A 72,089-nucleotide genomic window follows, 5' to 3' on the forward strand; every position below is an offset into this window, starting at 1 on the left:
TTATGTTTCCAACAAAAGAGTCAGATGTGATATTTCCCCCACACAATGCTGCAACTTAAATGTGCTTAAATGTACTATAACTGTGCTAGAAAATTTCAATTAATGAAGTTTGGAGAACCTTGGTAATATACCCTGCCTTAGAGCTGCTACATGGGATGTGTGAGTGTGTGTGTGTGTGTGTGTGTGTGTGTGTGCGCGCGCGCGTGCAAACTGTGCATCTATCCTGGAAATAAAAGATACTGTCTTGGATGGCAAATGTATCTCAATTAAAGCACAAAATTTTTCCATTTTAAAAATTATTTTTTAATTCAGTATCAATTATACAAGAAGGAATATTCTCTACAATATACTTATATGGTTCACTAAGTAAGGTGGCCTGTATTATATACTAGTAAAATTAGTAAATTTGGGAATACTGTATAAAGTCATTCATTTACATATTGATAATTATAGCTATTCAAGTACAACCTTTACACTTATTATTATGGATTACTAACCATATGTTAATATTGAGAATTATTTTCAGCCCACATATATCTGAGCCATGTCACTATCTCTTTTGAACGTCAATAAAGCTGATTTATTTTCACTTATGTTTTATTTTTACTCAGATATTTGTAAATGTTAAAAACTTCACTGAATGAATGAGAACATTCATTATTTTTCTCTCACTAACTGCACGTTTAATTGATAAAGTAAAAAGCACTTTTCTGTTGAATAGCTTCAGTGTCACGGGTTCAATTAGGTCAGGGCTTTCTGCCATTTAAAATGACAGAAAAAGCAATGTGTACCAGACTGTACACTAGAGACGAAGGTATTTGGCCTGCCTAGCATCTCTGATTCTAGGTTTGACCTCCTGCTGAAAACTATTAGTATTGGGGATATTGGCCACTGGCTTCATGAGAAAGATGGTAAATAACAATAAAAATCTGAAATAAAAGTCAAATTGTATGTTCTCAGCACACTTGTCTTCAAAATAAATAAATATTTACTTACTCCCCAATCTTCTGTTAACTTTTAATACTAGATAAATTTCTATAGTTTTGAAATTAAAATGTGCATTGATATCTGTGACTAACCTAAATGACCAAGTATATGTGCAGGGTACATTTGTAGGGGCACAGGGACTCGCAGTGAAGAAACAGTTGTAAGTATGAATGAGCAAGTGAACCTGATTCCTAAATTTAGATTCCATACTAAAATTGATAACTCATGATCCAAATCATCATGGGCAAATGTTTTGAAGTGTGTAAGCCACGAATATGAAAGATTTGTAAAACAGCCATATTAAGATTTGTTTTAAGAAAGAAGTTGAATGTGGTATGCTAAACAATTGGGAGATAATTTTACAAAGTAAACACTCAGAAATGTTGGAAATCATAATTTTTGCTATTTCAACAACTTACTTTGTCAGGCATACACACTTTGAAAGGATTTATTCCAGATGTAGCAGGAAAACTATAGTGCCAGCAGCTGTCAAAAATCATTAATGGAATGGGACATTATAAAATAGCTTTCTTCTTATTAATTTTTGTGTTTTAATATCTAGAAATATGCAGATATATTAATATCTCAGATGGGAAACTATAAATGCATTAATTGTTTAGAATGTTGGGTAATGTTTTGGGAATTGTCAAGTTATTGGTATTTTAAATAATATATTTTATGAGAATGATGTAATCTGTTCTATGTTGTATTTTATTTTAAAGGGCATTCTCATTTCTGCATTAACACTCTAGCTCCATAATTCTTAATGTATTTTTCTAGGGTATGGAAATGCTGTAGTTACATGTAGCTATAGTGGTATATAAAGCACTATGTGATTGAAATTGTTCTCAGAGAATTTTCTCAAATAATAACATTTCAGAGCCAAGTGTTTGCAAAATCTAATCAATAGAGAGATTCAGTTGTGTGACACGAGAGGAAAAAGCCAAAATTTCCCCCAATTTGTTGAGAACTGTAAAAGGAGTTACAACAATTTGTCAGGAGAAGGAAAGACATTTAAAAATGTTATATTTTATGACTATTGGTTTTTTGTTTTTTGGTTTTTTAAGGCATTGAAACTATGGAGTGTTAGCAGACTGTGGAGAGATGAGAAAGTGCTTTATAGTTGGTAACTTGGGGTTTCAGGACTTCAGTAAAGTTAGTCTTGCTTTACAAGCTGCCCAGTGAACAAGTAACTACTTGATAAATGGAGCTCTGCCACACAAGGGAATGGCAGTATTTGCTGGTATTTAAGAGTGCATTGACCCTTGTTGTGTGCTTTGCCGGCAATTATTACTGTTTAAAGAGAGATGCCTCGAGTCAGTCCTCAACCCCACCTTCCAAATGATTATCTCGAAAATTCCTTGTCAGCAATTCACCCCCCAAAAGCCAGAGAACAAAGTCATATTATGAATGTGGTCCTTGACTGAGAAGGCCACGTCATTGCAACTGAGTAGCTTAAGGTTTCATCTTATAAACTGATTTCCTTGCAGCATAAGCCAAGAACAACTTGTAGAATGCTAAAAACAGGAGTGTTTGGTGCTGGCTAATTAGTTCTCCCCCCCCCCCCCCACTTAATGTTTTGGAGAACACTCAGCCTCTATTTAAAATTTCTCCTCGGCCAGAAGTCCACTAGAAGAAAATGGTCAGCGGGTTTACCCAAATTTGGACTTCATCTACCAGAAGTATGAACGACATAAGGATGCCTCATATTTTTCAGCACCTCCTCCCCATGTGGTTTTAAAGTGCTGAAAAGCAGCTCTTGGAGGTGCTGGCCATTGTCTACTAGCACCCTGAGGAAGACAGCACCCATGACCTGAGCTAGATGCCATTCACAAAACCCGAGCAAGGAACCACAGTCATCGCTCAGTCCCTGAAAATCCCTCAGGAGCATGTCGAACACACACACACACACACACACACACACACACACACACACACACACAGACCCTGCATGTATAGTTATCTGTGGGTGGAGAACTCCCAGGGAAGGTAAGAAAAGAGGACAGAGAAGAAAAAACAAAGTAGAAGCTTTCCCCCCACTGACTTCTAAAAAATCACCACCACCCCCCCCCCTTTTTTCTGAACCGAAAAATGGAGTTCAGGGCAAAGGCATGTTTCCGGAAATGGAGATGTGCCTCTCAAACCCAGAGATGATTTATGCTAAGTTAAATATTCCATGTTCGAAAACCTTGCAAAATTCAGAGTTAAGGGCGCCTGTGCTTTTTCAGGACAACGCACGCAAAGGTTAAAAACCCGGTTGCGAAGCCTGTCTGGCTGTCCTCTATGCTGTAGATGAAAAGCGGGATGCAAAGCACTGGGAGCCTGACAAAGTATGAAGGACTCTGAGCCCAGGGGCTGTTGCCTAGCAGACAGGGTTCTTCCTGCTGTCCCTCACTTGTCCTGGTTCTGCAACATGCAGGGATTTAGCCATATGTGTGGGAGTGTGCGAGGGAGAGCAAGTCGAGGACAGAGCGCTCTCCACACGTGTAAGCCTACATCTCCCTGCTTCGTAGCTTGCGTTCATTCATATGAATGCAGTGGTTAAATATTTGATCAGAGGTAGCAGAGTTACAAGGATCGGTTGTGCTTTAATGAGCACACCTTAGAAGAGTGTGCCCATAAATCTCAAGAGAGAAAAGATCCTAAGAGTGGCCCCCATGTCTGACCCTTTCTACCCTTCCCTTCCCCCATTTTTCAGTCCCCCTTCTCCCCCAAAATAGAGGAATGCTTGCAGCAGATTGAAGAAGGATTTGAGCCGGCAGCTACAGAGACGGGGATTAGGGCCAGAGTGCAAGTTAAATTGCGCTGCATATAAAAAATGGGCGGATTGGTGTCCAGATCCAGTGGCTGGTACCACCTTCCTTTCTAAAATAAAATCTCTCTGGCATGAAGTCACCGCCTATTTCACATCCGGTTTGCGCTGGGACGTATTACTACTGTCTTGGTACAGAGAAATCTTTTGTTGTATAGCTGCAGATTGGATATTGGGAAGCAAATTTGGGTATGAAATCTCCAGTGCAGGAGCACGCAGAGTCCATGATGCCTCAGACCGTGTGAGTGAGCGCGGCGCGAGGACGCCCTCCGCCCGGCGCGCCCGCGCTCGCAGACTCGCGCAGCTCCGACTCACCGCGATCCTCTCTCCCACACTTTTCTCCCGGGTCTGGAGCGATCCGGTGCCCAGAGGGGGCCCCGAGGTAAGTGAGACTTCGGACCACGATCGCCCAGAGCTTGCAACCTGCCTTTGTCCTAGCTGGAGAGGCAGAGATGTTCTAGCAGGGAAGCGAGCAGGAGCAGGACAGGAGCTGAAGCTGGGAGCAGGTAGAAACAAGGAATGTTTTCTTTCAGGGTGAAAACTGCAGCCCTATAGGAGTAGATTTCTCTCTCTCTCTTCCTGCTCTCCGCTTTAAGGCAGATTAGAATGTACCCTGAGGGGTGGGTGGTGACATGTTGTTTTGATCTCTCTTTCTTCTTTTTTTTTTCTTTCTCTCTTTTTTTCTTTTCTTTTCCTCTTCTTTTTTTCTGTCCAAGGGGAGCTGCGGTGAGTTGGGGAGTGGCTCTGGGGGTTGCCATCAGCTAAAGTTAAGAGGTTAGGACCGAAAACCTGTCACCCTACTCCATTCTAGGGAAGACTGGCTCACCCTGCTTGAACATGTCTCTTCTCCCCTTTCCAGCCACCACAGCTGAAATGCCCTCTGGTGTAGGGGTCTCTCCCATTCTGGAAATGAGAAGCTGAACTTACTTGCTCTGGGTGGCAGGGGAGGTGGGTAGTGGAGCATGCTTCTAGGGAGGGGAAGGATGGAGGTGGAAAGGGGGCAAGAGACAGCTTCGTGCTGCCTTTTAACTGTTATGTTTGTATTCGCAAGAAACTTTCTTCCTCCACAACTGAAGTGCCACGGCAGGTTTGTTTTTCTGCAAATATGAGAAGAGTGCAAAAGCTATGGTGTCTTGGCATGGGAATCTCATTCTCTCACCCATTCAACACTTTCTTTCCTTTTCTAGAATCAGTGGAGATTAATAGGGTTAAGAGAAGTTGTTTCCTCTTCAAAACAGATGTTAAAACATGCTTTAAAGGAAGAATTACCATTGTGCCATTTGGATGCAATATTTTAACATAATGATATTTATCCAAGATACCCTGTCACATTCTACTCCTGTGTGTCAAAACCGGTCACTAAATTAAGAGAACGCTATGAGGAAGCTCACGGTGCTTATCTCTACATAATTTCATTCTAAATGAATTCTGCTTCCCTGCTTACATGACTGTGTGTGATGGTTCTTACTGATTGGAATAATCCGGGAGAGTGTAGAAAGCATTTTGTTGATGTATTTAAAGGCATACATACCACATGGAACTAGAGAATGCTTAATGTAAAAAAACAAAAAAAAAACAAAAAAAACAAAAAAAAAAAACAAAAAAAAACTGGGTTTTATAAAGCTTCCATCTATTCACGATTGACCCTACTAAGGAGTTAAGAATCAAGAAAGTGGGAAAATAAAATACATGTAATAGTTTTCATAGTAGGGCCAGGATTAATTTCAGTGCATTTAAGTAACTACATCTGCTTTTTAGCCAGGTAGTGCTCAGGATTTTAAATTTTGGCTTAATAATTATGTATACACACATAATTATGTGAATGCATCACACACACATAGACATTTCTAAAACTCTTCTGTTTCATACACATTTATTCCTCCAGTATCCTCCTACCATATCCAAGTTCAACAATCAGATAAGGATTGATTGCAATTTACCTAAGTGGGAATAAATATCTCCTCCTTTTCATGCAAAGCAAACCACTTAAGCTTCCATCTGTTGGAGACAAAGTGTTTTCTAGCAGCACCCTGGAAGAAATTAAAGGACGTTTACAAGATATGTGTGGGTATGTTTGTGTGCATTGATGTGTGTGTGTGTGTGTGTGTGTGTGAGAGAGAGAGAGAGAGAGAGAGAGAGAGAGAGAGAGAGAGAGAGAGAGAGACAGAACAGAGAGACAGAGACAGAGGGAGAGAGGGAGAGAGGAGGAGAGGGAGAGGTAGGGGGAGAGGGAGAGAGGGAGGGGGAGAGAGAGAGAGAGAGAGAGAGAGAGAGAGAGAGAGAGAGAGAGAGAGAGAGAGAGAGAGAGAGAGAGAAAGAGAGAGAGAGAAGCACATGGCCTGACTTTAAAGTGTATCCTTTAGCTTCACAGAAACATTACTGAGCATATTTAACAACCACAGAGGAGAAGCACGACTCTGGCATTCAACAGTGTGTTTCCAATGGCTTTTATAAAGAGGCAGATACAGTTGCTTCCGAAACCAAGGTACCTCCAGAATTCAGTGATGCATTCTGTCAACAGAGGTGTTAGCCTACTAGATCCCACGTACCCACACGCCCTCCTGTTAGAGACACCAACTTTAAACCTTTCAATACAGATTCCGCCACAGGGACCCGAATCAGAAAGGTCATTTTGAATAAATCAGCAAGTAATGGAAATGCAAAGGCTACTCTAGAAACCAACATTTTGTCACCTGAAAGCATCTCAAGTTTTATAGGATAAATTAAAATACTGGTACATTTCTGAATGGAAAGGTGGTACGGAAGGTGGGGAGTGGATGGGCCAGGTTTCCATTGCTTCCAATGAGTGTCATATTCCAGTGAGGTCATTTCCTGACTTCAAAGCATTCATCGGAACTGCCTCAGTCAGCCCTAGTGGTTATAACCTGATGTTTCTTGCAAGACACATTGATCTCTACTTATTCCACTTTTCAGCTGTGCAAGCCCGTGATGAAGAAAAGTCGGGGTCTCTCTGACTATCTTTGGGCCTGGACCCTCATTCTGAGCACACTGTCGGGAAGAAGGTGGGGGCATTTTCTTTAAAATCTGCATGGCAATTTCTGTAATTTTTTATTTATTCCATCAGGGGGAAGAAAATTGTCCATGGATGAATTCATGACTAAGGGAATTCAGAAAACTTTACTGCAATAAAATTTCAGCTAAGACTAAAGAAGAATAGAACCTGAAAATAACTTTCTTGTTTGGATGCTCACGAGAATACACTTAACAAGCTTTACTTTTAAATTTAAACTAGGAAATGTATGAATTCAACTCTTAAGTCTGAAATTGAACTTTTTAATTTTCATTTGTAACTGAGCAAAAATATATATAATTACCTAATTTATGGGAAAAGTTACTAGAGAGTTATAAGTTAATTTTTCAATAGGAAATTTTCTAACCATTTACAAAATCATAGAGCAACTCACAAAAGCATGGGAGTTAAAATAATATTTTAGAATAAAAATAAGTTAAAATAATATTTATAACATGAATGCCACATGACTATAAACACATGTATATTGTGTTTTAAACCATGGTTAATAAAATCAATAACGAGAGAATATACCAGATGATTGTTGTAAAATACTAGATAGAAATTAAATTTTGCTCATCTAGTATTAATACCAAGAAGAATTGTTGTGAATCTGTTTCAGTAAGTTGAACTAATAAATGTATTTTCTAATGATCCAAGAAAGAACAGGAGATTGTAATAGCAGCTATCTAAATGATCAAATATTTTATTTTATATTGTTCTCTATTTTAATAGTTTTTTGTCTAGTCTATTCTTGTGCCTCACTAAAGGGTATTCAACATATAATAAAATCCTAAACTTGTTGAAGTGTAATAGGAAATGAATCTTTATGAGTAAAAATCAGAGATACGGAATCATCTGGAAAGGCAGACATTTCCAAGGATTGGTTTAAAATGAGATGCTGGCTGTGTTATTGTTTAGTATTATCGCATAAACAAATATCAGAAGAACAAGATGCACATTACTGTCTGATACCCTTAATTTCAGGAATTAAGTGATCAGTGATTTTTGAAAAATTATATGGAGTGTTACTATTATAATGACCTGTAGATGGAGTTAGTGCACAGTGTTTTATTACAGAGTTGTTCATGTGGAATCAAAAGCAGGTTCAGTAACTGACATTTCTCTTCAAAAGGAGCATTCAGTTTAGGGCACTCTGTGTTGTTATTAGTATTTATTCGCTCCCAAAGTCATCTTAGTTCTTCTCCTAGAGTTCTGGGGCCGTTGTAATTTAAATAGGAAATTAGATGTAAGGTTGAAGATGAGCCTGATTACAAAATCACAGTAAAGAAAGATTCCCATTCCAAATGGAATAACAGGGCTGGTTTTGTTTGGGAAGGGGCTGATCTCCTTGGTATTTGCATTCCAATTCAAACAATTGCTGACAGCAAGATTCATAAGCTTAAACGATTTCTTGTGTTTTACATAAGCTGTGGAAACACACACAGAGATAAAGGTAACAGATACCAGGGATTCTGAGGGTTGTGTTAGCAGTCTAACCACCTTCTGATGTTTCTCTAACTTATCACCTTTTCTTTCCTAATTTCACTGCTTCCCCCCCTAAGAGTTTTCTCTATGGAGAGTTTCCTGAATCCCTAGATGTGTTCGCATCTCTTTGTCTTTATCAACATGACCTTCCAGTGCCCTTGAAAGATGATGGATGGTATTTGGTTTTGTGACATTGAATTTTTACAAGTATTCACTTTCAGAAAACCGATCTTGCTTTTACCTTACTACTGTCATCTGCCAATGAGACACGCAGGAAGTCACAAACTCACTGAGAACTTGATTTAAGAAACAAATCATTAAGAAACAAAAAATTAAACAGCAAGGTGTTTAATTTTGCCAAATGAGAATAGGCTCTTAATCTGTGTGACATGAATAGATTAATGTTTAATTTAATGGAATGAAAAATGGTCTTGTGGAAATAAATTCCATATATTTAGTGCCATAGAGAAAGTTTACTTATAACTATCAAATTAAAACTTTATCAGAAAAGCAGTCATTGAAAGTATATACAACTCAGTTAATGTCTATACAGTTGGGATAGGCATTCAGAACAGAAGCAGTGAAGAGTCACATTAAAGTTTATACATTCAGTATTGAATATCTTTTATGCATTTATCTATGAAAGAATCAGTACTAGAAAAACAAATTAACTTTGCATCTTTAAAGTGGCCATTATTTGCATTCAGCCCTTCCTTAGTCCCTTCTATTGACTGTGGTTAATTTGGTGTATGGTGTTTTATTTATCTGCAAGTTTTAAATAAAATTTTATAAAATTAAGAAAAAAAGAAGTGGTCCGAATTTTGCTTATACAAAATCAATAACTTGCAAAACAGCATTTGTTTCTGAGGTGAAAATAGATTATATTTGGCATCCCTGTCAAAGAAGTGAATTCTGGTTTAAAACACCATTATTTTGCTCACATTTTTTTTATGAACCATATAACTATGTACAAGTGAAACAAAAAGAATACTAAAATTTAAATTAAAAGTATATAGATTTATTTCCCTTTCTTAATTTTACACCCTGTACCTACTTAAGCTTTTCATTCAAGGTCAGAGCTTTCAGTGAGATTTGTCAGCAAGTGTCGTTTTTTTCTAAGATAGAAACTGCTTCTCTCCAAGGATTTGAAGGTGTCATGCTGGTCATTACATAAAACACAATTAATTCTGCATAGATAATAGATTGGTTGGTATAAGAAACACAAGTTATGGGAAGTGCATCCCTATGTGGTTGAAAGCTAGAATAATAATACTGAGAGATTATAGCCCCAAACAGAAAGAACAGGAATGACCGTTCCTCTACAGAGGGTTGAAAATAAAGTCTTATTCCAGAAAGTGAAAAAAAAAAAAAAACTCATTTCTGACCTCTGCTTTGCCCTTAAGTAGTTGTGTCTTAATACACGATGCCACCTTATATCTAGAGTGCATCTTACATCAAGTGTTGGCTTTTCCCAACAGTTCTACTATGTCTAAACCCAGAAATGACCAAAGTTAAAGAAAATAAAGGTTTGAATGAATCTTCATTGCTTCATACATCTTAAGGGAAATCAATACACTCATAAAAATATAAATAACATAATAAATGATTTATGTATCTTCATTTCCTAAATATCTTAAAAGGACATCCAAAAAATCAAAATCAAAAATGTATGGAAAGGAAATAGAAGGAGTTTTGATACTTAAAATTTGCATACTAAATAAAAAAGAACCTTTGAATTCATTGTGTAACTTACATATACATACATAGAAGATAAATAATATAGATCAAGCTCTCCAAATTGTTTCTTGCAGTATGAGTTAACAGTCTTCTTTGCTCAGAGAAGATATGTCTCTTCGAGAACTTGCTGTGCTGAGAGCTGAAAACCTAGAGTTAGAACTCATTTTCTATATTAAAACAAAAAAAGCCTATCACCGATGAGGCCACACAGGAGACAAGGACAAGAGTCGTAATGACATTCAAACTCCCAATAGCAAGTAAAGTAAGAAACTCTGAGGAAGGTATTGAATCGTAAGAGGTTTTAGTGGAAATTTGATGCTATTATTTTCTATATCCTTCCCTCAGCTATGGACAGCCCTCCCAAGATGAACTTAAAGACAACACCACTGTCTTCACAAGGATTTTGGACCGACTGCTGGATGGTTATGACAATCGTCTGAGACCAGGTTTGGGAGGTAAGTTGCACTCTCACATTTTTCTTTGAAAAAGTTTAGTATTATTAAATATTTACCTCTTTATCTCTAATTTCTCTTCAAGCAGTAAATAGAAATGTTAGCATATTGACTGATAATTCATCATATTTTAATAGTCCACTCAGTGCTAATTCGATTTACTGAGATCATTTTGTGCACATAGCTATATATAGTGATGAGCAGGCACAAAATTCTCACAATGACACAAAAGAGGTACATAGTTTTGCAAACACAATTTTTTCTGTCTAATAAATTGATTGTACAAAAATGAAGATAATATTCTCCCTTTCGGTATAAAATTTATTAACTTCACCTCTTATATCTGTACTGGATTCAAAAGGGTATCTATCGTTCTATGCTGGGAATACTTATTTTAGAAGATTGTGTGGCCAATCATATCTTTGTGTTATATGACCCCATATCGATGATCAAAAGTGAATAAAATAGATGGTAATATTTTATTTTTAACCATGTAATTAAATGTAATTCTTTAGTTCTCTTTAGTAAATTTTAATACTTCTTTAAAAATAATTAGTTGATTAATTGGCTAATGAATTTGTTTGGGGGAAATTAATGTTTGATTTTATATATATGGTAATATATATATATAATAGATATACACACATATGTATGTATACACACACAATAATCCTTGAAAAAATAACACACAACCTCATATATTTGAGTAAAGGCAATTGAAGCCATATCAAAATATTTGTCTTAAAGTAAAACAAATAAAGCAAGGAAAGGAGTTGAAATTCCAAGTCTCACAAGAAACCAACATACCACTTTATAACTCTAAGTTACAGCTGATTTGTCACCATCTTCAAAGCAGCAGAAGCCAATGGTAATTAATTAGCAGTATGAAAAGCCTCCTTTTAACTTAGAACACATAAAGAAAAATAAGCTGAAGAACTCAAACACCGCTTTTCAAAAAAAACGGTATGAATTTAGATTCATTCATTCATTATTGTTCAGAAATGGGACTGGAATGAAACACTTGGCACATGCTAGGCATGTCTTACTCCTGAGTTACATTCACAGACCCCCATTAAAATTACATAGCTTGCATATTATTATCACATGTTAAGAGAAAAATGTCAGAGTTTCAGATTTTGCAAATACATATATTTGCAATATATTATATTATATATAATATTTTAATACATATTTTCATATATATATGCTTACCAAGTATACTTTCTTATCAAATTCAAACATTAATTTTTGTACATGATATTTCTTTAGGTTTGGTCTCAGTCTTGTGTTCTTTTAACTTCTTGGGGAGAAAATATTATTCTAAAGTTGCTGAGTATAAAATTATGTGTTATATATAAACTCAGATACTAAAAAATATGAGGAAAGAGGGTAGTCACATTAAGTCTTGTGTTTCAAAAGCCACCTAGGGAGCATAGGAAGACTCATTGTCAAGAAAAATAAAACCTTACATTTGAGACAGAGTATGGGAAAACAGACAGCACAGCTCTGTTCCTAGGGCAGTAATATAATGTCATTGTATGTCTAAGCATCTGAATTGATTCTAAAACAACTGCTCCCATGGCATACAGTTTAAATAAATTACAAAGAATAAGACTAAGGGACCAAGTACTCACTGGTTGGTTGATACAGATAAAAAAGATGAAGTCTTCTGAAAATGCTGACAGATTATATGCATTTCCTTTACTGACTGTCCATCCTGCTGTCCCAGGCTGATCCTTACAATAGTAATAGGATGAACCTCATATGCCAAACCTTCATTCATTCTAGTTTATGAAATCATATTTGATACTTTATTTTGTATGTATGAATATCCTCTGACAGGTGTGCATGTGGCACTCAGTTTAAGGATTTTATATAAATACACACACACACACATACACACTCACACTCACACACTTGTTTTAATGATCAGTTGTAATTGTACTCTTATTGCAGTCTAAATAACAAGGCATTACTGCTGATTTTCCCATATATTATTATTAATTATATATGCTTACTTTTTACTAAACCTATTCTATGTACACTTAAACTACAGAGAGCCATATATATTGCAAATGACTAAACAGCCTAAAGTGTATATTTAATGTGAAGATTTGAGAACTATGGTATCACGAGATTTTTTAAAATTAAATTATTTTATTCATTTACATTCCAAAAGTTGCTCCCCTGTTTCGTTACACACACACACACACACACACACACACACACACACACACACACACACTCACTCACAAACTTGCTGCCTCTCCCCATTGCCCACCCACCCACCTCACCCCCACCAGCATCCCTCTTCCCTTGGACATCAAGTTTCCACAAGATTAAGCTCATCCTCTCTCACTCTGACTTTCTTAAACAAATGACTACATTAGTTTATCAGAATAATACTTTTTACGTTTATATAATCACTTAATCTCTGAAAATAGTAAAACAGACTTGTGGTTTATTTCTATGAACAGAAAAATGTTTCATTCCATAAAGATAGAAGATAACAGAAATTCAGAATCTAGAAAAATACATTTTAAAAATAGTGTCTTTTAATATCCAGAATTAATCTTGCTATTTTAAATTCTTGAAAATACTGAATTAAACAATGTGATGGTTATAAAAACAAAGGAAAACACAGGTGAAATCTCCTGTTTCTATTTTAAATGTTGGCCTGGAATATAGTGAAATTACCTTATTTTATAGATTTTGATGACATTTGCAATTTTAAAATACAAATATGTGATTCTTTTAGGGTTAAAACAATTTGTGTATATTTTGATGCTAATTGTAGTTAGAATATGAATTATACTTCCAAGTCATTGATTTTGTAATATAGTCAGCTATGAATTTACAGAAAATGGGTAACTTTGGTACTGACTGCTTAAATCAAAATGCTCTTATTTTCTTTGGGTATAAAGTATTTACTTTTATGTTTGCTATAAATTTCAGATAATTCAAGCATGGCATGGTTAGTAGTAAATTCTTTTTAACAAAATGGGCTTCCTGTCCATATTATCATTATGACTATATTTTTTTACATAATTCATTTATTTTCAGAAGAAAATACTATGGAAGGAAAGAAGAGAATATTTTTCCTCTTGTTTATTTATTTATTCACTTAACATCCTGATTGCTGCTCCTTACCTACTTTTGGTTCCCCCTCAAACAATCCTTCCCCCATACCCTTTCTCCTTCTCCTCTGAGAGGGTGGAGGCCTCCCCTGAGCATCATCTCCCTTCCCTCCCATCCTACTGGCACATCATGTCTCAAGCAGATAAAAATCTTATGTGAAAACAAAGCAAAAGTTTCCCCAGAGTTTGTGCATGGTTATATCTGAGATGACATACTGCTAGAAAAGGGTCCTGACGTCTTCTTTGTTATGGTCAAACCGTGAAAAAGCAAGGAGTTTAGTCCCGAATATCCTCACAGAATGATAATGAAACTTAACATTATGTAAAGAATTACTCCTTAAGCAGATCCTGCATGACTTATTCAGTTTTATTATTTGAGAGTGTATACCAGGATGGAACTAGGAATGAAATCCATTACTTCATAAATCCAGGTATTGGAAATTAACTTAAGGATGTTATAGCACTATTTTAAAAGGATAGGGCCAAAAGTCAACCAGAGGAAGACAAAGTAGAATTATAACATGAATAGAAATATTCTGACAGGGATTGTGGGGTTTTTGTGGCACATAGGTGAACTTAAATGATTAGAACAAGTACAACATTAAGACTTTAATGTACGAAGAACAAAAAGAAATTAAGGAACCACTGAAATTCATATATCAAATACAAAGTAATTGTATTTGATGAGAAAACTAGAATTCAAATTATGAGTAGCTAGAAATTTATAGAATCATCATCAATTATTAGATTCTTTCTCATCGTGGCAAGAAAACAAGAGAATCTTCTTCATCCACCAGGTAATTCAAAGAGTGTTGGAATAAACCAAGTTCAAGTCTAGAAGTGTGACATAGAGCAGTAAAGACTGAAGATCAGAACGAATGGGAAGATAAGAAAAGATAACTTCAAGTAGAAAGCAAACAGAGGCCAAGAGATGAGGAGTGGGAACAGAAGAAACACCCATATGACAGACAGGTCTAGAGACAATTCTGAAGCAGAGGAGGTGGGGCTGGACAGAGGTAGAGACATAGAACTTCTTGTGTTTGTCTGTAAACAGTAACACATGTGAAGTTCCCAAGGAATCCATTTTCTGTTTTATTCCGTGTGTTAAAATGAACTATGGATGTCTGGATGTTCTCAACTTTTCCCCAACTTAGGAACTGAATAGACTTGGGTGAAATTCGATTTGACTTTATATAGGCACCATTCTAGTTTCTGGAATTGTAAAACAATAAACCACTGCCAGAGACCTAATGCTTGATGCTGAAGAGGCTCTTCAGGGGTTTTAAGAACAAACAATACAAGCAATGCCCTTCTAGGAATAGCCTTTCTTTTTGGTCCTTTCATAAAAATGGAGGAGGCTCCTTCCATTTTGTGATGTGCTTCATTCTCACTATAAATCAGACTAGCATACAGCAAATGTACTGTACTGCACTGCACAGGTCTCCTCACAAGCCTAAAGTTGTCTTCCTCCCCGTGCTTCAGGCAGCTGCCTTTTAAAATAGGCTTTCATCTAAAAACAACTTCATTTCACTCTTTCAAAAACAAATTCCACTAAAGCCACGCTTAAGTAGAATATGAGTGAGATAGAGAACAAGGGATAAAATCTTGGTGAAGTCACAACTAAGCGGCAGACAAAAACTGGTCCCACGCTTCTCTCTTTCTTTCTGGTGTTTCTTGGAAATGCTGTTAACCATTTCTAATTTTATTTTTAAATTGAATTGCAGCAAAGAATGCATGGAAAGATAGATAGCTCTCCATAATTTCCTCACCAAGCCACGTAGCTAAAGAAAGCCAATGAAAGAGATATAAGTGAACATTTCTAATGTCACCAGCATAGATGGCTGAGTAAAAAAGTCGTTTATAGGTTTTTAGACAGACAGTGATTGTATCCCTGTTAAATAGTAGAAGTATTTAATTAAATATTTTTTCTTTGTGCTTTCAGTATTAATTTATTTAAATTCTTTGGTTTTGATCTTGTTTTATTTATTGCTAGAGGAAAAATGGTTAATAAGGGTCTAAGCAACTCATTGAGCCATTGGAAACCCTAGATACTCAAAGTATTTTAGAAGTCTCGTATTGAAGAATTAATCTACGTTTCTAGGTATATGAACTGGCTACTTTTACATCAACTTAATGCAATCCAAGGTCATTTGGAAACAGGAAACTCAATTGAAAAAAATGTCCCCCATTAAGTTGGCATGTACCCTACATGTGGTGCATTTTCTTAATTGATAATCCAGGTGGAAGCTTCCAGGTGCTTCCATCCTAAGCAAGTGGTCTTGCATGTTGCAAGAAAATATTCAGAGCAATATGTAAGGAAGCATGACATTGAAAACCATTGCCCCATGACTTGTGAATCTGCTATTTCTTCTAGGTTGGCCTGAACTTAGTTCTGGCTTTGATTTCTCTTGGTGAGTAAGTATGATGTGGAAATGTGTGCTGAAGTAAACCCTTTCCTCACTAAGCTTTGTTTGGTCATGGTGGTTATCACAGCAGTAGAAAATCTAACTAAAACAGTACAATTAATTTATCTTTTATCATGGAAGAAGGAAAATCAGGAGTTCAAAGTCATTATGGGGGCCAAAATAAATTCAGGCAAGCTCTGCTACAAGACACCCTGCTTCAAAATGAACAATGAAGCTAAAACAAAATAATTTCCCAGTCTTGAGTTAGTCAAACCTGTATACAATTTTTTAGACTAATTGGTAACAAGAAACTCATTGATTACAAGAAACCTCAGTTTGAAAGAGCCAACTTGGCTGAAGTTCTTAGTTACTGAAAAAAATTGTATTTGTTTCTTAGGGAATATACTTGCATTTTGTTTTGTTTTTTAATATTAGAAAAGTAGAAAATTAAAAGGAAGCAAAAGTGAGTATATTTTGTGCAATTGTTAAAAGTTTAAGTCACAAGAAATGAGGAAAATATTAAAAATTACTCTCTTTAAAATTTACTTCTATTTAAATTAAAAATTTAATTTATGAACTTCATTTAAAATAAAAAAAAAAAGACTTGCCAATAAAATAAGTATCAATACTCCAAACTAACCAGGCCCAAAGACGATACACATCAATGAACTGGGTAGCTAAGTGGTGGGCCTGAGCTGTGCAGATGTTATTAAAGGAGATTGCTTTTCAAATTATGATTCTGTTAGAGATTGTTATTTCCAGTGGTGGATAAGTGCATAAAAATAGACTTGATAGTGAAGAAGTAGAATCCAATGTGAAATGTCAGAGCCACAGAAGGACTACATTAATTCTCTTTAGAAATCTAATTAAGTTGCCTAATTTATAAGATAGCAGGTATTAAAAAAAACCTTTCATGATTATTTGACTTCCTGTGTAGTATTGAGATCAGAGAGAAAACTTATATTCATGTTTAACTAACATGATAGCACTGATTTTGTATTTGTGTTTGGAAAAATTTTAAACAGCTTACATATCTTTCACAATGTAAATGTTAGATAATATTTAAAAGGTTAGACATATTAAAATATCAAAAAAGCAATGTAAAGGGTTCTGCTTGTTTAATCTCTTCTCGTTGGTGTTATATTTATTTGATAAGAAAATGATCTTGACTAGAGGATTTAACATTTCTACACTTCGAATCCTTCACTTTAAATTTATTATCGTTTTTTTGGAACTTGAATGCAAGCCGTGGAACAGATGTTCAGATATTTGCAAATGCAACATCCTTCCACAGGAATAGTAGATCCAGACAGTCTGTGACATAGTTGCATTTCAAGAGAAAGACAGCTACCAAAGCTCCAAGAGACATGGTTCAATGAACAGAGCATCACTCTGAGTCTTTACTAGTTGAGGTCTCCAGTCGGCTCAAGAATCCAACTTATGTAATGGATCTCTAAGCTAACTAAGGAGTGTTACAGCATAGTTATAAACATTCTACTCGAGTCTTTCCTGTTGTATGTCAATCATCTACATGACCAATGCCCACAAATTTCCTCTGCGATGAAAGGAAACCACTGAGACTAGCTTCAGGTCACAAAGGCCCATCCTAGGAAACAGGAATGGGTAATTTCTTCTGCCCCTATAATTAACCTTTTCCTATCCATTGCATTTCCCATCTTTATTCCAGTCCCATGGTGGAGTCTCTAAAATGTTTTCTGTGTATTATTTCACTTTATGGTAGAATGTAATGAAAATTTACACAACTTTCTTGATAGAAGAGTCTGAGAGTTATGAATTACAGAGTACTACTTTGAATTTAACAGAGAGCTGGTTTCTATGTAGTGGGATATTACTCAGTATTGCTATGCTGTTATCATAGATCTCAAATACTACATGGGATACCCAACCTCAAACCTTTATATAGACATATACATATAAAAATAACTTATTTTTCCAATACTACCATGTAAACCCTTTCAATCAAGTGAGCACTCTCCCAGAAGATTCCACTACTAAGACCATAGAAAGAAGAAAAATTTCAGTGGAAATGAGGTATAAATCATGCCCGATAGTAAAATTTATGTTTCCTCCACATAGATGCTTGTATCATTTGAGGTCCCTAAACCCCAAACCATTAAATGGTCAGGGACTTGTTAGATGTCCTAACACATAACTTTACTTTATATCCAGTTTTAGTTGGTAAACACAAGCAAATTAGGTTGATTTAAAAATCAACCAGAGAAGAGTTTCCATTTTTTTTCCCTCTATGGCATTAGGAGGATAGTAAGACTGGGATATAAATATTGGCCAGTGCAATACATTGCCCCAGAATATTGTCAGCTTTTCAACAGCACCATTTTAAACTAAGATTTTTGCATTAATTTTATAATGCTGAATAATGCTATTCATTTGGTTGTGATATCGGATTTCATAAATTAAGAGTGCATAAAAACTTTCCCAATGAATATTTCTGAATTGCTCAGTTGACAGCATTTCATCGAACATGTGGCTAATGCCCCATTAAACAAGCTGTTGTGATGGGTATTGCTAACATGTTGCCCACAACTCTCCCATCTCCCTATTCTTTTTATTATAGTCACTCCTATACTCCACTATTCACAGAGCATCAGTTATTTTCTGGAGGTTCAAGTAGCATAATGTTACTTCTGTACCCACAGGTTTTCTGTGGCATTAGAACAAAGGTTGGATGCTATCTGCCATCCACTCCAATGTAGTCTCACTTACTTCAAAGCATTATCTCCTCCCGGGATCATCAGCATTTCCAGGCCCCAGACATGTCAATCATTTTCTTCCCTTACATAGTCATCTATCTACCCACCTGTCTATCTCATACCTATATATCAAGTCTTGCTTAAGTAACTTTTCATTTAGAAAGCTAAGAGATGTACTACGGAACAGAAATATTTTTTTCTCACCATTTTATTACTGTTATATAGAATTGTGTCTATTTAGCATACTCAAAATGACAAGTGAGTTTAATTCATACAGATAACAGATGTAAATCACTTTAATTTTCATTTGAGTTCTTATTTATTCGCTCATAAACTGAAACAAAATATATTTACAAAGATGCACGGAAAGTACCTAAAATCACATAGCTTTTCTAGAAGAAAATCAGAGTGAAAATCGGACCTCTTCTCTGCTCAGTCGAATGCAGTCATCCTAATTTTGCTATACTGCTTTTCTCCCTTATGCTCCTGGCACTGACTATCCTTTTGAAATGTCACTTGAAAGCCTTCATTATTTCAATCCTTTCAGTGGGGTCTTGGCATTGATGGAAAATCCAGATCAAAAGAGATTTGTTCCCTGGAAGTTAGGTGATACAACCGTTGTATATGTTTAGACACACCACTGAAATGTAGGCTTGCTTAAGGACTTACTTTTTAATATATATTTATTATTTTGATTTATCTTCATCTTCTCTAAATAGGTAAAAATATTCATCATTGTGACTCCATTTTCTATGAAGTAATCATATATTTTTTCCTTAAAAATATCAACATATGCATATATTTATATCTAGAAAAAACACTGAATTTCAATTGCACTAATAGTGGTAAGTAATGGCCTTCATAAGGAAACCACCTTTAGTGAAATTCTTTGAATATTTATATCTTTGAACAGTTCTTCCACTCCAGTTATTTTAATTGATTTATATTTTTCAGCCAAGTCTTTAGTTACATAAGGGTTTCAGTCATATTTGGTTTTGGCTTGGTTGTACATATTTTTACCTATCTTATTTAAGGCTTGTGACTGCTGATATATGCTAAGAAGAGCACATTGAAACAAAATATGTTGGTTCCTTTTCATTCGATCTCTAGAAAGATGCTGGTATCATCCAAGTACATATTAGTGTGGTATTAAATCAGTGAATTCTGGTATTAGAGCATATGATTTAATTTTAATCTTCCTTAATTTAGTTAGGTAGATAGCTAGATAAGTGATATATAGATAAGTAGATAGATAGATAGATAGATAGATAGATAGATAGATAGATAGATAGATAGATGATAGATAGATAGATAGATAGATAGATGATAGATAGAAGATTGATATTACTTGTGACTTTCATTGAGGAGAAGGACCTGAGAGGAATATATTTTCTAAGCACATGGGCAAAATAAGGTTCCCTAGCAGTGCTTAAAGATCCCAGCGAGAACATGTCAAGGCTTGGGTATTTCTGCTTAGTGCTGAGCTTAAAGAGGTATTAGTTTAAAGTCACCACTTCTTATCCTACACAGGGAGGTAACCATGCCACTGAGTTTTGCTGAGATTCATTTGTAGAGATGCTCTTGCCTAAGATTTGCTGGATGGGATTATAAAGAAGAGTGACTCACAGACCTCTCAGGGCATTCCTAGTGTGCTACTTGTGAAAAGTCCATTTTGGTTAGAGAGCTTGCCTTTCCTCTGAATTTTGGCTGAGATGAAAGAAGTATGGTATAAGAATAGTCACAGAAAAATGAAAATGTAATTCAAATTTTTCCATTTGATATCTCCTTGAGATATTTACACCGGTTTAATTTTATCCCCAAACATGATCTATTATGTTGACTTCAAACTCAACATGAAACTTCTGTATGGTTTTGAAAGAGTATTCCTGAAGAACTTTAGGAAACAAACGGGGCAATAGGACTGACTAATTTACTTAGACCATAGTGTCTTACGGACATTAAGATGGGGAGGGCCAGAAAAAGAGTTTATTTTCCTGTTGAAATTGCTTTGTGCCTCTCAAGAGTTGAGTGACAGGCTGAGTTTCACTTAGCTATGCATCTCCCCTCTCTTATTACATCATTCATCCTTCCGTGATAATCTCCATAATCCCTCATAGGCATACTTCAGGTACTGAACTTCTATTCCCCACCCCACTTCCTTCTTTCCCTTCTCCTTCCCCTTCTTTCTATCCTCTCCTCTCCTCTCCCTTCCCTTCCTCTTCCCTTTGTCTAGGTTTTCATCCCTCTCTTCCCCTCTCACTCCTTTCCTTTACTCTTTTGCTTTTCTTTCACCTCCCCCTTCTCTTCTCCTCTCCTTCCTTCTTACCCCTTCCATTCTTTCTGCCTCTCTCCTCTATCTATCTGCCTTCTTTTCTTTCTCTTTTTACTTTCCTTCTTGCCCATTTGGAGGATGAAAAGGAAAATATCAGATACTAGTAATTGTAAACTATTTAAAGATAAACAAATGATTACAGAATAGAGTAAGAAAGTCATTTCAGATTCTTAGGACACAGAGATTTAAGGTCAGATTTCTTGGGTTGAAATATAGTGAAAATGAACTTACAGGCAAGTGACTGTTAAACAATAAAGTGAAGTGTCTGAAGTTTATGCACTAATATGGCATGGGTATAATTATGCATGGCAAAAGATGAACCTATCACGTATCATGTTGTATTTGCTTGGTACAATGGTCTTTATAAATATGATTTTAGACCTGCAAAATTCTTGATTATGTAGCTAGTCACCTATTAACTATCAGTCTTAAAATAACAAAGGGCAAAAAGTACCCTATAAATTCTGTAAATTTTCATTTCACTCTTTCAGGCCACTTCACACATAAGAAACAGATACTAGTGATATGGATTTGTAAGAGAGTGGCCCAGGTTGGCAAATGTATGCCAAAGTATAGACAAATTAGCCAGCATTCCTTAAATAAGCATGCATCTCAAGAATGAAAAGTCAAAGATAAATTTTCCAAGAGTAAATTTTTTTTAGGACTGTAAAATCTGTTATCTTTCTTTTTGTACATTTTCCTGATAAGATATGTCTAGAGTATTGTATCTAATAAAATACAAGTTGTAGATTTAGAAGATAAAAATTAAAAGAGATACTTGCTCTAGCTCTTGCTTTTCTAAATATGTGGCATTGGTTTTCCCTTTGCTACTGTTTGTTAAAAATTGGTCAAAGCAGTGTAATAAAATGTGACTAAATGGAGTAATCTTAATATGAACAGAATTCACATGCATGAAAATGTTCTAGTGAAGTACACTATGTAACTAAGTTTTAGTTATCATATAAAGTAATGAGAGGTTTTAAATTAGAAAACAATCATAGTTAAAAATATATGGAGGCAAATATCTATGATGGATATACAGTGATCTAGGAGGGTGGATGCTAGAGGATGCAGAGACAAGATTGTAGTGGAGAATGGGTAACAGCGCTGAGATGCAGGGCTAAGCACCTGTGCCTTTTCTGCTACAGCATGATGAGGCTTGAGATTAGAAGTGTGATCTTAACACACAACTTGATGTCTTCTTGTTACAAGCTATGAAAAAAATTAAATCTGCTTTAAGAGTGAACCAGAGATTATGCTCACATGAAGAAACTTACTGGGCTGTTTTAATATCAAAGAACTATTTTTGCTCAGACAAGAAGAATTGAAATGGTTAACTGAAGCAAGATTTCCTCCTCTAATTGATTTTGTTGAATGAGATTAACATCTTTGCAATATAGTTACTGGAGTCTCAACTGTCCATGAATGAATTGCTGAAAGAGACAGGGTAACTCTTGAACAACAAAAGACTTTACTGTTTCAGAGACAGGGTAATGTTTTCAGTGTTCTTGAATAAAGCTAGAAATGGAAGCACGCGAGAGAGTAGCCTGTAAAGACTAGACTGTAATTTTTCAAAGTAGATGAAAATTATATAAATCCTTTTTTTTTGTTGTCACTCCTCAACAAATCATTTCCTTTCACCCAGTCATATTTTCCATTTCTTGGTAGTAACTGTGCTCCTTTTAAAAGATCCGTGTTGAGTTGTCAGGAAACTGCAAGAAATATGTTTTAGTGCTTTATATATAAGCCATCAGAGGCCACTATAATAAAATCGTATTCAACGTAAAACAGCATACTAAATTAACTCTTTCCATTCCACAATATGTAGCTTGTCCTCCAAATTGAAAATGCTTCCATATTTGTCATATTTTTCCCTACAGAGTAATTTGGATAATTCAGTTATGATCTAGTAACAGCAAGTAATCATTTGTAAAGCATACACTTGAGACCTTAAAGAGTCCATAATGTCTGCTATGCCTTCCTCTATACCTCCCAGGGGTACACAACATACCTGAAAGATTTGTCTGACTATGTAAAAATATTTAAACTTTAGACATATGACTATGGTAACATATTTCTTTCTATAATCTGAAGTGGTTCAGCATCACTTAGGCAAGTGTGGCCGTTCTTTAAGAATTTATTAAGAAGCAGCTGAGATTGCCTGAAAGTCAGCCTCCCAATATTTAGGATCTTTTCTCCTTTGAAAATATTAACTGTGAAATTCCACATGCAAGCAGTCAATTATCAGAACTACACAGTAGACCAATTTCAGAAATGGCTAATCAAAGCCAATAAATTTCCCATTTGGTGTGAGTTTGTGATAGTGAGCTCTAATAGCATCTGTTGGTAGATACTCACTAGCCCAATTTCCTGCTTCATCAGAGCGTGTAACTGAAGTGAAGACCGACATTTTCGTCACCAGTTTCGGACCTGTTTCAGACCACGATATGGTAAGTGACACTGTGTGTGTTTAATTTCTTGGGTTTTGTTTAGGTATTTAAATTAAGATGTAACTATAATTATATCATTTCCCCATCCCTTTCCTCCCTGCATTTCCTCCTCTTAAGCACCTTCTACTTCCTTGTGCCTAAATGAAATCGTGGTCTCATTTTCTTTGATATTGCTATATATGTCTAAGGATATCAATATAATGCTTAGGCCATTTAGTGGTGTGTGTGGGGGGGTGATTTTTAGGACTCACCACTTGCTATTGGATAACAAATTAGGGGCTCATCTCAAGAGAAGACTAATTCCCTCACTTTCAGCACTGTTTAGTTAACTGTAGTTCTTCCTCAATGGTTAAGGCTGTGTGAGAATTATTCCTTCCCATATTACCATAACCACTGGTATTGTACTTCTTCAGGTCTTGTTTAGGTAGATACATTGTTGAAGTATTATGAGTGATGCTTGCCTGTCATTTCTAGTATTGTCATTTCTAGTATTTTTAAAATGTGTGTTTAAAAGAAAAATATTTGAGAAACAACTTGAAATGCCTTTGCTGGTCATAACTTAGTGTCTTTGTGTGATTACAAAAAATGCATATATTTATATATATTGACAATATATTCATATCACATAATACAGAGAGGGGGGCAGAGGGAGGTGACAGAGAGGGAGAAGTAGAGGGGGAAGTGGAAGCGGGAGGGGAAGGAGAGGGAGAGAGAGAGAGAGTGAGTGAGTTTATCATTCAACCATATTAGTGTTCTGCCTTTCACCCCTTAAAGGACTGATCTTCTTGACTTCTCTCCAGAGGACTCACCAAACCCACCCAGCACCTTTCTTTTTAGTTGTGAGACCAGGTTGATTCTGGGAGGTTACACTTTCAGACGTAAGCACTACTGTTACAGAGCAAGCAGGCATTTGTACTGTGACATGGCTGAGTGCTTTTTGACTATATATAAACAATGAATATCAAAACTGAATGAATCCTTTACCTTAATTAGAAAGAGAAGAATAATTGAGAGGGAGAAGTACAGGAGAGAGAGAGAGAGAGAGAGAGAGAGAGAGAGAGAGAGAGAGAGAGAGAGAGAGAGAGAGAGGTGCTTTGTTGCACACTGCTCATCAAATTATTTCTAGCAGTGGAACTGTGAGTGTCCATCCTTCCTTTTCTTACAGAACATCTTCAAAGACATAAGAGTTGACATCAGTATAACCAAATCATTGTAATGAGGCCATTAAAACATACCACTATGAATATTTTAAATATGTATTATTATTTTCAAATGTTATTTTTATTAGTACTTAATGCAGATGTGTTTTGATTTTCTTAATAACTCAGAGAGAAATGAAATAAAGTTGCAGATTTTTTTTTCTGGTTTAAAAGGAAACTCAAGTTATTCTGTCTGTATTCTATATGATGCATACTCAATCTTGCCACTCTCCCCGATTCAGTCACAGTCTTAAACACTTGCATGTTCTCATGGTGAAAACCATGATTACTATAAGGCAATACAGACTGTGAGTTATCAAGTCTGGCTCTATGAGTAAGTCTCACCACCACTAGCAGTCTGCCTTCAAAAGCCAATATAGAAAAATCACATCCATATGAAACAGAGTGTTAAGCATTCTGGGTAAAAAGCAATTCTTAAAGAAAAACGCTCAGTGTCTCTCAGATGTCTGTGTTATTATAGGCATAGGCCCCATTCATGTACGAGTATATTCATGAGCCCAGAAGTGGTGGCACATGCCTTTAATCCCAGCACTTGGGAGGCAGAGGCAGGCGGATTTCTGAGTTTGAGGCCAGACTGATCTACAGAGTGAGTCCCAGAACAGCCAAGGTGACACAGAGAAACCCTGTCTTGAAAAAACCAAAAAAAAAAAAAAAAAAAGTATTCATGCTTTAAATTACACATGCACACACACATACAAACACATACACATGCCCATACACACAAATATACACTTTATACACACATCACACACTCGCAGACACACACACACACATTCTCTCTCTTTCTCTCTTCAATTGTACTTTTTTCATTTCTACATACATCTAAGCCTTATATTTCCACAGGGAACCAAATTGAGAAAGAATGTCTTAAGAAAGCCATTTATCATTGACACAATACCAAATTAACTTCCCCAACTTGTATTTCAATCAAGTTCCTTGACATAAAATTCAACACAACTTTTGGCCACATGCATAATACAGCTTGGTGATTTTTTTTTTTTTACAAATTAATGTCTTTTTATCTTATAATGATGCCAAAATTTGCAAAGACAAACTTGTCTTTCTGATATCATAGCATGAGTGGATTGCCTTGTTTAAATGGTGTAATGAATTGCTAGTTGCTTTATGATAGAGCTAGAAGTCTATATGCCTATTAAAAAACATGAACCTCATGGGTCAGAGAAAGCTAAACTGTCCTTCTTGAGTTCTGAATATTTTGAGGAGAAAGACAAAGGAGTGCAGGGCATGGGATTAGAATAACATATTGGTTTTGTTTTGTTTTGTTTTTTCCTGGCTTTGATTTTTTTCTTTTTTCTTTTTTCTTTTTTCTTGGATATTTTCTTTATTTACATTTCAAATGCTATCTCCTTTCCTGTCTTCGCCTCCAAAAAAACACCCTCACCCTAACACTTCTGCCCTTCCCCCTGCTCACCAACCCACCCAGTCCCACTTCCTGGCCCAGGCATTCCCCCACTCTGGGGCATAGAGCCTTCACAGTACCCGGGGCCTCTCCTCCTATTGATGAACAACTAGGCCATCCTCTGCTACATATGCAGCTAGAGCCATGAGTCCCACCATGTGTACTCTTTGGTTGGTGGTGTAGTCCCTGGGATCTCTGCGGGTACTGAATAGTCTATATTGTTGTTTCTCCTCCAAAGAGCTGCAAACCCCTTCAGCTCCTTGGGTCCTTTCTCTAGCTCCTCCATTGGGGACCCTTATGAGTACTTTTTAAACTTTTTTAATGATATTTCTCCCTCTTTTATTCTATCTGGCAGAATATCGATTATGAAATGCAGTTTAAGAGGTGGTGTTAGGGAACAATGCCCAAAGGAAGCTAAATCTGAAAAATAAATAAATTACCTGCAAATATTTAATCGGCCTTAATTATATTTTATCTTTTTTTTTTTTTAAAGATTTATTTATTTATATGTAAGTACACTGTAGCTGTCTTCAGACACTACAGAAGAGGGCGTCAGATCTCGTTACGGATGGTTGTGAGCCACCATGTGGTTGCTGGGATTTGAACTCCAGACCTTTGGAAGAGCAGTCAGGTGCTCTTACCCATATTTTATCTTAAAATATATTTATATTTTTAAAGAATTTTCTTCATATATACAATGCATTTTGATCAAGTACACTCCCATTTCTGTCTTTCCCCTTTAACTACTACCAAATTCACACAACAGTGTCTCAATTTCAACTTCATGTATGATCATTTTGAACCCCGAGTCCAATTTGTACTGCCAATATGTTTGCAGGGCTATCCACCAGAGCACAGGCAGGCAAGCAGGGGTCAGATTTCAAATAAAAACTGTTCTCCCCATTCCCCAGGGACATCAGTTGCCATAGCTCTTCAGCTATAGGGCTAGAACTCCCTCCATGCTGTATTTTGATTGACTGGCTTTTGATTTTTGAGTTATTGGCTCAGTTTAACTGAGATTCAAAGAACCAATGAGGTTATGGTTTTGGCTTAGAATAAATGTACATAATATATATTTTTAGTTATCATTATTCCTAAAGCAGTCAAAACTGCATTGCACATAATGATCTTTCACGTTGCCTATAATTTCTGAAACAGTGTTTGACTTGTGTTGTGTTATGATCAAGTTAGGCTTTGCAAGTGATTTGCAAAATGGGTCTTGGAACTTGTACCTGAATTCTTGCAAGAGAAGATCAATTATTTAAATAGTATTATGGGAAATCAAGTATGAGAAGGAGTTTTAGACGGCAGAATGATAAGGTTATTTTCTTTTCTTCTGTCGTCCTTTCTTAGTGCCTTTCTTTCTTTCTTTCTTTCTTTCTTTCTTTCTTTCTTTCTTTCTTTCTTTCTTCCTTCCTTCCTTCCTTCCTTCCTTCCTTCCTTCCTTCCTTCCTCCCTCCCTCCCTCCCTCCCTCCCTCCCTCCCTCCCTCCCTCCCTTCCTTCCTTCCTTCCTTCCTTCCTTCCTTCCTTCCTTCCTTCCTTCCTTCTTTCCTGTCTTTCTGTCTTTAAGTAACTTTAAAATAAAGTTACTTTTCAAACAGAAAAAAAAAACCTTTGCCTATTTTAAAGTAGAAACTAATAAATTGCCCAATTAATAATAACCATATTTGCATTTGTTGCATTTGTTATTACTGAGTGTTTTCAATGTTTTTAAATCTTATTTTATTTTATCTTTATTTCAAATCATTCAACTCACTAGTATTCTTATCTGCATGCTTTCAAGAAAGGAAAGTGACCCACTAGCTAACAGTATCACCTGAAAACTGGGCAGCCCATCCCTGAAGACTGCTGAGCTCCCAAGGCATCCAACTTCATCTAGAATAAAAAACAAAATGAGGTCAACTCCCTAAGCTTATTTTAAAAACCATTAATTGGCCATCAAACAGTACATTCCCAAGGCACTAGGTTCTGTCAGAAATATCCAGGCTGCACAATCACACAGTCTTGCTTTCCATAGTATTTAAAATGTATTAAGTCAAGGCACACACAGATGGTTAAAAAAAAATGGTCTGAGCCGGAACACTTGAATACAATATTTATTTAGGTACAAAGTGAATGTTTTGTCCCAGATCTTGAGAATAAGTCTCATATTCTCTGGGGACCTACTCTATTAAGAGAGAAACTTGGGGAGAATTTTTTCTTGTTGAGGTGGGAGCTGTGACTCTGAAACTTGACTAAATCCTACAGCAAGCCTTTGCATTTATTCAGTTTTTTTTTCCTTCAGAGTCCCATCTTCTGTATTCTCCTTTTGTCTGTCTTGACTGGGACTTCTTTCTCACTGTCTTAAGGTTCCCATTTTATAACTTTTCCAAAGACACTATTTCCAAATACCACTTGATTCCAAGCTATAAAGAATCCTAGTTTTAAATTGTGTTGATAAAATTAAGAAAACAAATAATAGGTATTGACTCTACATCCACAGTTCCTAACACTATGGGTCTTCCCACCTGCCTTGTCTCCACATTTGGAAGAGAGAAACATGGCTCATATTGGTCCAAATGGCCATTCTTAATCAAACTCATTGTGGTCATGGAGGCTAAAACACGTCGTAGAAGGAAACCTGGGAAGCTGCCTGTTTCTACCATGTGGGCAGGTTCAGAAACAGGAAGAAAGAGTGTTTCTGTTTGTGGTTGGGCAGGATTGGATTGCAGTCTACTGCCTATGTAAGGTTTTATTTCTACTTAGCAAAAAGGGAGATATATCTTACCCTTAGTAATGTCAGTCTGTCTGTCTGTCTGTCTGTCTCTGTGTGTGTGTGTGTCTCTGTCTCTGCCTATCTCTGTCTCTCTTTCTCTGTGTGTGTGTGTTATATTTGAACAAGAATTGTTTCAAACCAAATGGGAGTTTCATTGTCAGCCATTAGCACAGACAAATAAAGCCTAGTAGAAATAATAAAAAGCACACAAATGTTAGGATGTGGGAAATCTGACATAATTTTTGGAGTCATTGCTTTTGGACATATCTTATATGTCCACATAGTTGAAAATTTCAACTAAAATTTTAAGTTTAATTTGCATTTAACACTTACCATGCTTTCACAGACAAGATGAATCCAATCAAAACAAACAAAACCCTCCTTATAGCTAGCAAATGAATCAAGCATTTTGATTTCTAGGAATATTGTTTACTTGAGCATGCTTGGTATGTTGATTTAACTGTAAACATTCTCTGTAGTATAGGCCAACGTAAACTCATTCAGTTGTATGGAGAATATCTGGCTGTAGCTAGACAGAAAAAAATAGAACCGTCATCAGGCATCATATCCCTGTCCCAGAAGCCTGTCTATTATCCAGACACGGCATGTATACACAAGCAAACTAGATATATTTTGAATGATAAGCAACTGTTCTCATGTACAATTGTCTCATCAGCCAATCCATAATCCCCCTTCTTGTGTTCTTCTGCTAACACTCAAGGTTTAATAATTTTCCCTCTGCTGAGTTTAAAGGATGCTTATCAAATGTTTGCTGTGAATGAATTCCCATCATGTATCACAGTGACTTTCACCTGACACTTTCTGACATAGAAAAAAAAAATCTAAGCAACAAGCATGGTAACTTGTTTGGCCTGCATCAACAGAATAGCATCATTTTGCTTACTTCCTTGATTATATTTCAATCATCAATTAGCCCCATGGTGCATTAGAAGACCTTCACTAATGACGTAACTTCATAGATCAGTCATGGTTGGTCAATATCACATTTATGCTATAAGAGCAAGTATGCATTCAGACTTTACAGAGCATTCTTTAAATGATAGGAAAGAGACAGGTATTTAAAACCATGTACAAAAGGCTTAAAGGCAGACATTATTCTGTATGTCCTAAGGACGACATGTATGGGATTTAAAAGCAGCTGTTATCAGAGGGATCGGGCTTCAGAAGATTAGGAAAACATGGCATAATGTTCTGCAGCTAGACCCCTTCTGGTTTTGAGTATGCGAAGATTAATGGAAAATGTGGTAATCTTTATTTCGAACCATTGAGTTCTAAATTTAGTGTCAATGTAGCAAGTCCTTCACAAGGAAGATGAATACTATCCTTTTCAATTTCAGAAGCTGGGAAGTCACATCGTTTGTTTTTAGATGAGCAGATGTTTGTCTCTGGGTAATGCCATAAGGAAAGCTCTGCTTATTCAGATAAATAGATTCCTGGCTGTGAATCATGATGAGGTTCACACATCTCTCATGTGATATACACACACGTGCCATCACTAACGCGCACACCACACTTTGCATTCTACCCTCTCTCCCCACTCTTAAGGTAAACAAACAAACAAACAAACAAACAATCAATCAAACCCTCCAAATCAACAGTGGAAATTTAGCTTATTCCACATTTTCCTGGTCTTGTTCACCATGAAGGAAAATTGAAATTCTACATATTGTTTGTGTAAAAACAAGAAACAAAAAAACTATTTCTTTAGCCAAAGAATTTCTACATCTGTAAGAGCACCAATTTGGCTTGAGTTTGAATATGAAGTTTTCAGAGAACACAGAGGGGCCTGTAAATATTATGCTTTATTTTTATGGCTGAAATTCTTTTATTCAAATATACCCCTTTATATAAAACCTGAAAATATGAGGTTTTTTAAACTGTAGTATATTGTGTTTATTTTAGTTTTGGTGACAAAGAAGTTTTTGCTTGAGAATAATTTTCTTTCTATAATTTTTTTCATATATAAAACAAACTTCTTCCTTCCTTCCTTCCTTCCTTTCTTCCTTTCTTCCTTTCTTCCTTCCTTCCTTTCTTTCTTCCTTTCTTCCTTTCTTCCTTCCTTCCTTCCTTCCTTCCTTCCTTTCCTTTCTTTCTTTCTTTCTTTCTTTCTTTCTTTCTTTCTTTCTTTCTTTCTTTCTTTCTTTCTTTTGTCCTTTCTATGTATGTATGAATCTATGTATGCATGCATGTATGTATTTATATATGTACATGCATAAAAATTATAATAAAAGCCATCATTTATCTCTCTAACACTAAACATCTAAGTGCCACCACAAGTTTGCTCCCCAAAACATCACCTAAGCCACAACAAGATTCCAGAATCTTATTTGTAAGATATTGGTATGGCAAATATTTAAAACTGTAAACTCTGCTCTTTTCCAAAATTATATAGGAGTATACAATAGATGTGTTTTTCCGTCAAAGTTGGAAGGATGAAAGATTAAAATTCAAAGGACCCATGACAGTGCTCCGGCTAAACAACCTTATGGCCAGTAAAATCTGGACTCCAGATACATTTTTCCACAATGGAAAGAAGTCTGTGGCCCACAACATGACCATGCCTAATAAGCTCCTGCGTATCACAGAGGATGGCACTCTGCTGTATACCATGAGGTAAGGACAGCCATAGTTCCTGCAGGAAACTGTCCATACTTTTTGTTCTGTCACAAGAAGAAAATCATCAGGGTGATGTGCCATAATTGGGTTTTTGTTTTCTTACTTTTATAAAACCCTGACTTTTCATATAAAGCACATAAGATAGCAAGGCAAGCAGTCCAACTTCTGTCACTGCCTTCAACTAAATGCAAACACACTTTGGCAGGACTGGCTAGGCCATCTTAAGAAAGACAAAAATCTATTAAAAATATCAAATTCTCCACAGTCTTCTGAAGACATCAGCGACAGCTTTCTTCTCATAAATAGATAAAGAAACAAATAAATATTCTCCTTTCGTTAAAATATGGAGGGAGTGCATCTGCACCAACTGGGGCGATTTCTTTCACATATGGGATCACTCATGACCACTTGTCTTTGAGAAAGTTCCATTGTTTTCAAGTATATCATCTCCCAGAGCGAGCCTACCATTCATTAGCTTAGTGTATGTAACCTTCTAATCCTTCACATTTCAAGTTGCACTGCATATTTTTAAGGTGCTGCAGCTTCAACTGTGCTGGTCACAGTATCGTCCAAACTGGAGAAATCTCCTTGCAGAGAGCAAAGGGGAAAAGTTCGCAAGCACCACAACTTAAGCACTTGTTTCAACATAAAGTATTTACAGAAGGAGCTTTAATAGAATCATGTCGAGCAGAAGACTCAAGTTTGGGTTTATTTTTGTTTTTCCTTCTTCCTGGAGAAGTTAGCAGGACAGTTTTAACCTGAGGGTTTTTCTGTGTTAAATCTGAGAGGTAGAAAAAAAAAAAAAAAAGAAAAGGCTTTTTTACATTTGAAGTGATAGAGGTAATGTGTAGAGTTTCATGTTAAACTAGGGAAATTGGCTGGATAAAAGAATCAGGATAACCGGGCTGGATAAAAGAGTCAGAACACACCCAGTGAGAAGACAACAGAGAAATTCTTGCCATGCTCTAAATTCAGTTTTGTTTTGAGAAGATAAAGGGGCCTAAGATCAGGAAAATGGACACTCTGTGTGATACATTTCTACATGTTGTTATGCAATTATTTATTTGACTCTATCTGGTTTAATTAATCAGAACAATTCCCATAGCTGGGTGGATTAGTGGGTGCTCCCTGTTATAAGAAACACCAGCAATTCTTTCTCCATCTTCAAAATCCAATCCTGTCCATTTTCACTAAGCAAACACAAAATTATAGAAATCAGTCATGGTAGCTCCCTTAGTTCATTTGGTCATTGGGAATATGGCATGGGTGTGCACTTTACTTCCATCTCTTCTGTTTGCTAAGGTTAACATCATCCTACTCGAATTATAAATATCTAATCTGTAGAGCTTTTATTTGTATTCTGTGTTCCCTTAATAAGGTTGACCGTGAGAGCTGAATGCCCAATGCACTTGGAAGACTTCCCTATGGATGCTCATGCCTGCCCACTAAAATTTGGAAGCTGTAAGTAAATTTACTTCAAACTATCATTACTTTTTTTTGTCTACTATTTTTTTTATTTATTCACTTTACTTCCAGATTGTTATTCCCCTCCCAGTCTTCCCTCCCCCATCTCCTTTCCCTTTCTCTTCCCCATTCTGAGAATGGGGAGGCCCCACTGGGTATCAACCTACCCTGACACACCAAGCCACTCTAGGACTCCCCACTGAGATAAACAGGCACTCCAGTTAGGGTAGAAGATCCACAGGCAGGTAACAGTCTGAGTAAGGCCTGCTCCAGTTGTTGGGGAACCAGCATGTAGACTGAGCTGCACATTCTCTATACATGTGAGGTCCAGGCCATATGTTCTTTTTGGTTGATGGTTCAGTCTCTAGGAGCCCTCAGGGGTCCAGGTTATATGGCTCTGTTGGTCTTGTAGAGTTCCTATCCCCTCTGGGTCCTTCAATTCTTCCCCCACCTCTTCCAAAAGACTTTCTGAATCCTGTCTACTGTTTGGCTGTGGGTTGCTGCATCGGTCAGCTACTTGTTGGAGGCTCTCAGAGGACAATTATGCTAGGCTCCTGTCTTATTTCTATGAGAGATCTATGAACTTGAGCAAGAGATTTCCAGTTAGTTATGATCTATTGGAGAGTTACAAATACATAGACAGCATTGTGTTACAAGAGTTGGCTTCAAGTAGTAGGCCTTAAGTGTTTTTCTTAATTTTTTACTTTTTAAAACATATTTTATATTTATGTATGTGTGCCTATATGTGCTGGATAATTTTCTGTACACTTATACAAGCTAGACTTATATGAAAGGAGAGAACCTCAACTGAGAAAATGACTCCATATGATCTGGCTGCAAGGTTTTTTGGTTTTTTGTTTTTGTTTGTTTGTTTGTTTTTTTAAATTAGTGATTGATAGGAAGGACCCAGCTCATTGTGTTTGATTCCATTCCTGGTTTGGTGATCTTGACACATCTCATCACAGCAATAGTAACTGTCACTAGGATACTATGTGAGCATACCTCAGGCAAGAGCAAACACCTGTGGAAGCCAGAAGAGGGCATCAAATTTACTGAAGTTGGCATGAGAAGTGGTGATGAACTACCTGATTTCTGTGCAGGGACCTAAACTCAGGATGCTGAGAAGAGCAGTGCATACTCTTAACCACTGAGTCATCTCTTCAGCTCTCATGTTAGTGTTATTTACGATAGTAGAAACCATGGGCTAAATCATGTAGTAGAAAATAGTATCTAGTGGTATTGGTGGAAAAGGGAAAGGATTCTTGTATCTAATAGATACTTTTTCATCCTCTTTAAAAGGGATCACAGTATTTACTTTATATTGTTCTAGAATGGTTTTAAGAAATTATTCACAGGTGGCCAAAGACAGGTGTATAGATGTGTTATCTTAATGGAGGCAGATTGTTAAGGAGACATCTAGAAAAATAATTTATTGTCATTATCATCTTAAATATGTTCCAGGTCAGTAGGACTGTCCCATGGCATTCATGAATTTATTTATGCTTTTGTTCCCATTTGATTGTATCATAGACATATCTCCAATGTGTTAACTTTCTGGATGTGTACTGTTTAATATCATCAAGGAGTAGCTTTGTGTAGACAAAGGAACTTTGTGCTGTAGAGCTGGCCTCTCTGAGCTTTTCATTCCCCTTCTATTTCTGACTATCATGCATACATAAAGTGAAGATAATGTATTTCTGGCTTCCTGCAGAGGGGTTTCAGACAAGGACTGAGTCAAATCCAGTTTACCTAACCGGCTTACTGTTCCCACTAGACAAGCAGACTGAGCAACTATTTTGGTAAAATATGATTCATAGAGGAAAAATAGTGATCGTGTAGGATGGGAGCAAGCAAAGAAAATAGCAAAGTGCCTCCATGTGCCTATCAGCTCAGTCATGGGGAGTCATTGTTCTCTATTTATAGATCACATTCTATCCTGAAGACGCGGGATTAATAGCTCTCAAACCTGTCACCTAAACAGGACTTTAGAGAGGACTACCCTTTCCCACCCTTTTCTTATTTTAATGTATTCCTTACATCATGGGCTCTTGGGTTTTCTCCCGAGTGGCAGTTACATTTCTAACCATGATGTCATTATTTGTAACTTGGATGCCAAATAGTACATCAAATATATCAGGCCTTATAAGTTCCCCCAGCCCACAAAGTAACCTTAGATAGGAGAAGATGACCCACCATATTTTTCCTGAGCCAATATTAATTCATTACCAATATCACAATATCATTCTAAAATGATGTTCCTAGATAATTATGTTCCTAGATATAAGTATTTTATGCCCAACTTTAATTAGGCTTCAAATATGTTTGTATTTGGTCAATGAGTTACAGGTTTGTTTGGGTATTTTTGCTTTTTTTTTTTAATTAAGTGTGGTCAGCTAAAAAAAAGGGGGGTACTATGCATTTTTATATCAGATATGTAGAGGTCACTATTATTAATGTACGCTTAGTGGCTTAGTGTTGTATCTTTAAAAAGAAATGTTTTTAGATGAAGTTCCTCATCACAAAACATCGTCTCTAGCACTTGTATCTGTTTTCAAGAAGATGAGGAAAAGTTAGTAAAGAAAAAAAAAAAAGAAACCAATAGCTGTTTCACAAAGATCAAAGGTTTCCTAAAGTCCTAAAAATCATCTATTTATATCTATGTATGATGAAATATGTTTTACTTTGCCTAGGCTGTCAGAAAAGGTTGGGTAGAAAATATTTTCATATGGAAACATTTTCAGTTGAAGGATTTGGGAGGTATTTTAAAAGGAAGGAAGTAGAGCTTGAGAAAACAAAGTGTGTATCATACAAAAAGAATGAAGTTGAAGGAAAATACATAAGCAGCGCTCCATCTGGGTATGTCTCTTCTGATCTTTTTTGCTATGCATTTCTCTTTCCTTTATCACTTCTATGTTGCTTCCTCTCCCAACTCTCACATCTTAGCATCGACAGCATCTCTTAAGTTGTTTCCAGAAGATTCTGGAGAGATTTGTAAACATCACCATCAATCTTCTGGATTCTCTTTCCAACATATCTTATAACAGTTGTCCCTGGATTGTTATTCATTATTCTTCGTGTTATGAATACTCTTTACTGTATGCAGACTACTACTTTTATAAGAGTAAGGTATATTTTATTTAGCATTTTCTAGTGCAGAGAATAACACAATTCAATAAATAAGCATTTATGGAATAAAGAAAAATTGTACTAACAAGCTTTAAGTGCCCTTTTGCTTTTCCACATTTAAACTTCTGAGGGAATGGAGGAGGTCTGGGGAATGAAGGGAAAACCTGAAGACCTGGGCTCTGAAGCTGATAACAAGCACCACAGCTTCATTTAACAGCTCTCCTCTTGACATTAAATCCAGGCTTGACTATAAGGCTATTTCATAACCATAACTAGTGCCTTTTGTTTTTACCATTACTTCCTAGATAATGTGATTTTTGAAAGCATGTCCTCAAGTATTTGACTAAGCAATGGAAGATACTTGTCAGTTTTCTTATATTTAAGAATAATCTATTCAAATAAACTACTGAGGTACCTTCCTTCTGTCTTCTCTTCCATAAAGCACCAGCTTGCATTACAGGAGTGCATTCCTCATTTAGGGAGATTTTTAGCAGAAGCCCTGAGTACTGAGTGATGTGAAGCCTCATTGTACTGGAGCAGAGGCCTGTATATCTCCATATACCATGGGACTTCTAAGAAATGAAGTACAAGACAGCAAAGATAACATACTAAATTTCCCTCTCCAAACACATTAGCATTCCAGAGACCACCTAGCCACGGTTGCCAACAAGTACATAATACGGTAGCAGGAGATTTAGCTTGCTCCAAAATGACCTGATCTCTAGAATTAGCTTCCCTGACATTTACAGAACCAGTATACTTCCTTGGCTTTTGTGCACAGAGTGGACATTTTTCTAGAAAAAACACACACACACGGCAAATAGGATAGAGTAGAATGAATAGCATTGTAAGCTGCCTTCTTCCTTACTTGTACTCCCACTTTGCTCTCTAAATAATATGATGAAAGCATGTGGCCACTGATGCTTTTCTCTGAGGCACATTCAGTCCATTCATGCTCTCACAAATACAGTGTGTCTACTTCTGCAAGAAAACAAAGATTTGCTCTGATCCGAAAAATATATGCCGTTGAAATACATATCCATGGGCTCCAACTCCGGTACACTGTTCTCTTCTAAGAGACTTTTAAACATCACATTTTATACCTTCATATTGATAAAAATTGTATTACTCTGCACAACAGTAAAATGATTTCCTCTTTTACCCACTTTACAAAAGACACACACACAAGAAAAGAGAAAAGTGTTTAAAAATCCACAGGAATGAATCTAGATTATCCATTTGCCACTTAAATTTGTCTCAGAATTCATTAAATTACTTTCTCTCAATTGCCCATACAAGTTTCTTCAAGAGATAGCTGTATGAGTGGACTTACAAAGGGTGATGGGGCAGACAGGGTGCTGACATATTATGGGAAGCAAGATCTCGGGTTTTCTGCTTCACTCAGTTCAGAGTAAAGTGACCTTCCAAGTTTTGATTCCAAGGCAGTACTTGTTTATGTAAGGAGCCTCATCTACATGTAAAAGGCAACCATAATTTTAAAATCTTTTAATATTTTATCTTGGCCAAATACATATTTGTACACTGTTCTTAAGCCTGGGTTTGAGAGTTATATTGAACAGACTAGTATTAAGAATTCAATGAGTTCTAAACAATTTTATCTTTTTTGGGGGGGGCTTCTCCAAAACATAATTGAAATTATACTTCATAACTGTTGGTATAAAATCTACAGGCCAGGTTAGGTTATATTGATCTTAGATTTTAAATAAATTAAAACATTTTCATGGCCTTCTGAAAGTGTTTTGGTCTCTGGGCAGATTGCCAAATGTAACTAATGGACAAGTTGGCCACTGGCCAGTGAATCAAGCTTCTATCATAAGGACAACCTTTGCTACCATGCCCTCCCATCAAATAATCTAAAGCAGCTAGCTTTTCCTCCTCTGATACCCCTTAAATTATTAAAAATCATTGTGCATCTAAACAGGGGACAGCATTTCAGCCCTTGTGAAGAGAATATTCTGCTACTGGAAAACAGAAATGCTTTAAAATCTTCTCTTTCCTTCTTCCCTCTTCTTTTCCTCCTTCCATCTATCCTGCTCTTCCTCTCTCACTTCCGGCATTCCTTCCTTTCTATCCCCTTGTCTGTCATGTCAACAGATTAAGGATTCATGAGCCAGAACCTCATATGGAAGGTTTGTTGACTAATAGTGACTTGGCAAATGAAAATGAGTGAGAAAGGGGGTCTATAATATAACTTCTCATGCAAATATTTATAAATATAGTCCATTTAAAAGGTTGCCAATATAATTCTCTTGTCCAAATGTTCTGCAACAACATTTCTGGTGTTAGTTTTCCACTTAATGTAAGCATTCCATGGCTCAACTTCCTGTGGATCTAGAATTGTTGTCTCTAATCTTTCCTTAGCTCTCATGTTTCCTACTATGGCCACACTAATCTTCTTCAATTGAGAAACTCTGTTGCCTGAAATAAAGATGAATAAATAATCAATAATGAAAACATATCTATTGAACAAATTCTTTCTTGTTTTGCATTCTCTGTTTGCGTTCTCTTTTGGGTACTGTGTTTTATAAAAGTGTTGACTCTGAGCCTTTCCAAGTCCTTCTCCAAATCTCAAATTGAGCCCTCCCTCTGTCCATTTACCCAGTAGTGTATACTTTAATCTCACTCTGTGGAATTACATCTTTATATGCCTGTCTATTAATGACTCCTTTACATAAAGATTGTAAGTCACATAAAGTCACCCACCTTGTATATGGCTCTTTTTGTATCACCAGCACAGTGCTGTATCCTTTTTATGAGCTGAGCATGCTAAATATGAACAAATGACTGAAAGAAAATTTCAGAAATATGTATACCTATATTGCCAAGCAACTGAGTATGTGAGCTTTCATTTCTAGCTTGCCACCTGCAACAATGTGGAAAGAAATGTGAAGATGATAGAACAATCAGCTCATTAGGAGAATCATAGAGACAGATGCACATATGTACTATTTTCTCTTTGTAATCTCAGATGCTTATACAAGAGCAGAAGTTGTCTATGAGTGGACAAGAGAGCCAGCCCGTTCAGTGGTTGTGGCAGAAGATGGGTCACGTTTAAACCAGTATGACCTTCTTGGACAAACAGTTGACTCTGGAATTGTTCAGTCCAGTACTGGTAAGTTCTGTTTGATTATTTTGGAATTAATGGAAGGAAGAGGAAAATGTATTGTGAGAATTTAAGAACTGTGTGATTCCCTCAGTGATAGAGAAGTTAGAATAGGGAATGAGAAAATTTTCCAGAGCTATACCTGTCATTCATTATCTTCTGGCTTCTCTTTATTTTCACAATAAGAATCTGGTTCTATAAGATCATGGCAGCCTGGGATATAAACAGAAAATTGGGATATAAACTGAGGGATGAAAGTTTGTTCTTGTTCTATATGATGGAGAAGCTCTGCCATAAGCTTTGCCTTTACTAGCCCAGCCTGTCACTTTACTGTGAGAAAGAAAGATGTGAATCAACATCCTGGTTCTGTTACTTATAAGCCTGGGGATGTTGGATCAGTTCTTTATCCAGACAGAAATCTATCCTTCATCTAAGGAGACAGAAATAGCAAACTTTTCATTAAAGGCAAGATAGTGGCTGGAGATGAAGCTCAATATAAGAGCCTTTGCATAGCATGAGTAAATGTGTGGGTCTATTATTATACCTAAAATGATACCTAGAAATAGGGTTGAAGCTCTAGTTAAAACACTGAGGAATATCACACAATTGTTGCTCAAATTATTGAATAATTACTGTCACTCTGGTTCTAAAGCCTTTTTTTTTTTAAATCTTACAACATGTGCTGAAAAAGATACCCAAATATGCTCTGTTTACTTCTTTAAAATGAGCATTATAATAAGTCGGGTATCATGACAGTCACTGGAGTTTCAATGATGCCACAGCACAGACCTTGCTCTCATGGAAGGTGAAGTCCTGAGTGGATGAAAATATAAACTGTAATTATCAAAATGGGTGCTAAGTGCTGTGTGAATGCTTTTGTGAGGGCAAAGATCATGTCTGTTTTCTTTATCCCTATCATTTTCTATAGTAGCTGTTCCAGGGAAGGCATTGAATAAATATTTTGAGCAAATAAGAAAAAAATGTAGCATAGGCTAATTGAGGAGAGATTACTGCAGGAGGTAGATTTTCACATTATTAGTGTTATATCTCTGTTGGAAAACAGTAGCCATTATTCTATGTACTTTTCATTTAGTATCATATATAGAGACACATTTATTCTTTTATAACAGTGGTTGATGATATCAAGGAGACAACCCCACTGCAGTAATGGACATGCAATAATATATACAAGTCTGGAAGTTGGTATGGAGAGAAAAAAGGACTCTTTTGTTGATCTATCTTTAATGAATCTGAACATGCCATGATAGCCCACTGTAGGACCAGATCCAATGTTTTTAGAATTAATTCTTTTGTCAAATGACTATTTAGTTGCTAAAGAGTTATGCTTCTAGCATTCAAATTGTTCATTAAAAAGTAACATATTCAAAAAGAAAGGGTGCTGAGCCAAGGGGGTGAAAATCAAGTCTTGGGTCATTGAGCTAGTGAACCCCCTATGTTAGGCTTACTTTAAATAACCATTCTGTAATTGAAAAATAAGTATAACTGCACACAGTAGGAGGCCCCTTATTAGTAAATGTTTGAACACATAGAATGATAGTAAATTCTTAAATATAGTAAAGTGTGACATACATCTTCAACACTTCAATAAGAAAACAAATTATTGGTCTCTTTGGGTCCATTTTAGCTCAAGATTCTTTGTAGATTTCAGTGGAAAGCAGCAGAGGTCCTGTGCAAGGTTGTCAATGTGATATTTCATGCCTCATATTAGAGCACTGAAAACATAAGATAGATGACACTGAGTGGAATTACCTACGTGGTCCTGCCAGGAAACCAGAGAACAATAGCACTAGAACACAAAACAGCAGTATCTATCTATCTATCTATCTATCTATTTATCTATCTATCTATCTATCTATCTATCTATCTATCTATCTATCATTTATCTATCTATCTGCCTATCTACCTCTCTATCATCTACCTATCAAAACAACTTTTGGGGGGGCAGTTTGTCCACCTTAATATTTTTTGCAAGGTCCCAGTTAATTCAGATTGGCTATTATAAGCTTAGAAAGTGATATCCTCCTTATATATAAACACCCATCATACAATCCTAGTGACATGCTTCAGGTGCAAAATCCTCTGCATAACTTTGATAATGGGAGAAAGAGAAGGGTAGAGATACTACCATAATATGCTCGATTCTAAGTCAGTGATTACAGGTCGTTTACAGAAATTGAAGTCGTTACATTGGCCATTAGGATAAGAATAGCATCAGTATCCAGAAAGGAATGAGAAAGTAATTCATCCAGGGGTTTTAATATGTTCAAGTATAACTTCACAGTGCCTTATTTCCAGAGCAAATTTGATCACAGGACATGTTGATAAGCTTGGGTAGTAAGTTGCTTCTTCTGAATGGCTATCCTTTATCCTTAGAAAATGACAAAGAAAAATGATACGATCATCTTGTTTAGATATGGAGGCTTTTCTAGATGGTGTCTGAATGATGACCTTTCAAGATCAACATCAGCAGGAATTATCTTATCTGATAGTGGATCATACTGAATCATCCATAATGGCTAGAACATGATCTCCAGGGAAGGCTTCTGTGGTTTTCTCATCCAATAATTCATATTTAACGTGAGAGAAAAGATATAGTTGGGCTAAGAGTTTCAGTGATCAGTCATGTTTTCTTACTTCCATGGTATGTGGAAAAATACTTCCATTAAACTATATGTTTAATAACATAAGTGGACTGAAGGTTGATTATCCTGGTCAGTGAGATTAGATGTCTACCACTCTATCTTTACATTATACATCTAAATAAGATTTAGGATAATATGTATGGTCACATATGCTCTTAGATTTTAGCTCCATATTATCCTAGGAAATAGGAGAGTGGAGCCCAGGAAACCAACCAAGATGTTTAACAAACATTTGAGAAAGCCACTTCTAAAATGACTTGAAATGCCAATTTGCCAAATTATACCCCCTTTCTTCCTTACATTCTCCTAAAATTTACTCTGAGTTATATTAGGAATATTGTTACTTTTAATTTATAATCTTCCCTCAGGTTATATCATCTCTAAGGATATTACAATTCTTCTATATTTTAATTTGACATGCTTAGTAGAAATGCTCTTGGTGTCTAGACTTTTCAATCCATATTATGATATGGCCTTTTCTCTTTTGTTATTCTTTCATTTTTAAATTATTAGAATTTGATTCTGATACTGCTGTCACTTCTGTCACTTATTTGAAAGTTTAATGCCAACGCTCTTTAGATTTTATTTAATTTAACATGCTTTCAAAACAGTAGAAGCCCTCCTGTTCTTTCACAATCTCTCAGAAAAATATGTTGTTTATAATATGTATAATGTCAAATAATATCTCCCAGAACCATATTCGTTACACACTCTTCACAAAAATGTCACAGTGCAAATAACAAAAGATGATGGAATATATGTAGATACTCATCTTCCTGACATTTTATGAAAGATGGGTTTTTTTTTCTTTAAGCTGATGACATTTTTCAGATCACAATAGAATGAGTTGTGAAGAATAATAAAGCATACCCCTGGGATGGTGAAACATAACATTGGCACATAGGCTATATATTAGCAAAAGTCTCAGAAAATTGAGTTTTTATCCTATTAGGATCACTTGTTTTCTTTCTATTGACCTTGAAGTCATTACCAACAATATACAATAATATATTTTAGAGATTTTAAGATGAAACATAATTTTATTAATGAGTATAAAGAACAGTTGTAATTAAAGTACAAAGTACTTGTACATATTCAGTAAATGGTAGTTGCCATTAATACCCAATAGTGATGAATGCAGGAATGGTTTTCTTTTGTAACACTGATAGTATTTCTTTTGCAAATATGTTTTAGAAATTTTTATGGAGTGTCCTGTTAGAGCAGTTATCCTTCAGCCACATAGTGTTTGTACTATTGTACAGACAAGAAAACTCAGAGGAAAAAAAAAAAGTCTACTTGAGGTGCCCAAGGCTATACAACAAGAAAATAGATCTAAGTATTAAACTCAAATAAACTCATTTTCTTCAGAGGCTAATAAAATTTCCCCTTAGGACATTTCTTGCTACCCTGTTGAGAACCTGGTATTTGGGTTGTTCTCAATTCATTCATGAACAAAATGTTTAGCAACAGAAGCCATATAGAGTTTGCTTGGCCAAGGTATTCAGCTGATGTATGGAAGAACATGAGCCTGTATTGCAAGTTAAATCTGTGTTATAGAAAGCCTTGACTACAGGGAAGAGTTTGTTCTCTACTGTATGTAATGCAGGCCATTTTCATCCTCATCCCAGGGAAGGAAAGATCACCTGATATTATTATCTGGCAGTTGCGTTACTAGGTGCTTAGCTGCGCAAACTCAGCAGCTTTTATTCAAACATTCCAAAGAAATTTGAAAACATAAGTTGATAACAGAGAAAGAACTGATGCTGCTAGAACTGGGAAGCAAAAATTTCTTAGAGTCTGTTTCTCCGTTGACAAGACTACAATTTTACATAGAGAATGAAATGGAAATATTTACATTCTAATTTGCTAACGATAATCATGGAGAAGCTGTCAGAACAGGGTATGATTTCCTTCTGGGAGGTAAATCCCTCCTCCTTTAAACCAGAGTGTTGGTAGCTCTTCTCCCTTCCAGTATAGAATTACTGAAGACATTTAATTTCTAGTGCTCTTGCTTTAGGGTCCCTGTTCCAGGTTAAGTCAAGAGATATAGCTAAAAATAAACAATCCACAAGACAGACTTTAGCCATGAGCAATTGTTGAGTCCAAATGTCAATTGTACATGTGAGGGACTTTGGTATAATAGGTGTATATGTTAGCTTTCTACTGCTATGAAAAAACAAGTTCTCGAGGAAAACATTTAAAAAGGAGAAAAGTGTTCCTTAGCTCAGGATTTTTCATATCCAATTCCATGATTGGATGATTTCATGGGTTTAGGGTTATGTTGCATAAAAGAAGATAAGACACTAAGCCTGAGGCAGACCAAATCTTCTCATCTTAAGATGCTAGGAGTCTCAAAACAATATTTACTATGGTTAAATGCCAGTCCAAGGCAGAAGACTTGAAACTCCCAGGAATTTAGTTAGTATAAGTCCATCTTCAAGGACTGCAGAAGCAGCAGTCTAGTGCCTATGCCCCAGGACAGCAGCTAAATAACTCTGGCAGTGTTGTGCATACTCCTATACTTTGGCTTCCCCCTTCTTAGCCACTGACTTGGTTAATCTACATTCAGAGCAGATTGAATGACTTTACCCCTTAGTTCCCTGAGTCATTTCCCACCTCTGGAAATACCCTTGTTGAGACATCTAGAAGTGTGCTGTACCAATTCACTCAAGTTACCCTGGAAACCAATTCTAGCTTTGTTAGGCTCATTGAATCTATCGCATCGCTTTCAGATTCCATCTGGAAATATAAGGTCAGCTTTATCCCTTCTTTATATGATAGAGCAATGGAAGAAGGAAGGAAGAACTAGAAGATTTTAATACCTCCATGATATCCCCAGAGACAAGTTGATCTGTATTTAAAAATGTTGCTTTTCTTTGTTGGACAAAGGCCTTTCACTCCAGGTTATAAGTGTCATTGGAAACAAGATATGTCTAACCTCTAGAACTTTGGTTTTTTTGATAACTTAAGGAATAACTACTTTTTAAAGGCACATTATTCATCCTCTTTGTGCATTTCATCCTCTAGGAGAATATGTGGTTATGACGACTCACTTCCACTTGAAGAGAAAAATTGGCTACTTTGTTATTCAAACGTATCTGCCATGCATAATGACAGTTATTCTCTCCCAAGTCTCCTTCTGGCTTAACAGAGAGTCAGTACCAGCAAGAACTGTCTTTGGTAAGTGCTAATCAATATGCATGTGGACAGGTGTAGAGGATACTTATTTCATGATTGTGTCATTGCAAGGAAGATGGAAAAAAAGTTAAATATGTGTTAAATCTGAATTTAGTATAAGAAAAATGTTTGGAGACTTATCATTTTCACTAAGATATGATTTTAAACTAAAGTTTTTATGTAGAAAACAGTTTTGTTAATACAAATAGATGACTTAATAAAATTTAATTTTAAATTTTGGCTTAAAAGGTAATGAGACAGATATTAAAAGCACTTACTAGATTAAAAATACAATGACCTAAACTTTAAATTCTACATAGTATATGATTTTTAAAGAATCTTTAAAAAATAGCAACAGACTCTCTCATATTAGAGAAACCAAAATTTTCTTAAGAAGAGGTCATTAGTGATCCTAGCCATAGACAGATATCTCCTTTTACCTCTCATGTGCACTCCTAAAGAGTTAGAACAGACTCTTTCCTATTAGAATCTCTAAAGTAATCTCAACATTCCAAGTTAAAGCTATGTAATGGAAAATTATTTGAATAGTGAACACCTTGTCTATTGTGAAAACAAACCTACTAATTCATTATATTAGAGTTCACATCCCATAGAAAGGAGTGTTTCCTGATGGAATCCCAGGGGCACCACCATAATCGTACTTTTCAGACTAATGAAAGCAAGAGTTGCAACAGTGAACTTATCAATGATGTCACATGACCAATGATGTTTTATATGAAATACACTGAGTTATGGCTGTGTTCTGGAAATAAAATGAAGTAGTAAACTGCTTGCACATCCATGACATGTATGGTTGAACTGGAAATTTAAATGATCATAAAATTATAAAATAACTATAAAGAATAGTTATTATGTGATTTTATACCAGTCATTTTCAATTTGAGTCACCATAGTATATTATTTAAACCTAAAATTTAGACAGTATTATTATGAATATCATATTAACTTGAAACCAAATGAACATAAAGGTAATTATGTTAATTATTCATCTCAGGTTAGGAGCTACTAGGAGAGGTGTTGAGGAGTCAAGATAAGATATGTGCTCCAGATGCCTTGTTCTTAATGACTGCACAGAGTTATCACCTTTGCTTCATCCTGCTGCATTAAGCTGGCACATATTGGGTTCACTATGGTCCATGTCGTTCACTTAGAAGTAATAGCCACATGTCTATTGCTGGAAGACATGTTCAACCAGATTTCTTCTACAAATAACTACTATCTACTTGCTGCATTGAAGTTCACATGTTCCATATTGAAAAAAATCTTTGAATGTTTACAATCAATTCATATGTAGAGATTCTGACACCCCTAACATCCACAGTGTGCAAGAGATAACACAGAAGTTCTCTTAAAAAGAGATACAGATTGCCACATCTGCCCCACAGTGTCTTGTCTTCTGAACTTGGCAAATGCTTCCATGTTGAAAATCACATAATCTGTTCTCTGATCTTCTGACAACAGTTTAAGCACACAACTAAATTAACCTGCAAAATGATTTGCAGCTGCAGAGTAAATGAGCAGTGCATTCAGGTTCATTTTTCTTTGTAGCCATTTGTCAATGCTAACAACCATCCAATCCACTAAATACAGACCTCTTGAGAGATGTTGGCCTCTGCATGGGCATCTCATCTGAGCCCTTATCTTACCAGGAAATAAACACTGAACTAAATACATGATAGAGTTCAGGTTTTGTGTTTTGTTTTATTTTAAAAGAATGTACCAGCATTTTGTCTCATCACAACTTTTTCCTCTCTTGCACCGGCCAAGTCTACCCTTTCTATTTGGAAATTCGCCAAAGCGTTTCAGTGTTTTATGAGTCCAAAAACATTGCTTGTACCATTTTCAATGATCTTATATTACAATCGACCCAAGACCTTTTGGTAAACATAACTGTATAACTGTAACCTCAGCTTATAGCAAGTACTTTTGTGTACAAAGTCATATATTTATAGTGTTTGAGCTTGACAAAAATCACAAATACATTTTTTTCTAGCCCTTTAGCCTTTTAACATTTATGTAGCACATGATTCTATTCTTTTTAGCCTGAACTTAGCACATCCCTCTGAGTTCCATGAATGCCTAAGCAGGTCACTAGTATGTAAAGAAATACCAAAAGAGAAAAACAGCAACACTAGATTTACAACCCTTTGTTAAAAAGCAATGCAGAATGCAGGAAAGCTGAAGTCTGCTCTATGACTTGAAAAGATGATCTTTTTCTCTTCTCATGCTCTCATTTATTTTCAGGCAATGTCATGTAAACTTTCTGCTAAAAATGGCCCAAGTTTTAGGTTTAAATTTACCCAGTAACAACTATATAATTTTGTTCTATTTAATTAATTTGTCTGAGCTCCTATTTCCAGTTTAATCTACGTGCAAGGAAGGAAAACCAATGTTTAAGCTGATCACAGAGGAAAGATAAAATATGCAAATTATCACACATAACCTTTGAAGTTTAACAGTCATACAACACATTTTTGTTCCTTTCTGTTTTTTGGTAGGGGTTTCAAATCATAAATACACATGCACACACATATATGCACATACATATACCTTAAGCTACTCAGTACTTAGTACTAGTCTTAATTTACACAGTTGGAGGGTAAGATCATTAGTTTGCAGGGAGATTACTTTTGATATTTGCTTACATACATAAACTGAACTTCAGAGAACTGGAGTTTATGGTAGAAGTAATATATAATAAAGAAGACAGACATTTTTCTTCATAGTCATTAAGTTGCCATTAACCATTAAACTGAGAATTAAGCATTTTTATTATATAATCTTTTTTAACACTCTCAATAACTTCGTGTTTTAGAGTTAATAAAATCAATTAGTAAGGAAGAAATTAAAAGCAACAATACGAAAGCCAAAGATTGTGGGGAAATTTGTCCCAAGGTCATTTCCCAAGGTATAGTTCAGCAATTATAGAGCTGGGATTTGGAATCAGGCTGCTCTGTTCCCCAATTACTGACTTTTAATTACCTTGCTATCTGCTCTAGTTGATATTGATATGTAAATCTGGGGGCAGTTCATCAGTTAATATTCTTTAGGGTGGTTATGTAATAAGGAACTGGCCCCAGTAATTTTTGAACCCAATGCCATCCAAACCTCGAAATAAACATTTTCTACAGTCCTGCGCATATGCCATGAATACTATTTAATAAATATTCTACTGTATTTCTTCTTAATCATTTCACTATCTAGTGTAGTTAAAAGACTATCTACTCAAAAAAAGAAAAAAGACTATCCACTCTGATATTCGTGGAAGACCTAAGAACATTGGTTGGTTTAAAGCAGCTTAAAAAAATTTTCCAACAGCTGCATAACACAGCTGATTTTCTAAAACTATCAACAGGAGGAATTAGTCCTCACTTCAGCATCATAGATTGCCAGATCCTTCCTTGGGAATGCATTAGTTCTAATCTTTAGGTTATTAGATGCAATCCTCACCATAACGGTTGAGTGACTGTGTAAAGGTTGTCCTTTCTGAGAGTTTCACTGATCGCATGGGCCATGAGGGGATGAAGATAGAATCAGCCATTTTGCAGATACAGTGGCTAAGGTTTGTGAATTCACTTACCAGTGTACTAAATATTCTGTCCAGTCCTTGGAATAGCTCAAGGCTGCTCTGTGGTGATCTCTCACTCTTCCTGGCAGAATTGCTTTGAACTATTTTTAAACATTTGCATTTTTTTCTAAAGAAATCTCACAGCATTAAACTCAGTATATGGTACCAATACAGTGTGTTCCATATGGTAGTTCAAACAACAGGAAAGATAACATTATCCACACTCTATCTCATAAAAAATATCTAAATAAAATAGAACCAACTTACAATGTGCCTTTACTGTGAATATAGGTCGCTTAAATCCCTACAGAATAGGGAAAATGAGGCAACATAGAACAAATAGAAGATCATGGACACTTGGATCAAACAAGTTTTACCCCATAGCCATTTGATTTTAAGCAAAGTATGTAAATTCTATATGCAAGTATATGTGCATGTTATTTTGCACAGGAAGTTTTATGTAACTTGCTATCCATTTATTCATACACATGCTGCTTCCAGGAAATGGGTGAATTCTTTTTTTTTTTTTTTAACAGATCTTGCCTGAGTTTATTTGTAAGAACAGCATAGGACACTGGTCATCTGCAAATAGTGTGTGGGGAGGTGTGTCACAGCAGTCCGTCTGTCTTCACACTGGCAGGAGCCATTTCTATGGGGCCTTCACAGGGGCCTGGGTACCTTTGGGGGCCTGAGCACCTTTGGGAGCCTGGGCTGGAGCTGAAGCCTGGGACTTAGCTGGAGCTTTGGCTCCTGCCTTGGTTTGGACCTTAGGCTTCGGTTGGCAGAGCCTCTGACCCTTGGCCATGTAGCTTCGAATCCGCTTCCCAAGCTTAGGGTGAGCGATGAAAGCCAGCCGCTTGAGTTTGGGGCCTTTTGGCATCTTGGGCTTGATGGCCTGAGGCTTCACCAGGGCCTTGATGGCCTCTGCGCGCGCACTCACTGCCTTTGCATTGTTAGCCTGCATCTTCTTCAGGCCTTTCTTGTTGTGCTTCTTGGCAAAGCACATGTTCCTTAGGAACTTGGGGTCAACCCCCTTAAGAGATTCGTATCTTTGCGACCAGGGATTCTTGATGCCATTTCTGTGCCATTTGCGGGACTGGTTGTGTGTGGTGTGGTTCTTGGACTTGGCCATGTCTGCACGGTAACCCGCGGCTCCCGCAGCGCCTGAGACCAGAAGAGGAGGGTGAATTCTTTTGAACGAGAAGTAGTATATGAAAAAAGCTATAAATGTGGTAAATTATCATGCCCCAAGTTGTTACTTACCTTTCTGCTTCCAAGGACTAATTGAATTTCATATTTCTGCATGTGGGACAAAGACTATTAAACAGCACTGTAAGTATCTCTGAGTACCACAGATATTAGATATCTAAGATATATATGTCAAGAGTTGGGTGCACTGAATAATATCGGTCCCTATCCTATATAGGATATGCATACAAGATGGCTATGTAATGAAGTTTACTGTTTTAGTAACGTATTCTGAATTAGCAAAGTAGTCTATCTCTTCTGAATGACCGTAAATACTGCTGTGCAAACTGTATTGAGGCCATATCCTGACTTTACCATCACAATCAAAATAGGGTGAATCCAGAGTGAATATGATGCTTTTGGTTCCCCTTTGATCAAGAGAACAAGCACGGGTCTACTGTAATAAAATTTTCTGTGGTGAACCAATATATTTACTTAATTTCTCTCCTTTTAGGAGTGACGACTGTTCTGACTATGACAACCTTGAGTATCAGTGCCAGAAATTCCCTCCCGAAGGTGGCTTATGCAACAGCTATGGACTGGTTTATTGCAGTATGCTATGCCTTTGTTTTCTCAGCTCTGATTGAGTTTGCCACAGTAAACTATTTCACCAAGAGAGGGTATGCGTGGGATGGCAAAAGCGTGGTTCCAGAAAAGGTAAACACCACAAAGGCTCTTTGTTATATGAGGATTCTGAGACCTTATGCTTTTTAGATGTAATAAGTTGGTTTGTGGAATTAGATGCAAGAAAGTGGTGATGGGGACTCCTTTCTTATTCTCTTAGGCTGTAAATGATAAAGTACAGTGGATTTTTTTGTTTTTACTCATAGCAGAGGTTGTTTGGGTACATTGATTTGCAGGTAGAGAATAGAGGAAAGAAGGAGGGACATTCAAAGGTGAAATTTTCTATTCAAATGTGCCCTCTCTGTTTGTTTTAAGTACCTGTTATTAGATGCAAACGAAAACTATAATTTTCCTATTCTGGTATAAGTTCTGTAGCAAAAACAGCATACTCCTTCGGCTGCTTTCCCAAGGTTATTTTCATGTTTTAGTTGGGTTATATTTGAAAAATTAGCTACCCTCAGCTTTCATTCCAGTCAAGAATAAGCATACTTTCCAAGTCTCAAAACAGACATCCCCGTGATATATTATGTGCAAATATAATGGGAACCACTATCCTATAGCTGCTTCCTTATTAAAATGTTGTAATGCACAGACGTGAGTCACACAGATAACTTAGCAATTTCTAGTAGCCTTATTTTTAAATTATAGACAACCAGGTACATTGGCACACATGTCTTCACTTATAGTACTTGAGTGGCAGAAGCAGGCAGATCTCTATGAGTTTGAGACTAACCAAGGCTATATAGTCATACCTTATCTCAGAAAAGCAATAATAATAATAACGATAATAATATCAGCAATAATAATGATCCATGAACAAAGTATAAATAAACCTTAATCAAAATGATGACTATACTTTATCATAATATACACAGTACAGAAAAAATACCAGTTTAATAGCTGTAACCCATCAAAGAGTTCTGTTTATATTCTGTATGTATAGAAATCATCAAAATCCCATGAATATTTTTTCTTATATTACACCTTTAGTTAGTTTACATTTAAAGTGCTCAATACCTAAACATGAATAATGGAAAATGTGTGAGCTCACATAACTCTGAAAAATAACAATTATTTAGGAGAATCTACTGATGGGCGGCCTGCAAAGCAGCCTGAAACTTGCCGATGATTCTGAATTTGTGCCTGGGAACAACCTGGAGTGGCCCTTTCATGTAACCTGGCCTCACTCACACAATTGCGATTAACTTGCAAAACAGCTGGGAAATTTTTGGTGGCCTCCCATATCTTAGGCCTCTACTGGCTGCCAGGGAGTCTAACAGTGTACCCAGTCTCAAGCCATTCCCTAGTCTACCCTAGGCTTCTTTTCTTGTCCAGAATACTGTTTCTAGAAGGTGAAACTCGAGGCTGAAAGTGTTTTGAGTTCAGTATCCTAAGCTTATATAACGTTGCTATTACTCTGAATCTGCTTTGCATTCAACCAGTGAAGAAACATATTCTACCTCTTGTTACGAAAGGTTACAAAACATCATCTGGCTTTTCAAATGATCATAGTGTGTTAGTCATAAATTACAGATTTTAGATTTTTAAATCAAGAAAAAGAGTTTTGCAGCAAGTGCTGTTTTGCTCAGAAACATCATTTTGTTTCTCACTGTATGCTAAATACGTTATTTTTTTTCTTCTCCAGCCAAAGAAAGTGAAGGATCCTCTCATTAAGAAAAACAACACATATGCCCCTACAGCAACCAGCTATACCCCTAACTTAGCCAGGGGTGACCCCGGCTTGGCAACTATTGCTAAAAGTGCGACCATAGAACCGAAAGAAGTCAAGCCTGAGACAAAACCACCAGAACCCAAGAAAACCTTTAACAGCGTCAGCAAAATCGACCGACTGTCAAGAATAGCCTTTCCGCTGCTATTTGGAATCTTTAACTTAGTCTATTGGGCCACGTATTTAAACAGAGAGCCTCAGCTAAAAGCCCCCACACCCCATCAATAGGTCCTTTCAGTCGTATTCTGTTGTTCAGTCCTCTGCACCGAGAATTGCTTTCTGTTCTCAACGCAGTGATTCCTATCTGCTTTACTGCCTCTGTCCTAAAGAATTTGAAGGTTTCCTTATTTCCATATTTCATACAAGAACAAGAGACCCCTGTCTGACAGTCCAGAGCAGAGCGGAGTATTCAGCTCGGGGACAGGATTCTGAGAGGAAGCCAGGGAGCAAAAGCATGTCAGACGGAGACAGAGAAGAGGAAGAGAGAGAGTAAGAAGGTCCAAAGATAGGAGAAAAAGTAGAAAAAAAAAAAAAAAAACCAGAGCTTAACTATAACCACAGAGTCATTTGTAGATATATATTTCCAAATATTCTAAAAAAATATATACGTCAACAATATTTTTGTGTGAAAGTGTTTAAAAGGGCAAATAACAAATGTTTAATGAACTTTAAACCTATGACTTTATTGCACAAATGATATAGTGTGCTTATGTTTTTATTTGTCAATGTTGAAGCTGATACATAGATTTAATGTTCTGTTTGTCATATTAAAAATTCCCTAGGCTTTCTCTTTTTAAATTTCACTCTGTAATATTTTGTTGTTAAATGCTATTTTAGAATGTAAGAAAGCCTAACAAATAAGGGCAAGGTGGGGCTATCACTGTAGCATTCTGAATCCAGTGTGGGGGAAACCCTTTCAATGGGCTACACTGCTGTCATCTGAACTTTTACCAGTAGACTCTATGGAGATCAGCCAGCCTAACACAGATGTTTACTTGATAGAAGCTGAAATAAATAAAAGAATGGAATAATTTAGAAACTATCCTTTTTACTCTTATTCCCAGATAGCCCATTCACCCAAGAATTCTCTATTCTTATGATGAAGATGCTTTCAGAGGGGCAAATCTATTTTGCAAGCTCTAGAATTGTTGAATGTATTCTTTTATATAACTACATCAAAAGCTTTAGATTGAAATTTATGACTAGCCAACAAAAAATAGAATATATAAATTATATATGTAAATATTCAGCATGAGATTGTACATTTAATTTTTTTTAAGTTATGTTCTTTAAATATCATGAGGGATCTCCACTTTTAGCTGTTAGATGTTGTTAAATGCTATGGAAATACATTTAGAGCCTGCATTTAAGAACAGAACAGCCTGTAGGAGACAGATGCCACTTAAAACATATTGAGTATGAAATTCAATTATTCCGAGAACTCTCATAACTTCACTGCTGCCCTGTGTTCACTAGTAGATCAGTTGCTATCTGCTCAAATTATGTCATACCATATTTTCCTATTTTAGGCTATTGTGATAAAGAGAAAAAATAGGGAAGAGTAGTTGGAGCTAGAAAACCAACTGTATATTATTTCTCTATTTGCTGATACCAACTATTTCAATAAGTGCTGTACCATATGTAGCATCTAATATAAAATACATGAAAGAATGTACAGGAACTAGCTTTTATTGAGTAATATTATTACATTTCATTTATACTGCAGCAATATATTTGTAGGTATACTATGTAAGGGCTTTAAATAAAAGAGGTCCATTAATATTCCTTATAAAAAAAATCTAGCCTTTCATTATTGCCCAGATGTTTTAGAAGTAAATATTTATGAAGAAGGTATTTTTGAAGTCTCCTTTTGTCTGATAGATTTTCACAGATATTTAACATTAGTTCAGAATCCACGGATCATGGTCTAATCACATTTATAAGACCATGATATAAGCCTTTTAGCATAATTGCCAAATAAGACAATTAGAATCCATACCTGAGTTTTGAGCAATGTTTTTCTCAAAAAGCTGCTATCCAATGATGTTGGAAAACACACCGCCTGTGTTTCCCTAAAATGACAAATCTCTGGTTTCATCTTAAATGTGCTTCATTGTTTGATTTGGTCCTGCCTAAATTTCATGAGCTATGCCAAAAAAAAAAAAAAAATGGCTGAACCAAGGACATTTCATGTATAGATATGTATAGAAAATAAAACAAATTATGGCTCTAACATCTGTGTTGCCGTTTATCTTGTTATTTTCCGGCGTTAACCTAACATGTTTAGTGCGAGTATTTTATCTTCCAGACTCCTCATGCCTAGGTTTGGGTCTGTATTTCGCTCATTAGATGTGAATATCTCTTATTAGTCTGCTTACTGCTTTGCAATGATCGTATTGCCATCATTTCTTAGTTGTTAGTACATGTGAGTAGTACTCTATTATGTAAATTGATTGCAAACTTATCAAAGAGAAATTATTCTATGTAGCTTTACAACAGTGCTTTGCTTAACCATGTACTAGTAGTTAAGTCTTCCTTGAGAAAAATAAAGATACACTCTTATAAAGGACAGTTCCTGCTGACTCCCAGGATTTTTTCTTTTTAAGATGACACTGAATGTTGATGCACCTTAGTGCAGTGAAGTGGCAATAAAACCCAAACTGAGTCAAGATTGCTCATGGCAGCTGCATGTCTCGCTTTCCAGAGTTTAGCAAAACCTTTTAATCTCATGTCTCACTGTATTCTATTATAATAATAAAGCTTACATTATTCAATAATAAACTGGAATACTTGATTCTGTTTACACATCATCCACAGGTCCATCTGTTTCCCTGTTTAACACATTTTAGGGCTAGAAATGCTTGCAAGTATCAAGTATCAGCAGCAAAATAGCCAGTCGGATGTTTTGAAGATTTGTCAATATGCTAATCTTAAATTGTTGTTTGCTAAGACTTGTGTAAGAACTAGAATTTATCAAATAATTTGATGCCTGATACCGCTAGTAACACTTCAACATTTGTGAAACACAACAGGAGCAAGAACAAATTCAATATAGGTAAAACTTATATTCAGTTGTGATAGATGAAATAACATCAGATAATCTGTCAAGTGGTGACAGGACCAAAACAAGGTAGATTCAATTACAACAAATGGAAAAAAAATGTCTTTAAACCTAAATAAATAAATAGATAGATAGATAGATAGATAGATAGATAGATAAATCAAAATTAAACTAATCAATATTCATCACTTGATCAAACACATCACCCATGAAAACGATGTATCTATCGGGCTCATTAGTTTCTGATCATTCCTAGGAAGGCACAGAGGGCTAAAAACCTAAGTCTGTGTCAAAGCTCTTCAGAATTATCAAGAGAATAAGAGAGGCTTAGCATCATTGCCAGTCATACATTTACAGTTCACTGAAGTGCTTAGGTGGAGTTATTTCAATTTGTATAGCATTTTTAGCTAACCAAAACAAATATCTGACTCATTCTATTTCAATGTGATTTATCCATACCAATTACCTTCAGATGTTGATTTAGTTCTTCACAAGACCTTATACTAACTTTTTCTGAGGCTCCCTTTTTCTACACTAAAGTTGGCAAGGAGATAAATATCCCATGTCCTTTTCTTCTTTTAGCTGACCATTTACTCTTGGTTACAACATGAAGTAAAGTAAACATAAAAGTTATAATTTCTAAAAGAATTATAATTAATTAGTCTATAGGTATAAATAATTCATCCTTGGAGAATTAAATGAATTTACCTAAGTTTCATTCTGAAAGATAATTAATCAGCTATCACTCATTTGGAGGAGTAGTGAAGGCTAATAAAAGAAATCTATTTTTCATTTAAAATAACTAATTAAATAATTAACAGATACTGGTGGAATACTATTCAATCTATAAAAAGATAACTTCTGTCACTTGTGACAACCTGGGATATAGATAGATAGATAGATAGATAGATAGATAGATAGATAGATAGATAGATAGATAGGTTTTGCAAGACAAGGTTTCTCTGTATAGCCCTGGCTGTCCTGGACATCACTCTGTAGACCAGGCTGGCCTTGAACTCAGAAATCCACCTGCCTCTGCCTTCCAAGTGCTGGGATTAAAGGCGTGTGCTACCACACCCAGCTCAACCTGGCCTATATTGGAAGACATTTAATATTAAGTGAAACACGCAGGCACAGAAAAACAAAATGTACAAGATTTTACTCATATGTCAAAGTTAAACACAAACTCATAAAATTGAGAATACAATGATGAAAATTTGGAATGAAGAGATATTTTCTCAATGATACAAAATTTTACATATATGTTATGCAACATAGAAAGTATATCTAATAGCAAAATATTCTTAGTTTGATATTATCAGATAATTACAATATTTCTCCCTTCCATTTCATTTCCACCCCCAAACCCCTTCCATATACCCCTTACAGCTTCATTCAAATATATGGCCCCTTTTTCACTAATTGTTATTGCATGCATATATATATATATATATATATATATATATATATATATATATATATATATATATGTGTGTGTGTATCATGCACATATCTATATATCTATCTATCTATCTATCTATATATATATATATATATCTGTTCAGTCTATATAATGTTACTTATAGAAAGTTTATAATAAATTATATTTCAACTCTCCTTATAAAAAATGGTATATACATTTTGAACTGAAGGTGGTAATAAGCTCAATTTCACCATTCTAGAAAGCACACATTTCATAATACATGCTATTGAAAAATGTGTATCTTTAGCAGATGAATAAAAATCATTAATGAATATAACTTGAAATTTTAAAACTCCAACTCAAGATGGTAAAGGGATTAGTTATATTAAAATTGACTATTTCATCCCCAAGGATAATAAAAGGATAATAAATTATATATTATTTTATTTATCAAATTTAGTCGAAGTAAAGAGCTGAAACTGTAACATATCTAGAAAAAGACATATTGAAAAGTTTTCATGATTTGGCTAACTCAGTAGTACTCACAAACCTGCACATATTAAAAAAACAGTCACAATAAATTATCCTTCATTAAATATTAATCCCTTTGTGCTTTAAAGTCAAAACCATCTCAAGGAAGAAAATGTAAAAACTGAAATCATTGACTGAGTGAAATTTTATAAGAATTTTAACTGTTACTAGATAATCAGGATATATAAAAAACTCACAGAGACCCATAAAATAGCTGATAACCCATTTTAAATGTACTGTATACATGGATATTAAAATGTAGTCAATAGTATATTCAAATGATGCTTAATGACTAATAGTATTAGTTATTAGAAAAAGACAAAGTGAAACCACAGTGTGTAATAATTTCTACTCCCAAAAGGAATGTATTATAATGTAGGTCATGAAATGCACTGAGGAAAATATGGAAAATTTTAAATCTCATACATCTGATGAAAATATAAAACAGTGTGAATATTGTGGGAAAAGGCTTAGTTTCTCTTTTGAAATGTTTGATATCAGATTACCATTCATTAATCTCTAAAAAAATAAAACCATACATTTTTATAGAATTATGCGTTATTACTAACAGGCACAAAATTCATAATCACCTAAGCTTGGAAACTTCATAAATACTAAACAACAACAAAACAAAAACAAACAAACAACAACAAAACACAGACAAATACCAAAATTTTATCATGAGGGATGAGAAGGAGAAAGAAGGGTTCTAAGAGGAGAGAAGATACTGGGCAAATTAAGATATATGGATGAACTGGAAAACATGTAAAGCAAAAGAAGCCAGACACAAAGTATCTCACATTCAAAGCTTCTATTTACATGAAATATCCTGTGAAAGAAAAGTAGAGTGTGGCATCTGCTCCTGGTTATGGAACTGAATAGACCTAATTATAAGGAGCAATTTTGATACAATGGGAGTGTTAAAACTGTGCCTTGATTATTGCTATTCAATAACAATATACTAAAATTTATAGAACTTTATATTGTTGATAGGTAACTATTCTATTTTAAGTTGTCTTGGAAGCTATAAAAGGAGGAAATGACATGAACTATCTCCAATATTGTGTCTTTAAGAGAATCTGGTAGACTGCCTATCTACCAGTGTCTCTGACAAAATTTTCCTCTTTCTCAAGATACCCCATGGGGGAACAGATAGTTAAAACTATGTAGAGAGATATCAGTAAACAATCTATGCCTTAAAACCCAAAGAAAGTAGGAAAAGTTTAAATTTGTAAATTGTGAAGGATCATGTAAAGCAAGATATACAAATGATGCATATGTCATATACAGAAGCTAACAATATATCCAAAACAATAATCACTTCTCTCTGCATACAGTGCTTATATTCCTACACTTGAAGAAATCCTCTGAAAGAATAATATCATTCAGCCTGAAGATTCTTTTTTTTTCATTTAAGGCTTTTTTATTTTATATATATATATATATATATATATATATATATATATATATATATATATATTTTACATTCTAGCCACTGCCCACCCCACCCCCGTCCATTCTCTCCTCTCACAGTTTCTCCTCTTGAAAGTAATCTCCAAGTGGCCATCACATTTGCAGCTGCCCAGAAGGGCTTCTTAGAATTGATGTCCTGTATAACTTACAGTTTCCAATTCAGTAACTCTGGATGAAGCTAATGAATTTGTATTGTCCCAAACACTATTGGCTAATGGGATACTGAGCAATTCATAGGTGAGACCAACATCATTATGTTACCCATTCATTGGTTTTAGTTTAGAACTTAAAGCATGTGTATGAGGAATGGGGGAAGGAATGGGGAAGATTTGTGGGGGAAGGCATGTACATTTTGCTTTTAATGACAGAGAATTCAAAGGTTTATTAAAATACATCTTAGTGCTTTCTATCTCACTCAGCACAAAACTAGTAGCTGTCAAACTGCACGGTAAGTGGAAAGGCACATACAAACAAAGTGAAGGAATACAATTCAATGAATCCACTAAATTGGAGGTAATATTTCTTACATAAGAAAACTAAAGTATAGTGGAAAGGAGTATTGTTTCGGGCAATGTCAGATACTATAAATGAATGATTTCTACTTGCTATACTACAGCTCAGCTCCTTGTAGGTTAACCAGTAGACATGATTAGCCCTCTTCGCCTGTGGCTCTGTTTATTTTTCTTGATAGCTCCAATTTTGAACCGATTTAAGTGCAGGGAAAGATTTGGGGATATTTTCACCACTATCAGCTTCCACATGTTGAAAAACGAATTGTCGTTGGTGATGACAAAGATCTAGTTCTAGAGACTGAGAAATGTGCAAGCTGTATGCAATGCTGCCTAGAAGCATTTATGAAAACACTGTATTAAATACACAGTGCATAACTTAGAGTATATAATATACAGTCAACAATATGAAGTTCTAGATCCCTACCACATCATAGTACATGGACAAAAGGATTCCCCTTAATATATTGCTATTTTTTTTTGAAAACACAGTTATTTGGGCAGGAAAGTGTGATGGCATTAGGTTTTTTATATTGAAATTGACGGCTCCTAGCTCCACAGTCACATTTTTTAAGACTATTGGGGTGGGGTGTGAGTAAATTCTAGAACCCAATTATCCTTATAAATTCAGCTTTTAATATAAATTAAATACAAATACTTACATTGAATAAGCCCTTCACTAATCATATATCAGAGATTAGCCATGCACATTAGCCAAATTCTCTCAAAAATAAAATAAAAACTTAACTCTTTAATATGCCACTGTCCACAGCATCATGATACAATTTCACTCCTGTACATTATGAGTAAGAAAGAGATATGAACCAGATGACATCCAAAACACTTTTTTAATAGAAATGAAGATGGACTTTTTAGGTTGTGGATATTAAAACACCTTAATGAGAAGACTTGTACTGTGAGTGTCTGTCTGTCTGTCTGTCAGAAAACAGGCTTAACCTTGGGCATAGAAAGAGGCACTTTCTCTTTGAATATTTCTCTTCCTCTCATTAGTCGTAAGTGGCATATACAGTAACAAACAAATGGTTTTAGAGAGTACATTATGTACAGATTAAATGACTTGAATGGTAGTTATTCAAACATGAATAACCACATTGCTCAAACCCTAAACCTTTTGCTTAGTTTCTGTTTTGCGTGGTGGTGTTTGTAAATATATTTAACAACCTCAACAGAATATAATTCTCAAATATAAGTCCTAAATTTAAAGATAGCCACATATATCTCATTATGTTATAATGGAACAGGGAGGCATGACAGTGACTGGAGTAATCACACAGGAAGGCCATGTGAAGATGAAGTCCTGATTGAAGTTATATGCAGAAATGTCTGATGCTAGTAGAGGCTGCAAGAAACCATAAAGTATTTCCCTACAGTCTAATGGAAAGAGTTCAGCACTGACAGTATTTTGAAGTGTCTATAACAGTGGTTCTCAACCTGTGGATAACAGGGGTTTTATAGCACGTATCTTACATATCAGAAATTTATATAATGATTCATAACAATGGCAAAACTATAAATATGAAGTAGCAATGAAATAATTTTATGGTTGGGGGTCACCACAACATGAGGAAATGTATAAAGGGTCTCAGCATTAGAAACATGGAGAAGTACTGCTCTAGAATGCTGAGAAAAGAACTCTGCTGAATACAATCAATTGGATTTATTAATTCATTACAACAACCCTAAGAAAATCATGCAGAAACATCCAGTTATAGAAAAAAGCATGCGTTCTCTCTCTCTCTTTCTCTGTCTCTCTCTCTCTCTCTCTCTGTCTTTCTCTCTGTCCTTCTCTGTCTTTCTCTCTCTCTGACTTTCTCTCTGTGTCTTTCTCTCTCTTTCTCTCTCTCTCTCTCTCTCTCTCTCAACTTAAAATAAATCTATCCTTAAACACCCTTTATTTGTTATTCAAATACCAATATACATAATCCTTCTTTATACCAAACAGCTATTAGCTAAAGCTTCACTTCAGAAATTTCTACTATGCTACTGAGATATTCAGCAAATAAAAGCATTTTCTCCCAAGCCTGAAGTCTTGAGTTCAATTCTTGAACCAAATTGGTAGAAAGAGGGAATGCACTCTATAAATTCTCCTCTGAGCTACACACTCATGCCACACCATGCACATATATGTCCTGCCCCCCACTCACATACACATACACTACATAAATATAATTAAAATTAAAAATAAGAATACACTTATTATTCAATTTGTGCACTAATAGAAATTCCTCTTTTCATTGTAAAGTACATGCATCATTAAGATTTCGTCACAGTAACTCCTGAAGGCTTAGTAGCATATAGATTTCAGCATTAGTTTCAGCATGCCACTATTTAGAAATAGGTAATTAGCATGAGTAAAAAATGAACAAGCAAATATTATTTTTAACTTTAAACTCCTAACAAAGATGGAAAGCAGTGTTGTATTTGATTTTGTTACAGATATGTTTATGTATGTATGATGTGTGTATGTATGTAAGTAAAGCAGATTTGTCTGAGGATGAGATGGGATCTTTGATCCGAATTAGACTTTTTCTCATCCTTCATCCTCATCACAATACTTATTATCTCAAGAAATCCTGAGTCATGCATGTGTTAGAATAAACATAACAACATAAAAACATAAGAACTACTATTTACTTGTAAGAAAGAAAGGAGCACAAATAAGCCCTAATGGACTGTATTTAAACATTCATATACAAGGAACCAGAGCCACTTATTTTAGGAATGAAATTTAGGTCATGGAATTGGAAAGGCACATCCAGGGCAGCAGCCTCATTTAATAGAGGTCAGAAAAGCAGAGCTGTGTGTTACCTAGTTTGCACAGTTTACGATAACAGTGTTATTTGAGTGTGATCCCTGCTCCCTGGTCACTGCTGCTTCAAGTTGCTTAACTCACATATCTATGTAAACATAGCATCAATATCAAAGTTACTAAGAAAAATGAAGTTAATTATAGACAATGAATTTGAGGAAGGAAGTTAATGATTATTCTCCTATTTTAAGAATTTCCATAAATGTCATATACTCATGCAAATAGTAACCCAAATTATATTTAATGTTCATAGATGTACAACAGTTGTATTTCGTTGTCTGAAAAAATATGATACCACAAGACACAGACTTTTGTGATGGATAACATTAAAATCTTACTGAATTAGTATATTATTAAATTAGAATATGTATTAAAATCCACAGAACAATATTCAGCCAAAAGTCTTGTTCTCCTGATGTTTACGGGTCTATTGTCTGCTTCTTTATCTGAGCAAACCATTTTCAAGTCACATAGAGATTTACAACTCTTTTAGAAATTCTAACAAACCCAAAGACACATTCCTCATAACATAAAACTTAGTAAACTAACTTTCTCAGTGTGGCCAGTGTGGTGGTTTGAATATGCTTGGCCCAGGGAGTGACACTACTAAGAGGTGTGGCCTCATTGGCCTTTTTGGAAAAAGTGTGTCACTGTGGGCATGGGCTTTGAGACCCTCCTCCTACTTGCTTAGAATCCAGTCTTCTCTGGTTTGCCTTTGAAACACTATCTAGACCTCTCGTCTCCAGTGAAATTCTACCTAGATTTTGCCATACTTCCTGCACTGGTGATAATGGACTGAACCTCTGAAACTGTAAGCTAGCCCCAATTAAAGTTGTCTTTTACAAGAGTGTCTTGGTCATGCTGTCTCTTCACAGCAATCAAAATCATAACTAAGACAGAGGTTGGTACCTGGAGTGGTTCTAGAGACGCAGAAGTATAAGGATGAATCTTTTAAGTACCAGAAGGAAAAGGGCAACAACAAAACTCTTCAGACCTTAGGGTTGGAGATAATGCTGCTCAACTGGATTAAATGCAATGGATTTAATTGGGTCCTAAGGTAGCAAGGGACAGGTGGCAGCATTGAATCAACATAAACAAAGTGATCATAGTTATAATTGGCAGTGTAGACAAAACAACATTCGTAAAGACCAAACCCACAATGATCAGATGCCAGGAGCCATCTAGGAAAAGGTAAAACTAACAGTTGATGGTTTCACTGTGGACCATAAAACCATGATGGATGCATGGTTCTTGACAAGGCCAAAGGGAAGATATTTTCGGAAAGACTCCTACTATTAATGTGCTTTTCCTGTGTGTGTGTGTGTGTGTGTGTGTGTGTGTGTGTGTGTATTACATCACTAGGTATTAGCCCACCCTTTTGAGAAGATTTGTGCAGAACAATGAAGATGCAGTGTCTTTTAGAAATGCTATATAAACCAATAGATGATTTCTTAATTCTTTTTCTTTATTTTTTAATTTTTAATATTTTTTATTACGTATTTTCCTCAATTACATTTCCAATGCTATCCCAAAAGTCTCCCATTCCCTCCCCCCACTTCCCTACCCACCCATTCCCATTTATTTTTGGCCCTGGCATTCCCTTGTACTTGGGCATATAAAGTTTGCAAGTCCAATGGGCCTCTCTTTCCAGTGATGGCTGACTAGGCCATCTTTTGATACATATGCAGCTAGAGTCAAGAGCTCCGGGGTACTGGTTAGTTCATAATGTTGTTCCACCTATAGGGTTGCAGATCCCTTTAGCTCCTTGGGTACTTTCTCTAGCTCCTCCATTGGGAGCCCTGTGATCCACCCACTAGCTGACTGTGAGAATCCACTTCTGTGTTTGCTAGGCCCCGGCCTTGTCTCACAAGAGACAGCTATATCTGGGTCCTTTCAGCAAAATCTTGCTAGTGTATGCAATGGTGTCAGCTAGTGTATGCAATGGTGTCAGTGTGGTGTCAGTGGATCCCTGAATATGGCAGTCTCTAGGTGGTCCATCCTTTCATCACAGCTCCAAACTTTGTCTCTGTAACTCCTTCCATGGGTGTTTTGTTCCCAATTCTAAGAAGGGGCACAGTGTCCACACTTTGGTCTTCATTCTTCTTGAGTTTCATGCGTTTAGCAAATTGTATCTTATATCTTGGGTATTCTTAATGATGTTTCTGTAAGAATTCTTAAAATTACACTTATAATCTGGGCCATACCTTCTACTGGAGGCCCTCATAAGGACAATGAAAAAGGAAAGTGGTTGTTCTTTGTCAGCTTGCTTTCACTTACCAGCACATTCTTTAGAACTTACTTCTTCAGGATTCTAGCATATACAGGAGACCATCTGAAACACTTAGCTTCATGGAACTGTGCCATTACTAGGTTCTTTGATTAGTTGGACTGTAGACTCTAAGTCACTCCAATAATTTTCCTTAATGTATTGAAACATTCCGTAAGTTCTGTGACACTGGAGAATCCTGACCAGTACAATACATACATGAGGTTATTGTTCATTTGTTTGTCTCACAAATATCACTTAACTAGAGAAGACATTATTATGAGATTAAATTAAAGTCTTCAGAGATTCACTGCTTAAATCTTAAATTAATTTTGGCAGGGATATGAGTAGAAGAAATGTTATTTTGGTGAACTCTGAAACAATGCTTAAAGATGTTTAATCATCACACAATTAACACCCACCTTACTTTTGACTCCATCTAAATAGTATCTTGCTGGAATTCAGCTCCATTTTCCACAAAAGACATTACATTATGATGTTCACATTGCCTTTGGCAGTGAGTCATTAGACACGATATAATTTTGGTCAAATAAAGGTGAACCTTCTTTGTGCAACAGAAAAGAATTTTTGTTATATTGAAGCAAGGAAGGTCAGGATTTAAGCCCAATTAGAAAGCTGATGGTTACCCCAAAGATGTAGTAATACCCTCGGTGATATGGTGGTAGCTCACAGAGAGAGAATAGCACTTTGGGAAAGGGGGAAGGAAGAATATCAAATGTTAAGGATATTTGACGAAGCCACAGGAAATCTTATTTTTATATGTTTACCATAAGTATATGCATAGACATCTCAGACACACACACACACACACACACACACACACACACATATATATATATATATTTTTTTTTTAATGAAGCTTGTCACTTTGTGGTGATACCCCCCCCCCCAGGATACCCATGCTATCTAGCTAAAACCCCAGTGTAAGACAAGGGAAATATCCCTTCAAGTTATTACTTGGGTAGGTCTGAGAGTCAACCACAAGCAATAGTGTTATTGCCCTTATGTAACTCTGGGAACTTTAGGGTAACACTGTATTGCTAAAGATATCACATGCTTCATATAGAACAAGTCAAAATGATAATGAACTGGGAGCCTTCTTTCTGAGTGCTAACTCTTTCTTATAGTGCCAGTAGTTATTACAGTAGCTTCCAAGGATGATATATAATCAATAGCCCTGCCTAGGTAGCTGTATATTTTAACATGGTCACAAGCATCACTTCATCTATATATTACTAAACAGTCACCTTTGCATCTGTTATTCCATAAACAAGAAAAATTAGATGGTTTCCTTACTATATACTCCTCACTAAGATCTACTTGCTAGCTTTCATCAAAACAGCACAAGCATTTGGAGTGACTCTTCTTTGAATGACAAATTCAGTTCTTGATTCTAGTTTCTTTAATAATATAATTGCATGTACCCAACAGAGAAAGAGTAAGATAGATTGAGCTTTCTTGTTTTTTTTTTACCAAGCTTTGTTTAAATGAATGCAAAAGAACTAAGGATGTGGATGTGAGTCTTGAAGATCACAAGATCACCTACTACATGGATTGCTGAGATTTCTGTGAAACATTTAAAGGTTTAGCATCAAAGGATTGTCCTTACTTCAATGTAATGTCATTTATACTGAAGATGTAATAGCATCACTGATGAAAAGTGTTTGCATTTCAGAATGAATCAATATCAACCCCGAGTTACTAGAATCCTGTATGGTTTATTACTCTACAACACAGAGAAAACACAGAACATTGTACTGAACAATGTCCTTGATATAATGGTAAAATCTATTGATTAATTAAATGTCAACCCCAGAGTTCATGCCTTCTTAGCATTTGGTGGGCTGAAATAGAATGTACAGGAAAGATACCTTTGCTGTTTAATGAGTTATCATGACATCTCAATGACATCTCAATGAAAATCACTGAAATTTTTTTAAAAATCCATCCAAAATCTTATGTTATAAAATATTTTTACTTAAAAATGGAGGATGGGTTTTAATTCCGGTGTAAAGGAGACATTTCCTCAAAATGAATGAACTCATTCAATCTCTTTGCAAAAGCAACTAATAATATTTATCACCCATGATAAGACTTGAGTAAAGATTTTTCACAACTCATTGAATGACCAGATTTTCCAGAAGACTGATGTGTAACGTATAATGCCAAATATAGAAAATGATCTATTTGATGTCACGCACAGAATACTTCATTTTAATGTAACTGAGTGAGAAAAACGTAATGAATATGATTTTTGCTATTACATTAAAGCTGTGTATAAGAAAATATTATAATGTTAAGTTTTGTACAATATCAGAGAGTATTCATACATATGAATATATATTATTCTTTCTGAGAAGAAAGGACTAGTTATATTATCTTTAAGGCTATATAAGTGACCAGAAATTTCTATATACTTCAACCACAACAAGAAAACAACAGATTGGAAAAAACATAAAGAGATGTAAATTTACCATTCTTCTATTAATGTTGATCATCTAGAAGTTACAAAACTATGAAACAGTCACATGCTTTTTATTATGCTTTCCTTTAAAATAGGCATTTGTATGCATCATTCTGCACGTGTGCCGGCTTATGCTGATATGCAGAAGTAAGTTTAAGTACTCTGGAGTTTGCGTTCCAGGCAGCTGGGAGAGGCCAAACCTCAGCTAAACTGAGGTCCTCTGGAAGAAGAGTAAGTGCTATTAACTCTTGAGCCATTTCATTAAGCCAACTTGTCCTCTCTCTTGTGGCACTATAGATGAGAACTCAAGCATTTACTCCATCACTGCATCAAAACCCCAGTAAAATTTTACTTAAATGGTTCATTTCCACTAAAATATTTTCATAAAGAATGAGTTTATTTTAGTGTTTAAATAAATATTTCAATAGTTTCTCATTCAGTTTCTAGTATAACAAATGATAGGATACAAAGCATACAGAAGGACCTTTCACCTACTGAATACTTTATGACAATGCCAAAGATCCTTTAAGAGCAAAGTTTTAAGAAGTCATGCCAGATAAGAGAGAGTGGCTATTAGAATTCAAGAGGATTTTGAGAGCAAAGCTGGGCAAAGTAATGAGCGATAATAGAGATATCAGTACTGCATTAGAAAGAACCATACAGCAGAGCTGAAACCCTGCTCTTATTTCCTAAGACTACTACATGTTCTTATGGTCAAATGGAACCTTTTATGACATTTACTAGAAATTTCAAGGATATCCCTGGTGGTATTGTAAAAATAATATTAACTATTCCCCTGAGTGATTTAATCATGTAATATTATTAAACATCATTAAAAATGGATTTGTAGATTTAAAATTGTAGATATGATTTAATATAACATGCTGCTCTTTAGATATGGAAACAAACCCTCAATAAATTCAAGTTAAGTGCCATTTTGTGACATCAACTGAATTCTGTACAAAACAAAAGTTGCTAACTATAAACAATATTTTAACACTGCTTAATTTTAGCTATCCTTATACTTTAAAGAAATAATTAAAATTTTATTCTTATTTTGTTATTAGAAGTATCACACCATGATTTTTCACAAGATAAAGAAGTGATTTACTATTGACCTACTTTCCAACCTCAAAGACTTTTCTTCAAAAGAAAGATCATTGTCTTTAAGTTTTAAGGCTGCTTTTGATGGAAGAAGAATGAGAAGGATGGAGTGAGATGAGAGGTCTGGACCAAAACTGGACAACTTGACAGTCAAGGCATGAGCTGAAGAGTGTGCTTCAAATGCAAGGTTCAACCTGCTGAACAATCATTTCAAAGTCAGCACAACCAGCTACCATTCTGGTAGATAAGCTTCTTTTGATCTACCAAAACTGGACCTACATATATCGACAGCAGTGAACTGGGGACCAGCTGTTGCTGCCTCTCCATGATTGGGCATGAAGCACTTAATATTCTGCAGGCTCATCCACTCTTAACAGTGCCTTTGACACATCATCAGCTGTCATGGCAGTATTCTTGCTCATATGGTCATCTATATAGGCACAGGAGACATCTATACATTGTGGTGTCAATGGAATCTCGGCATCTAGACTTGTAATTGTGATGTTTGTATATCTGGATATTTAGTTCTCTTTACATTTAAAATTTTAGAAATATATGGGTGTACATTTGTCTCCCTGTCTATCTCTCTGTGACTCTGTGTGTCTCTCTCTCTCTCTCTCTGTGTGTCTCTCTCTCTGCTGTGTGTATGTGTATGTATGCATGCGTATCTGTGTGTGTATGTGTGTGTGTGTGTGTGTGTGTGTGTGTGTGTGTGTGTGAATGTGTATATGTCTGTGTGTGAATAAAAGGGAGAGATGGAGTGAAATGGAGATATCTACATATGTTCTTATTACTGCCTTGGTTTTTCAATATTGCCTCTACTCCCAGTACCTTGTGAAGGCAGACTAAGCAGCGTAACAAAAATTGCCACTCAAAATCTGCATGTTTTACTCTAGATTTATAGTGAACCCAGAGGTGCTCTTGATTCCTAGAGAAACCTCTGAATGACTTCTGGTGTTGGCACAGATACTTACTTAAAAGATAAATAAAGGGCAAATCCTCTATATTATAACCCCTTTGGCTTTAGGAACCTGTTTGCTTTTGCTGTTGCCAAAGGTTATTGGGACACAACAGAATGACAGATGTCTGGAGACAGCAAGCCTTCTTGAAGCCCAAGGCAGTCCAGGTGGCACCAGGGAATAGCCTTCTACAGACTGCCAGGCCTTGTGCTCTTTAATCAGAACTGCTAAATGATCCAGGTGGCAAGGAGCTTGGGCACCTCAGTACAACACAGGGAAAATAAGTGACGATCTCTTTCCCAACTGTTCTATTGGCTCAGGATATTGTTGAATAGAGATGTTCTCCAAAGCAGAGGGGGGACTACTTTTAAGGAGAGATCATATATCCTTTTTTCTTTGAGTAAAAAGAATTAAAAATTAAAAAAAAACAGTCAAAACATATACACATATGTATGTTCACCAGAATTCAAAAAGGTCAGAAACAGCCTCAAGCTAAAATACAAAAACAAAATGTTCAGCTACTTTACAGAGAGTGTTGAGTTTTAACCTTTTATTTTCCTGAGAAATTTACTTCCCCAAGGTGTTGGTCAAGTTCGAAACTAAAATTGAATATGCTCTGTATAGTTGTCTCTTGGGGTGTGTATCAGTGACCTTGAGGTTCTCTGTAGTTTCTATAGAAACCTATTGTTTTAGATTAACAGTTCTCAAAGCGTGGACCTTGATCCCTTTGGGAATCAAATGACTCTTACACAGGAGTCTCCGAAGACTACTGGAAAGCACAGATATTTACTTTACGATTCATAGCAGTAACAAAGTTACCGTTATAAAGTACCAATGAACACACACTGAAAACTGAGACCTGCATATGAGTGAAAACATGTTTTCTGTCTTTCTGAGTCTGGGTTGCTAGACTTAACATCAACAAATATTCAATAAACTCAAGGGAAAAGAATAATTGACCAAACATTATGTCTTGTCAGTTCAAGAGTAAGGATGTGAATTTGAGTTAGATATCAAGGACAATCTTGTCATCCCCTACCTCAAATGGGCATGGAAGCTGTGTGACAAAAGGCCAGAGTAGAGAACATCAGAGAAGAGAGTCCACAAAGACAAAGGTGCCAGTGAGGTGACAAATGGTCATTAAGAAAGGCAAAGAAATGAGCTGTTGAAAAAAATTATTTTGAACAGGAGCATGGTTTTAAGTTGTAAAAGCACACATTTTGATGTCTGTGTTATTACCAGTCATGAAGAGATCTAATAGAATACAGTGCTTGTAAAGACAGATTCTAATTTTTAAAATCCCCCATTAAATTAAAATATCTATGTGAAATGTGAAAAACATATATCTTCAAACAACTCCCCAGGTTCTAGATTTTTCAAGTAGGAAAAATATTTAGCTTCCAAACATATTGTGCAAATGCTGAATAAATTAATCAATGAACTATGCAACAAAGCACTAGACAGTAAAATTATTTAGGGGTTGTATTACTTTTAATTGTTGAATAAATAATATGTTTACTGGGCTACTTTGTAGATTTTATTTGGTGTGCTGGGCATTAAAGGGTGAATACAAATATCTTTCTACATTCTTTTTTTTTTTTAATTTTTTTATTGTTTGAGATTTTATTTACATCATGTACCCTTATCCTTTCTTCCTCCAAATAGTTCCACATATTTCTCTTTCACACACACATACATACTCACACTTACCAACAAATATGCAAAACACTACAAACAAACAAACAAAACATAATATAACATCAACAACAACAAAAACCTAAAGAATGCTGACAGCAGCAGAAATAGTCTTCCCCAGGGGAAAAGCACACTAATTGCTTATCCAAGACCAGATAGGTAGTCATTTTGAATTTTAGACAATAATTTTATTTTTTTCAGAATGTTGTACAAAAACATTGCATCTATATCACTCCCACTTGAGAAAGTACCCAAGGAGCTGAAGGGGTCTGAAGCCCCATAGGAGGAACAACAATATGAACTAACCAGTACCCCCAGAGCTCCTTGGAACTAAACGATCAATCAAAAAAAAAAAAAAAAAAAAAAAAAACCACATGGTGGGACATGTGGCTCTAGCTGTATGTGTAGCTGAGGATGGATGGCCTATTCGGTCATCAATGGGAGGAGAGGTCCTAGGTCCTGTGAAGGTTCTATGCCCTAGTATAGGGGAATGCCAGGACTGGGAATGGGAGTTGCTGGGTTGGGGAGCAGGGGAGGGGGGGGGGAAGGAATAGTGGTTTTGGGGGGAGGAAACTAGGAAAGGGGATAACAATTCAAATGTAAATAAAGAAAATATCTAATAAAAATGTTATGTACATCTTCAAAGGTTGAAATAAATATCAATGAACTATAAAAAATAAAAATAAAAAAAGGACAATATAAACCCTATTTCTCCATTTTACGGACCAGGCTTAAAAAACAAACAAACAAACAAACAAAAAACCAACCAAACAAACAAAAACAAAGCTCAGAAGGCACCAGCTTCAGGGATAGGCCATAAGTCCTAGAAACTAAGTCGTAAGACACCAGGTCTAGGAACAGACCATAAAATCCAGAACAAGATAATAAAACCTGTCCCAAAGAACAGCTAGAGGATCACAACAAAAATGGAGAAATATCTTATATCAGAATGGGCCATCTGTGCTGGGCAGCCCTATTTCATGACATGGCTGAAAGTTCATGACATAGGAGTGCAGACAACTGACCCCCTATGACCCCTCCCAGCACCCACCAATGAAATTTTAGATTACCTAATCCTTCTAAAGCCTTCCTCCTGTTTCCAATAATAAAGCCCGTTTATGTTTGCCTGAAGTCACCATTTTAGAGAATGGTTGACCCCCACATGCTGGCTGTTTCTGCAGAATAAATGTTCTTTGTTTTTGCATTCTATCCGTCTTCCTTGAGCTACTTTTGGACCCTTATACCATGTGTTCTCCTCACCTCTGAAATTCATAATCTCTTTAATAGTTATTTTTACATGAATATACAGTGATGTGATCTACCTAACCACAGTGCTGTGAACTTGAAGGGCTAAGAACAAGTACCTGCTCTGTGCCTGAAAGGTCAGGAAATGTTTCCATACATCTGTCAAGT

The 72,089-nt window shown here is 35.8% G+C and overlaps 1 protein-coding gene and 1 pseudogene across 2 annotated transcripts; one reads left to right on the forward strand and one right to left on the reverse strand.

The window, feature by feature from the left end:
• The first annotated feature begins 3,552 nt into the window (after nucleotides 1-3,552).
• Nucleotides 3,553-54,511, forward strand: Gabra1 (gamma-aminobutyric acid type A receptor subunit alpha1). Of its 2 annotated transcripts, none has more exons than XM_021176932.3 (10): nucleotides 3,553-4,181; nucleotides 6,734-6,822; nucleotides 10,401-10,510; nucleotides 23,496-23,563; nucleotides 31,373-31,593; nucleotides 32,975-33,057; nucleotides 39,176-39,319; nucleotides 45,001-45,153; nucleotides 50,442-50,644; nucleotides 52,257-54,511. In XM_021176932.3, the coding sequence occupies exons 2-10, from the start codon at nucleotides 6,749-6,751 to the stop codon at nucleotides 52,566-52,568; spliced, it is 1,368 nt and encodes a 455-aa protein (XP_021032591.1). In that variant the 5' UTR covers nucleotides 3,553-4,181; nucleotides 6,734-6,748; the 3' UTR covers nucleotides 52,569-54,511. The 2 variants fall into 2 exon arrangements, with proteins under 2 accessions (XP_021032591.1, XP_029339984.1); XM_029484124.2 differs by lacking the exon at nucleotides 3,553-4,181 and adding an exon at nucleotides 4,215-4,305.
• Nucleotides 49,237-49,902, reverse strand: LOC147001560 (large ribosomal subunit protein eL29 pseudogene; annotated as a pseudogene).
• Nucleotides 54,512-72,089: the final 17,578 nt, after the last annotated feature.

Source organism: Mus caroli, unplaced genomic scaffold (assembly GCF_978045245.1).
Source record: "Mus caroli unplaced genomic scaffold, Mus_caroli_1 scaffold_13, whole genome shotgun sequence".
Classification (NCBI taxonomy): Eukaryota; Metazoa; Chordata; class Mammalia; order Rodentia; family Muridae; genus Mus; species Mus caroli.

What these genes read in the sequence shown, in the direction of transcription:
- Gabra1 (XM_021176932.3), top strand. Translation starts at nt 6,749, where the DNA reads ATGAAGAAAAGTCGGGGTCTCTCTGACTATCTTTGGGCCTGGACCCTC. An exon ending in TCTGAGACCAGGTTTGGGAG is followed by an intron (nt 10,511 to 23,495) that starts GTAAGTTGCACT and finishes CTGCTTCATCAG; the next exon opens with AGCGTGTAACTGAAGTGAAG. An exon ending in CTGTTTCAGACCACGATATG is followed by an intron (nt 23,564 to 31,372) that starts GTAAGTGACACT and finishes AAAATTATATAG; the next exon opens with GAGTATACAATAGATGTGTT.